This window comes from Oxyura jamaicensis, chromosome 2 (assembly GCF_011077185.1).
Source record: "Oxyura jamaicensis isolate SHBP4307 breed ruddy duck chromosome 2, BPBGC_Ojam_1.0, whole genome shotgun sequence".
Lineage (NCBI taxonomy): Eukaryota > Metazoa > Chordata > Aves > Anseriformes > Anatidae > Oxyura > Oxyura jamaicensis.
In genome coordinates, this window is record NC_048894.1 from 57,643,935 (window position 1) to 57,710,486 (window position 66,552).

Sequence of the window (66,552 nt, forward strand, 5' to 3'; positions counted from 1 at the left end):
CAAATTTCTGCTGGAAACCCTAATGTAAGCATTAACTGTAATATTCATTCCCATGGATACAACCTTTTAAAGTTATCAGCTTTTACTTGTTCTTTTTAGTTGTTTGACAGAGTCTACTCACTATGTTAGTACAGATAACTTAACAGTACCTTTATTGTTTGAAGCAGCAAATATTGTTTATCTTGCTCCTGTCTTGTTTTAGTCTCACTCCAGGAGGCAATCTCATTTCTAAGAGACAAGATATCTCCTGGGGACTTTTGGGGCATAAAACCCTCTTTCTGTAACTTTCCTGCTTGAATCTGTGTGAGACTGAGATTTGCAAAGTTACTTGCTTTAGAGCAGCATCGTGCAGTGATGCAGCTACACAGGCCCAGAGGCTTGATCCAACATCCACTGTGGGTGCTGGCAGCACTTGACATGGCTTCAGTGGGCAGATTTGTGCATGGAAGTGGTTATCATGGAGGTGGGCATGCATGGTTCAAGGCAGTGAACATGTTGCATGGTTGCTGTTGTTCTCCAGATCTATTACAGTCTCTAGAGATGTCAGTATAGTAACCTTGGAGAGTTACATATGTGCATATATATACATATGCTTGTGTGTATGTGTATATACATATACTTACTGGTTAAAAATTGAGAATGTGTTGCATTTGTAATAGCAAACTTTTAGTCTTCTACTTGGAATCAGTCAAAAAAAGCAATTGCAGTGTCCTAAGAAACCCCACATGGTAAAATGTTCACAGCATCATTTCATGCTTTTAAATCCTGTTTCTGAAGTTTTAACTCATTTTGAAACTATTTTAAACAATCCAGTGCTGATGTAACTAGAAACTGGTCACACATTTTCATGGGCACACATCTTCTGATTCTTTTTATTGTGCTATAAAATCCTGCTGCTTCAGAGACATTGCCAGAACAAACGACGACAAAGACTGCATTTTCTCAGATCACAGGGTACAAGCTCATGTATCTGTCATCCTCTTGTTTTCCCAAAAATCCTGTTGTACATCTTGAGAGGTCACACCCATGCCATGCATGTCTCCCAGGATTAAAGGCTTGGTGAGCCATGTTAGAGGTCTCCTGGCCCCTGGCTGCTGCTCTCTGCACAGACTTTTTACAACCCTTGCAGCTGCACGGTAATACAAAATGAAGTGTGGATGACGAGAACAGTTGCGGCTCTCTGAGACGTCTACCAGGGCTGAACTTTGCATGGGTGGTGCTGCACAACAGCCTTTCCTTGCTCCGTGGATCTGCCTGGCAGATGCACGTGGTCGGATTTTTGTGATGTGTGTACTCGCTGTGCCGGTGCCCGAAATTGGAGGGCGGAAGAAAGAGCTGCAGCCTTGGGCTGTTAGCCAGAGGCTGAGCTACCTGGTGGGCCCATTTCTGGGCAAAGCACAGGAGGGCCCAGGGCCTCCTCCTTGGACTGACACCAGGGTCTTTTGCCCCTTGCATGGCCTCATATGGGGCACAGCATAGAATGAACTTACTTCAGTCAGTAACTGGGTTTCACATGGCATACAGAAACACGGGCAAGATCTGAAGTATAGGCAATGCTTACTCTCAGAGGACCCACCATTAAGTGGGGTGGAAGTACTTCCACCTAGTGCTACCAGATACACTTCCAACACTGCCTTTCCCCTGATTTCCTCCACAGTTGTTTCCAAAGCTGTGTTACTCTTTGTGGCGCTTGGTGTTGTTTCGACATGCTGTATGTACACTGTGAGACGTGCAAGCTGTGGCTGGCAAGTTTCAACTTGAACAGTTTTGTGCCTTCAAGCATGCACGTTCAGTTGGGCTGCTCTGCATAGGGAACCACAAGCCTAAGACCAGCAAGCTGTAACACGAACTCATCGCTTTACACATCACGGTCTGGATAGATTTGTAGGGCCAGGCTCATCACCATGCTCCATGGAGCTCACACAGAGAAACTTCTGGGGGGGACTTAAAATCCAACATTGACTTTAAATTATCAATGAAGTGTAGCCTGTGTTTCTACAAAGAGGGGTTGGGCAGGGAGGGGAGCTGTGTGTTTATTAGGAACAGCTAGTTTGTTGAGTTCATTTGTGATGGCACTTGTAATAGGCCAAAAGTCTTTATTTCCTCCTCCATGCACAAGCCAAGTATTAGGCAGACAGGACAGCACAGCTCACCATGCTGGGGAACCCACCTTGGAGAAGGGTTGAAGCCAGGATGGACCTTCCCTCCACTGCTGGAAGATGCTTTGCTAGAACAGGAGAGCCCTCTAGTGTAGAGGCTGCTGCTGTCGGCGTGCCAGGGCATGGCTGGAGATCAATGCCGGCTGCAGGTCTCCCCCTGCTCCGTATTTTCCCGCTGATGCATCCAGTGTCTGTGGCTTTCTGTTGCATCAAGCCATGAGCCATTCACCTGTTATTATCTCAAAGTCCTTCTCAGGGAGGTTACATACATACCTTGTCCCTATTTTCAATCTACTATGTGTTCTTGAGGCTTTGATGTGAGACCTTGCCTTTGGCTATATTTCAAATAAATGTTGTTCAGAGAGCTTGTTTTCCTAAATTACACAAATCAGCTTGAGCAGGTCACCTGTCTCTCTTTATTATTTAGAACCCCAAAGATGTTTGTGTCATCTTCAGGCATTATCAGCAGTGATTTCCTACAGACCCCTGACAAAACCCATCTGAAGAAAACTGATCTGAAACCAAGTACCTTTCAGGACCCCGATAGAAACACCCCCTCAAAAAAATGTGATCTATTATTCACATTTTGAAATTGAGCTTTTTACAGAGAAACTTGTTTTTGTGCTTTATCCCTCCTGCAATGGCATTGTAAGGCATTTGGAGGGGAAAGCTCAGACTCTGGACTAGCCTACAATGTAATTTTCGTTGCTCCAAATTTGTACCTATATCAGTGGGAGAAGAATTTAATCCAACACCCAGTTCTCACTGAAGCCAGAGGAAAGACTGATTTCAGCACATCCTGATCTTGTCTTAATCTGTAGGATTAATGAATATACATGGTGAATTAAATAATGACAACAGAGAAGAAAAACAAAAATATCACCAAGTAGTAGTGGGAGGGTGGGGGAGAACACCTAGGGAAAACATAAGGCAGAATTCCTTATTGTCAGAAATGCTCTGATTTTGAAGAGGTCTTCATTCAGGAGCAAGCTGTTATTTGTATTGTTTATTCTTTCAGGTGAAGACACTCACCAACAATCAGGCCAACCGGCTGTCCAACTGCCTCTGTCCCTACAATTTAGGAATGTGACTTTTGCCATTGAAGGGCAGGTTTTGAATCCTAACGGGAGCAGGGGAAACTGAAACTTAGATTTAGCTGGAAAAGTAACTTTCATCAAGTAAACACAAATATGAAACCATCTGGGAAAGCTTTCCCTTAGGGCATATTCCTTTCCTTCACTATGGACTTGTTTTGAGTCATTTTTGCAATTAGTTTCCATCTAAGTATCTTTAAGACCTCTTGTCATTGTTTTTTTTCCCAGTGTGTCTAAAAATCTGGATTAATCTCAGTAGTTACATTACTCTAAACCACACTTCTGGGCAGAGACTTAGAACAGCCACACAAGGCTGTTTTTCACAATGTTTCAAATTAACGTATTTGAATATGTGCAAAAATTATTATCTTCTGTGGCAACTTTTCCAGTGCCCAAATGCTGATGACATTAAGCTGAAACTGGTCTTTTTAGGTGTTGCATGCATTTGTAACCACTCTTCTCAAGGGAAAACATCTGCCAGTGCCTGAGCACTATTTGTACTCCTTGCTTGTTTTCTAGCTTTTCCTTTACTTTCCTTTTTGTAACTTCCCACAGCATGTTACAGCAGCTTTGTTTTTCTTTTTGTATCATGTGGACTTTCCTCCCTCTTGAACTTCTTACTCAATATGCAAAATACACTCGAAACCCAGTAATACAGAAATTTCTCCCCCACATCTCTCTCTAGTGTTGAGGAACTAGCTAATACATGAAGTGTTGCTATTTAAAATGCTAATCACAAAGTGTCATTTTCTTTTTTGAATATCTGACATTTCATCCCTGTTTTCTTTACAGAAAACATTGTATGGTTCTATCAGAAATCGTTATTCAGCATGGCAATTGTACTCTCTGTTCTAGATCATAATCTGAAATGCCGCTATTTTGATCGTTTGATAGTGCTAGCTACACTTCCCTGGTTTCCATGGCAGTCCAGTGGGCTTTTGTGGCTCCTAGGGAGGAGCGTGGATATGCAAGGCATGGCCAGGATCCCCCACGCCTTGTACTAGGCTGACTGGGATGGTGTGAGGGCAGGTTTTTGGGATGGTTTATGGTGAGCACAGCCATACACATAACTGGATACCCCACAGCTCACTCACAAGCTCCTTCCAGGGCTGTGGAGATGCAGGTGATGCCAACTCTGAGCAGGGCTAGATGCCCCAAGTCCACTGTGCCCCACAGAGAGAGGTGCCTTTCTCTGGGGAGGTTTTTAAGGAGCCAGAGGATGCCTGTCTTCCCTTCTCTCAGCTTGACAGCCAGGTAAATGGCCTGACTGGAGCTGGGGTTGGGTATGGGTACACTTGTGCAGTAGGACTAAAGAAAACTAGGAGTCCTTTTCATTTAGCCTATCCTGAGCTGGTTACATTGGCATACATTAACACCAATGTGTGATTGCTCATAGATATGCATGTTGAGCAGTATTTCTTACAAAATGTTTCCACTCCACCTGAAATTGTTTCTTCTCTACACTCTGGTTGAGGTGAATTGGTGGCAGGCAGCACCAATGTTGGGAGACCAACAGCCATTATCTCTCCTGGCCTTCAGAGGCATCTGTGCATCAGGAGCAAATGCTCTTGCAGGTACTGCTCTTCTAAGAAATGCCAAAATGAATCAAAAATGAACTTACTGCAAGCAAAAAGAGATTAAAATTTCTAAATGTGCTTGCAGAGTAAACAGGGAATCTCCTCTTTTGCACTGTTGTCAATAATGGCTGGAAAACTTGTAGAGAAGGTATATAAATGTATTATGCCAGGTAGTATAGAGCCATAGGTGATGTATGAAGCATGGAAATGGACTTAGGTGTCTCTGAAATTGCCTTGTTATTATTTTGATATGTATGTCAGAGCAGTGCGGGGGGGGTGGCAAATAGCACATGCAAAACATGGACAGAAACAGCTGATGATTTGGGGGTTGGTGGTAACTTTGTTTCAAAGCGTTCTCTAGGGTTTTGTAAAGTCTGGGACAAATATGCATGACAGGATTACAGGATTGGTACTTCAGTAATCAGAGATTTTCTGGGGAGAAGAACAAAACAGATTTCACAGGGCAATTGCTGTAAGGACCAGTCTGGTTAATATGAGTTTGAATGGATTTGGGACAATATAGTTGCTTAGCATTATAATGGGATGGGTGCATTCTATGTCCCTAAAATAACTTGTTGAGAAATGTAATTTAGGAAATGCTTTGGTTTCACCCCAGTTCTTACCACAGCAGTGTACTCAGCAGAAACCAGCAACCTTCCCCACAGTCTTAAACAATGAAGAGGCAGAGGGCTGCAGAAGTTGAACCAGGTTGCATCACCTAGGAATGCTACTTCACAGCCCAGTTTGGGCACAGAAGGGAAGCAAGCATTTCTTTTAGGCCATCTGTTGAGGTAATACTGTAACTGATTCAACACCAACATTACTCAGGTATTTAGGAAACACGACACGTGCTAAGAGCAACACCCAATGGAAATGAAATGCTTCACTGCTGCCCCACAGGGTGAGCCTGCAGATGTTTGGGGCAGCCCTGCTCCCAGTGCTGCTGCAGATAGTGGTACCCTGGGAAGACCACTCTTTGTCAAAAATTTTCACATGGCTGTATTTTTGTTACATTAACATAACAGATAAGAGCAAAGCTTGCATCCTACAAAGATCATCCCATGTTGATGTTCAGATCTGGATCTCAGCTTTCTGTTGGCTGGGGACAATCTCACTATGAATTTTGATCAGGAAACTTCTTATTTATTTATTTATTTATTTATTTATTTATTTATTTATTACCCACACCCATTTTATCTAAAAGGTACGGAGCCGTGTCTAACTGCCCACATGGGGCATATATTATGTGAGATATACTACCACAGTACCCAGCGGTACCATGGAAGAATCCATTCCCACCACTGACTCCTAAAACTGCAGAAAACTGCAGAGTGCTGGTTCTGTTACCCATTAAAACAAAAGTATGTGATGAATGCAGTGAAATCAGTGGCGAGCAAATGCATCAAGCTTAACAGAGTTTAAATCATAATATGATTTGTCCATCCACTCATGAATGCATGCCCTGCTTTAGACTCTGTAGAGACAGGCCAGTGCTGCACTGTGTGTGCCAGAGTACTTCTGTTGCTTGTGTGGCCAGAGTAGATGCAACTTGCAATTTTTTTTATTTTTATTTTTTCCCCTCTGTCCAGAATGGTGTTCATGCTAGTATTATTTCCAGCTAATTATAGCATGTATCTTCTTAGAACACAGTTTTCATAAGCAAAGAAATTGCAGAAATAGTATTATTCATCACAAAAAAGCATGCCGTTCTCTTTTCTTTCAAAACCTTTTATTTGGGAAATTATTCAATACCTTTGCCCGAGTTCAGTAACAGTGCTCTATGGGTCTAGGTTGTTTTTTTTGATTTTGGTTCTATTTGCTCAGCATATCATGCTTATGACCCAGGTTCTCATTTGGTAAATATTGCAGTAACTAAGTTCACTTTTTTGATGTACTTATATCTTTTTGCAACAAATAAGGACTTGACCCTCTATCTCTCTGAGCAAATAAAACTGTATGTTGGGGGGGGGGAGCTGCTCTAGGGTGGTCAGAAAGCTCCTGGCCATATAATGTTGAGATCTTAACAGAAGCAACCTATTTACTTTTGTTTCCCCTTGATCTTAACAAATGTTATTCCTACATCTTCTGTTTACTGCATAGAGGACATGATGTGCCTGATGGAGGGTATATGTTTTGGCATGTGGCTTAAGACACCTTTGGTAGAAAGCCATCAGAGCTGACTTTACTCACAGAAGAAGGGAAGAAAGGTCCTGGTGGACCAACCCAACGCCTTGTCAGAGCTTGTTACGTCTGGGTTTCCCTCTGCAGCTTCACACACTGGCGAGCTTCTCCTGGCAGCCTCTCATTGTCAGGGCTGTTTCCAATGCAGGAATTCATGGGGCACCACAGTGACCCAAATGGATAAGCTTTCTTGAGCTAAAAATACCCTCTGTTCAGATCTGTTTATTGTTCTGCATTATTTGGAGTTTGGATCAGTTCTTTGGCATGGTTCACTGAGCAGCCCCATGAGAGAGGGAGAGGGAGAGGGAGAAGCATGTGTGCAACCATGCCCTCAGCCTGCTGCATCAGCTTCAAGTTAGAAAGCAGTGAAAAAGTGTGCATTTGTCAGGGTGGCTGACCCAAATTCAGAGCTCCAGCATTTCTGTGATCCCAAAAGAAGCAGATTTGAGTGCATGCTGTTTCTCCTGGAGCTCATTTCATTGGCCCGGCTTGTCTGGCTGCACAGTCCAGCTGCTGCCAGAGCTGCACAGACTTGAAGGTGGGCATGAGTGGCCTCAAGGACAAAGCCAGAAAGGGCTCCTCCTTCCACCTATCCTTTGGTCAAGCCGTAACATAAAAACTGCAGCTTCTGCACAGAACCTGTCTTAAGCTTTGTGCTCTATCCCTGATCCCTGTTTTCACCTTGGGGGATAATATTACTCAAAATCCCAGAAGACCTCTGGGAGGACTCTCTGACTTTTCCAACCAGTGCAAAGCGTCTTCACTGCCATCCCCAACAGCAATGCCTTTTCTAGGGCAGACCTGTATGTGACAATGTTTCTAATGTTCTACCTTCAAAATGTGGCCACTCCACAGAATAAGACCCCTCCTGTGACTCTGGTTGATAGTTCATGGTCCTCATACTCAAGATTATAAAGAACTCAAATGCAGATTTTAAGCATGAACACGCTGGAGCAGTTAACTTGGAAAATGGAGCAGAAAATCCTGCTTAAGAATTTCTCATCCATTACAGAAATTTGAGACAAATATAAAAGGGGTCATTTTCTACACTTCATCGCCATGTAGTAACAAGTGACTAAAATGGTGTAATCATAGTTCTTGTTAAACTGTCCCCATTTACTAACAGTTGTCACTCTGATCCCAAATGCTGTGATGTTTATGTAGATATATAAAGAGAAATAATGGAATAATGTAAGTGAATGGCCTGTTTCAAACATGGATGAAGAAAATTTAATATGTTGTCAGTGTAGTTCCGTAATGGCAATGACTGTATAGAGAAGTAACACATGTTCAGTGACTGGTCTTTGCAATAGATAAGTGTGGTTTTATCACTGCTTATTAAGTTATTTTTCCTACTAATGAGACATCAATTGTTTGGTAAATCTTCAACAGGTGTCATCCCTCTTGAACTTATTTCCAGCTTTGTCAAGTGTCTTTGTGCTTTATAGCACCCCACACAATGGTGTTATAGTTTGTGACTGGTGCTTCTAGGAATTATGACTCTATAAAAGTATCACTTCATTATTTTTTTTCCAAGTTAAAAGAATGCAGTTATTTCAGTGTTATGGAAAGCTATGAGGTCAGGCTTGGGATGTGTTATAGTAATGGTAAGATGAAAGACTACTTTTGCCCCCACTGAAGATCAAAGCTGGGTTGAAGTTTTCTACCTGAAAAGTATTGTGAAGTCTTCTATAACATTTACGTGTTATTCTCCTTTCTTCCATATTGTCATAGCACAGAGATGTTTTATTATAAGTCTTTATTCTATACTTATTCTTGCTTTCCTTCATGGAGCTTTCTTCTTTCTTCCACAGTTTGTCAAGGGACAAATAACAAGCTGACCCAGCTGGGCCATGTGGAAGACCATTTCACCAGCCTGCAGAGGATGTACAACAACTGTGAGGTGGTGCTGAGTAACCTGGAGATTACCTATGTGGAGCACAATCGTGATCTCTCTTTCCTCAAGGTTAGTGGTTTTGGCCAATGCGGAATCTTATTGCAAGTGCAATAAGCGCAGTGGATCAGCTACCTATAAAATGCTGTGGTGTTCCAAAAACATAGTTGGTTATTGTCAGAGAAATCACAGATTACAATTTCAGCATGTCTGTAGGCTGCAAGTTAGGCTCAAATATACAAAAGCAGGTATTTAGAGAAATAGCTTTTCAAGCACTGCCCCCCCAGACTGTGTTGGCTGCCATGCAGATAGGTTTCTTCATATTTACAAATACTTTTGTGCGCTTACTCGTTGTCTCATTGCGAGAGGGCAAAAGCCTTTGTTGTACAGTTGGGCAAAGCAAATCATGAAGTGAGTGGCAACCCTCTGATGGCAGATTTTGAAACGTGGAGGCTGTTACCCTTCCCTCCAGGCTGTGACCCCCTTCCCTGCCATGGTGGTGAGTGCCTCACAGTCTATCAGCGCCAGCGTCCCAAGCAGGCAGGCAGCTGCGGCCTGCACCAGCTGCGTTTTTTGTGTGACCTTTGAGGTAATCCCCTGCACTTAACGCACAGGCTACTCCCATCGCAACATTTGTTCTGTGCACAACTGCATGAGCTACCATAGCAAGATGGGAGGGGGACAGACAGGGGTGGATGTCAAAATGCAGCTGGAGCATGAGGAGTAGTGGTCTGTCACAGGCACCCCTGGGTTCCCCCACCAGCAGACACCGGACGAGGAGTTCCCCCTTGTCCCCTTCTATTCCCCCACTGCCAGGACGCCAGCAACATTGTTACACCTTAAGTTATATTTTTTAAAAGAAGGTGTTTTAAATGCTTTTGGCATTCCTGGTTATCATATTAGGAGGTTTATAAAGAAAGAAGCATGAAGGGGAAGGTACATTTTTGACATGACAAATGCGTATCTGGTACCAAGAGCTCTTGAATGGTAGATTTGAATGAGCGTGTCAGTACTCTGAGTTAAGAAGACTAATCTTTTTACATGAGCTTTCCTCAATAAAGAAAGAAAGGAAAAAAAAAAAAAAGAAAAAAAAAAAAAAAAAAAAGCTTTAGTGTAATAAGAAAGAACACCAGAAAAGCAAAAGCAATGTTTCACTCATATGGGTTATAAATACAATTGTACTGCTTTTTTTCTTTCCAAGAACAACTTGAACATGTAGCTCAGTGTCCCCAGGAACATAAAAGGTCTCCTGAAAAATCACTTGTAGACTTCAGAGAGCAGAAGAATATCCTAAGATATAGTCTGAGGGTTTTTCATTTACAATGATTTTCGAATGAGACAGAGATGCACACATTTCATAGTACAAGACCGGAATTAACCTACATCCTAGGTTAGTGCCTCTCTTGTCTTGTTGTCTTGTAATTGCTTATTACTTGAAAGAGATGATCTTCCCCTGATCTTCCCCTCTGCTGAGCATTGGAGCATTGGTTAGGGAAGGAGCATAGAAGAGAGAAAGTAAAAGCCTCAATTAGGTCTTTGCTGTAAATGGTTGGAGGTTGGGCAAATATTCAGGGGAAGAATCATACACAGTTGGCAAATCATATGTGCCAGTTCTCCTGCATCTCCTAGGCCTCCCTGCTTGCCCTCACTTGGACACAGGATACAGGTAAGCTGACCCTTTGGAGTGACCCCCTGGCAGCTGCTCTTAGAGTCAATCAAATCAATCAAATACAGAATACAAGCATGAAGTCAGGTTTCCTTGACTCCTTTTTCCACATAGTCTCTTCTTGTTCTCTGATTTATTTATTTATTTAATGAGATTAAGTGCCTTATTGTTCATTAAAATTAAACGATGATGGATTGGAGAAGTGAAGGAAGGAAAGCAACTTTGTCAAGAGGAGTAAAGTTGGCTTGTAGAAAAGTCTTATGGATTAAGCTCCTTGTTTCTTCTGTTGTTCTCTCAGACCATACAGGAGGTTGCAGGCTACGTGCTCATCGCGCTTAACATGGTGGATGTCATTCCCCTTGAAAACCTCCAGATTATCCGAGGCAATGTGCTTTACGACAATTCTTTTGCCCTGGCAGTTTTATCCAATTACCACATGAATAAAACCCAGGGACTTCGAGAGCTACCAATGAAACGGCTATCAGGTGAGATGACTGCAAGAGGTGGAGGCACCCACAAAGTAAACTTCAACCATTCAGTAACTGGTATCTTGATCTAACCGAAGATCTTCTCCCAGTCAATGCTTTAAAAACAATGCACTGCATGTAGTTTCTCAGTTTCCTACTTGCTTTCCTTCTATCCAGCCATTTTCAAAGAAAGTTCCTAATTTTCCATTACAGAAAGATCCAAAAAGTAAAAAGCCACAGGGTGGTGTGATTTGTGTCCCCCAAAATGGCAAAGAATCATTCACTTCTTACTTTTTATTATTTGATTCCAATGTGTACACTTCAGTATTTTCAGTTAAATCCAGTGGGAGCTGGTGGTATGTAAAGAGCTGCAGATTTAGGGTCTTACATGGTCTCTGGCTGTGCAAGCCATAATACCTAGTCTCTACCAGAGATCAGAACTACTGTAGCAGAGGCAGCAGAACAGATCATATGCCTCATCTTCTGCCACAACAGTTCATGCAGGCTTGGTAGCACTAAAAGAAAGTGTTTGCAAGAGGAAGCTGAACCATGAGTTGCAGCAAGTAAAAACAAATTCCTGTCTGCCATCTCTGCTGAGGGCAGTGGCCTCTGTAGCTGACACTGGGTGTAAAACAACATGTAGTGACATCTTAGTGACATCCAACAGCCACCAACCCCCAAAAACCTGTCAGTCTAAGCCTGGTATTAATTGCACCTTCAGGTGTGCCTGTGCCATGCAGACTGTCCTTTTCTATCAGCATAGTGTGACGGAGGTGAAGGAGTCTGTATTTTGTTTCCCTTTAAACCAGAGAGAGAAAACTTAAGCAGTTGGCTTCACTCATTACTTTTTCTTTTTTTCTTTCCATGGCAGAAATTCTCAATGGAGGTGTTAAAATCAGCAACAATCCCAAACTCTGTAACATGGACACTGTCCTTTGGAATGACATCATTGACACAAGCAGGAAGCCTCTCACTGTACTTGATTTTGCAAGCAACCTGTCTACTTGTAAGTATTAATTTACCAAAACGCAATGTCCTTCCCCATTTCAGGGAGAAGAACCAACAGTTCGACTTTTGTGCTGTGGGTTTCAGGTCTGCCAATTCTTTCATGCAGGACCATCAAGCCCTTTTCCAAGGGAAATTCTTCCTAACTTGTATATGATGTAATTTTTCATTGTGGTTTGCTGCTTAACGCATACCTCAAAAAAGCTTTTCTTGCATTCATACAGTACCACATGTATGCTTTTCTTCAAAGACAGCCACGCAACTCAGAATAATGTGCAATCATTTGTTTTCTAGAAATTTTTTATTAAAGGTTTTTACAAAAAATCTTTAAAGGTTTATAACACCCCCTGGAACATAGGTTTCTATGCAATTTAAGGCCTTTTTTGCTCTAAGGCCCAAATTTCTATTAGAGTGCTGTAAAACACCTGTGTTTTGGGCTGAATGGATAATCCTCACAAAAATTATGATAAGAGGCAGATAAATTTGATGCGTTAGATCAGGAGGAAGAAAAGTGTATATTTAAAAGTTTGTATTATATGCCTAAAGTATGCTCAAGCTAATCCTTGAGGCTTACAAACCTCTTGTAAAATCCCCAGTTAACTCATAGGAAGGATAGCTTCTTTTCATTTCTGAACATTTCACCTTTGGCACTGCAAATTGGTGGAAAACATTTTCTTTATCTTCTAGTTGCATAATTGCTGGAGAGCTAATAGCCAGCTTCTGTGTTGACATACTTGCTGCGGAGCCCAGTGTAACCAAGGGGCTGCGAACAACATAAGTTATCACAGGAGCCTGACTCTGAACACCACAGAACTGTTAACCTTTAACTTTTAAACTTAAAAAAAAAAAAAAAAAAAAAAAAAAAAGTACAGTTCTTTGCTCCCACATCAAATCAGTCAGCTCTTGGAGAAGTATTGGCATTTGTTCAGCTATGTGATGGGCAGTGAGGGGGAGGGAGAATCACGTGTTACTAGCAGGAGGAATCACTCTAATAGGAAATGCCTCTTAAATGTAGTGAATTCCAGATTAATCTGCTTAGACAGCCATTTATGGTTTTAATAATGATCCTGAAATCTAAAATAAGTTGTTTCTCTGGGACTTTGCTTGTCATTAAGAGGAAAAAAAAGATAGAATAGTAAGCACGCCAGGAAGAGGAAGGAGGGAGAGATGGGAAAGGGATGCTTAACAGTGATAGCCCTGTACTGAACAACACCAAAGTCACGCAGGGTGTCCGTCCATCCTGCTGCCTCTCCAATGATTGTCTGTCTGCTGTGTAGACCTAATCTGAGGAGTATTTTTGGCAGAAGGCAGGAGGAGGGCATGAAGCAGACAAGTCAAATTGCTTTGTGGTCAGAGTAGCTGGCAGTTGCCTGCAAATCCAGTTGGTTTTGTTTTCTTCTTAGAAATGTGCATTGATTTCCACGTGGCCTGCAGCAAGCAGCTGGCACATGCCTGACTGCAGGCCAGCAGTGACTTGCAGTTTTATGCAAATTCAAGCCCAAGGGCCAGTCGGACAGTGGCTGAGATTCCTGTTCCTGGGAAAAAATACTCCTCTTTCGTCACCTAGACTGTCTGGGTATTGTGCTTGCTTGCTAAAAGGTGTGGAGAACTGCACGTAGGAATCCAGTGATGAACAACAGATAAGGATTTAAGGTCCAACTCTTAAAATTTCTGAGCATCAGTATACAGATGCTTCTTCCCCTGTTTTACTGAGATTTTACTGAGAAGGCTCAAGGTTTTGTTTTCTGTGAGTCGTATGATGTTGTCATCCAGGGTTTAAACAGCAAACGTTTTTATAATGCTCCACTCTTCTGTTTTAGGTCCAAAATGCCATCCAAACTGCACAGAGGACCACTGCTGGGGTGCTGGTGAACAGAACTGCCAGACATGTAAGCCTGCAGATTAATTAAGAATGATCTAGGTTTTACAATCTAATGTACTAACCTTCTATCTACTGAATAATTTTCCTGTCAAGTGAGCACTAGCAGCAAGTGTTTTACACTGGTCCTTTTCTCAGTCCTGCTATGCTAGGACTCCTTGAAGCATACCACCAACACACGTGGTATGCTTCTCCTCGCAGTCCAATGGCCATGATAATGGGTCTGAAACCAGTCTCTTATATCACACGTGCACATAAGAGCTTCCTGCTCCGAAAAAAGTTCAGTCACAGAGATCACAGAATCACAGAATGGTTTGCGTTGAAAGGAACCCTTCACGATCATCTAGTCCAACTCCCCTGCCATGGGCAGGGACACCTTCCACTAGATCAGGTTGCCCAAAGCCCTGTCCAGTCCTACTTTGAACACTTCCAGTGACGGGGCATCCACAATTCTGGTCCCTCTGAGCAGCTCGGCTTCTGGATGGGAAGTCTTTAGGTGGTTTGACATGGGTCTGGGTTTCCTGACAGATGAGATATTTCTCCAGGGTGAAAAGATTGCAGCTGTTTCCTGCGTTGAAAGCTTTTGTCTGCCTCCCATAACTTTCTCCCAACTGTACTTGAGAACATCTATCCTTTAAGTTATTTTACCATATCAGAGAGAATGCGGTAGCTGCAAGGTGAATTGTTTGTGTTGCAGCTGTTGCCAGCAGAGCAGTTCTGTGGGCTGTTTAACAATGCCTTTGATTAACAGTAGAAGCAACAACATAACCTGATTTTTGCTGCTTTTATTCCCTTTTTTGACATCCCCTTAGGTTTCTTTTAGAAACAAAAAATATGGCACCATCCTATGAGCAGTAACACTACATATTGTACTCAGAAGACCTTTTCAAGGCCCTCTGAAAATGCATAGCCATTTTTTTTTCATTTGTAAATGGAGACATTGGGATTGTGAGGATGTTTGGTTTGTTTGCATGTGTTTCACTGTAAAATTTTGCAGGTAGGCTGCTTGCCTGGTATTGCGAGGGTAGATAACATATAGTCAGAGGTGCTTGAGATTTTTCAAGGCTTTGTTTCTCCTAAAGTTGAGGAGGAAGAGCACCTCAGTTTTTTTTTATTTCCTTTTTCTATAACAATTGGGGAAATACACTGTTTATGATTCTTCTTGCCTGACAGTTTTGTGTAACCCTGTAAAGTTCAATGGAAAGTTTGCTGATCTACACTACAACAAATGAGAGCAACATCCTGCCTTAGGTTTTTCCATTGTAAATAATGACTTAGAGCAGAGTTTCTTGCTTGCAAGTGTCAAGTCTGTACAGCTTCTTCAGCTAACGGGGAAAAAAATGAACATAGAACCTCTCCCTCTTCATTTACTATAAGCTTTGTTTTCTCTCGGTCAGCTCTGGAGACTGGCTTGTGCCTTTGCAAGCACAGTGAGCTGCTTTCAATGTGGAGAGTGGTTGCGTGCACAAAGGTCTTTCTAGGTCGCTCCCTGCCATTGAGACAACACAGCTGTCCCATGGGCTTGCAAAACGTCAGGTCTCAATCCTGCAGACTTCCAGCACTCACAAACTCTCACTGGCTTTGGGAGGATTACTCAGAGTGCATAAAATGAAACCATTTGCAGGCTCTGGCTCTCCTCTTGAAGCATTTGAGAATCTGGCCAACTGAAAATGTATCCCACATTTCCATATGTGGGAAAGTTTGGTGTGATATTTATCTTTCTCCTTCAATGAACGTGGGATATTCTGTATGAAATATAAACGTTTGCCATGATACATGTTTCCAGCAGGAAGTTTCAGTCAATAGCTATCAAAGTGATGAGCTGTTTTACTCCCCTGCTGATGCTTCTGAGAAAAATGTTATCAAAATGCTGTTCATGTAGAACAATGTGCCTTTTATTCCCGTTTCTGGTTGAACAGAGGAATTGCTATCAGAGAATCTAATGCATAGCGTAGAGCTAATGTTTCCTTGAAAATACAATATATTGCTTACAGACCTACAAGAAAAAATGAAATAATACAGCTTGGGTAAAAAAGTGTATAATGGAAAAAGATAGGAAGTGTGATTAAAAAGAAATAATTATGGTTGTATACCCTGTAGCAGGTTATGTTTTCTGATAGTTCTCTGTTAATTAACAACCATCTGTTTCTGACTTACAGGAACTCCTGGTAATGTTGTAACCCATTTGTGCTCAGCTGGGAAGCTGGTAGCAGTTACTGTACTTATTGCATATCTGAGGTGCTCGGGGTGCTGTGGTGCAGCGGGTTAGCAATCCACTTCCCCTGACCAAGGAGTCAGGTGCCTATCACCAGGGTCTGCAGATCAGTAACTTTTGTAGGGAAGAGATAGACCAGTTTTGGCCCATGGTACTAACATATGCTAGCCTTTCTTTCTTTCTTTCTTTCTTTCTTTCTTTCTTTCTTTCTTTCTTTCTTTCTTTCTTTCTTTCTTTCTTTCTTTCTTTCTTTCTTCTTTAAAATTCTTCTGATTATTGTTTTCTCTGCTTGATATTCAAATTGAGATGATTTCCTGATTCTAAACAAAATATTGCAGGCTGTTTTCCTTCTCCTGTAGAAAGCTGATTCAGGGCCAGTTCTTCGTTTGGGTTGCACTGGTGCAAACCCTGTGGGAGTTGAGTAATGAAGACAAAATTTGGCCAAGAAATTGAAGCCTAAAGAAAAACAATATAGCATGTGTAAGAGATCAGTTTGCTGAGTGGGTGTCCCCTCTCTTTGCAAATTTCAGATATATTTTTAACGCATTTAAGGAATCCTAACACCCTACTAACAATATACAGTTTCTCACTATAGCATAGAGTTCTGGCAGTTCTCTTGTCGTGGTGTTTTTCCTGAAGCTAGCAGCAGTAGTAGCAGATTAGCTCAATGAAGTGGAGCCAAACCCTGCTCTATTACCCAGCTGAAAGTTGCAATGACTCCCAGAGTTTTCTAGCTCTTTCTAAGCAGGACATGGTGTGCTGGCTGGGACCAGAGGGCTTAGCACCTCACAAGAGCCAAGATAATTAAGGCTAAAACATATCCCCACCACCCACACCAACTCTCACCCTTCCTCACTTTCTCCTGACTTGAGGACAGAATATGCATCCCACAGGGAAACTCTAGGACGGATTCTGCATCAGATGTTTTCTTCATATTTATCAATTCCATTGCAGACAATTCAGCCTAAACTTTCTTAACGGCTTTTTTGTTTGTTTGTTTGTTTGTTTGTTTTCTCTTCCAGTAACAAAAGTCATCTGTGCTCAGCAGTGCTCTGGCCGGTGTCGGGGAAAGGTGCCCAGCGACTGCTGCCACAACCAGTGTGCTGCAGGGTGCACAGGGCCTCGGGAGAGCGACTGCCTGGTAACAATGCTACAACATCATCAGTGCTTAAAACCATGGCACAGAGGGGCAGGCATTCAGCTGTGTGTCCTGTAACCTTCATAGAAGGTTACACATTTTTCTGCCATCCAAGAAAGCCCCTGGGAGATGCTGACCCAGAGGATGCCCTGATACAATGGGAGCAAGCCTTCCCTGCACAGGGGAGTTAACAGGTGGTCAGTGGCCAGGGAGGGGATGCAAACCTTGCAACACTCTTAACTGGTCGTAGCTGACAAGGTTTCCCTGCCTGGTTTTCACTTGCCACAAAAGATCTGGTTTGGGTGACCCTAGTGCTGGGGAGGGCGAAGGAGTGTATCCAGGTTTTTTAGGATTAAAAAATGCCATTGCTTTTCCACAGAAGTTTCCATGGGTTGGTACACGCTGTGGTTTTGACTCCTCCCCACCTCTGCACTATATGTCATTCTGAGTTAAGTGACACTCAAGTAATTCCCACAGCAACCGTACAGTTTGTGTTTTGTTGCTGTTATCTGTATTCCTGGTGCAATCTGAGAAATCGCATGGCTAGGATGCCCTTACTGGCTCACAGGGAAGAGAGTTCTCTTTAACCTGGAAAGCCAGGGAAAAATAAAGGGAAGGAGGGAATAATTATTAATTTAATGCAGGATTGGGTTGGAAGAACCAACTTGTCCTTCGTAAAAACCTGCTAAATTGTTCATTACCTACAGCCAAATAGAACATCTTCTGTTTAATATTCAGCCACAAAAGTCAATAATGGGCAGGAAAGAACTTGATTTGATTGAGGTTATTAAAAAGTGGCTGGCCAAGAAAGTACCGTTTGTCTTGATCTGGTTACTGCTTGTAGGGAAAATTCTTCTGTCTGAGGCATGCAGATTCACTCCTGTTCCCACGTGAATCCCAGCAGCTCTCCTCCAGAGTGCCAAGGTTTCTTGTTTAGAACAAGAAAACCTCACGTTCACTCTTTTTTTTTCAAATATCAAACTAAATTGCCCAAGGGTGCCTTAAACACCCTTTCACCTCCAAAGCACAAAGGACCATCCCCGTTGTTGCTCAGAATTTCCATTAGAGCTAAGAGGAAGCAGTTGAGCCCATAGGAGTATTTTTAAATAGCTAATATAAAACCCTTGTAGCTTTTTAATGGTGCTGTTTTTCAACGCCAGGCATGCCGCAAGTTTCGGGATGATGCTACGTGCAAGGACACGTGTCCCCCGTTGGTCCTGTATAACCCCACCACCTATCAGATGGACGTCAACCCTGATGGAAAATACAGCTTTGGAGCCACTTGTGTGAGGGAATGTCCACGTAAGTTCATTTCAACTTGTTGCCACAGAGGAGATGAGGGCTTTGAGGGAGGTGGGAAGGGACCTGTGTCACCCTCTGTGTTAAAGCCAAGTGCAAGAGCACTTGCTTGTTCTCCTCAGCTTCTCAGGGAACTGGGAGCAGGTGACAAGAATGAGAGAGTAGATGATAAAGAGGACAGCCTGTTCAGTCTTCCTGCATCCAACAACTTCCCTGATTTTCAGTTACATTTTGACTTCTGAAGATTCTCTCTTGATGGGGAGGAAAAACATCTTATGAGAATCATCAAAATGATGGCCAGAAAAGACATATGGGATCAATCCTGTGGATTACTGAAGCAGTATCTACTCTTAACTGGTTCTTATTTAGGACAGATAGAAAGTCATTGGTTTAAATGGTCTTTGTGAAATCCTGAGATTATTGCTTCCTCTACAGATGCTTGCTTTTTCTTTCACACTTTTCCATGTCCTTGATCTCTTAAACAAATAATACTTATATGCAAGAGAGACAAATAAGACTTAAATGCATACAGAAATGGCATCCCTTTCTGAGGTTCACCACTGCCCTTCCTAGCCCTTACCCTGGAAGAGTTAGTGAAGGTGAGGGATCAAAAGGGATGTGTATTCATCCAGATAGCAGTGCTGCTGCACAGTCTGTCCTTTGCAATGTTGTTGCCCTTCTGCAGCTGTTCCCCTCTCTTGTAAAATGGTGATAGCACTGCATGTCTGTCTGCCTTCAAAGGATGTGAAAATTAATAATTAATGCCTGTGTTTTACATATGCCGAAAGTTCAAAAAAACTTCTTTTTCTAGTATTGACACACATGTGTATCCCCCAATTCATACTGCCTGTATTTCAATGTTCTTTGTCATTCTTGTTTTTCCAGACAACTATGTGGTGACAGACCATGGCTCCTGCGTTCGTTCATGCAATACTGATACATATGAAGTGGAAGAAAACGGGGTTCGGAAGTGTAAAAAATGTGACGGGCTATGCAGCAAAGGTATAAAAAGCATGGCATGAAACAATAATGCTTTCAAATGATAGGTGATTTACTAGAATAAGTACATGGGGGTCTGACCTGAAGTAAGCCCTCCAAGTGCAAATTCAATATGCAAATCCACTGATAGTTTGGAGGTTTGACAAACTGTGTGCTCAGAAAGCATGCCTGCAGAGCATGCTCTCCAGATGAGATACACTGCAAGTACACTTGTGCAGATAAAATGCACTTCATGTGCATGCGTATCCTGCACATCTGTCTTCTTTGTTTGCCCTTTCCAGTATTTCATCAACAGGAATAAAACAAAAATGGGACAAAGAGAGCGAAGGGCATGTGCCAGAGCTTGTGTGCAGAGATCAGAGCTGCACAGCTGTACAAGCAAGAAGTGTTTGTTATTTGGCGTTTTCTGAAAAGCAGTAGTAGACAAAAGATCTATGAAATCTTACAGTGGTGGGATTGACCAAGTGGGAGTGTTTTCTGGACTAACAGTATTTTCATGTTTATTCCATTATATGTGATTATGCTTCTCTCTTCTCCCCCTGATTTTCGTGTCTCTACTTTAACAGTGTGCAATGGCATCGGAATAGGTGAACTTAAAGGGATTCTCTCCATAAATGCCACAAACATTGATTCCTTCAAAAACTGTACAAAGATCAATGGGGATGTCAGCATTCTCCCAGTTGCATTTCTAGGGTGAGTTGCAAGCTGGTCATTGAGCACCAGAGGAGAGGCGCTAGGGAGAAATTCAGTCTGATCTGTTCTTCTCCCAATTCCTCATTCGTTTTGTTTCAGGGATGCCTTCACAAAGACACTACCCCTTGACCCTAAGAAGCTGGATGTCTTCAAAACAGTCAAAGAAATATCAGGTCAGTGGCATGTGTTAAGTGTGAGATGTTTTCTAACTGGTACTTCCAGAAACCCAAAGCAAGAACAGGAACATTTTCAAGCATGTGAGGAGAAGTGCGGGCTAATTGTTTCTGTCTCTGATCTTCTGAGGGTCACCCCTCACAAAGGTGGTCAGCAGCATTTTGTCAGTGTTACACCCAGGTAGCCTATATTGGCCTCCTGTCCAAGGTGTGTGGTTAAGGCAGACCATCCCTTCTGCCGAATTGTCAGCCCTAGTGAGGAATGAAAGCAGAAGCAATCCCCAGCCACCCAGGAAGTATGTTGTGATGCAGGGGCGTGCCCCTCAGGCTAAAAAAAGCCAAGTGTTTCTATTTGTGGAAAACCTTTCAGCACCTCCTTAGGGAAGCATGTTCAGTGCCTTGCCTTGCGTCACCCTGGTGGAGAGGACACCCTCCCCAGCCTGTGGAGCCCTTCCTGGGGGTGAGCACAGCTCTGCCAGCACAACACGACCACCGAAGCACTTGGCTGCAGGCTGGTACAAGTATCTATTAAAAGTAATTTTGGTCATCCCATTATAAAATGAGTGTGATGTCAGAGCTGGGCCCATGGATGTGGCTGCAGCCTACCTTTTTTTTTTTTTTTTTTTTTTTTTCCTCTTTTACCTGCCTGGTTCCCTTCTGGGTAGCAGTGACTAACCTCAGAGCTTCATACAGCAGCATGCAATTTCCCAATTCCTTTACCTCCTCCAAAGTGCCTCAGCTTAGCAGGGAAATTTGCTTGTCATAGCAAATACACACTGAGCTGCTGTCTGTTCTGCACCATTCCTGCTTTCTGCCCAGTTTTCCTCTTGCCCAAGGGCATCTCACGAAGGAGACAGGACAATGCCTCCTTCCTGCAGCCTCTCAGGCAGGGTGCTTGCTGGCAGGAGTTGTCACTGCCGGTTCAGCATGGCAGGATGTGCAGTTCCCTGACACACTGTTCTCTGGCGCTCCTCAGCCCTTGTGGTGGGCTAAAGAGTAAACTGTTTACAAAACGGTGTTTGCAAATAGCCCTAAAATGTCATGTTTCATTTTGAGATTCTCAGAAAAGCACATGGAAAGTACAAGTGCCTTCTCCCAGCTCAGGAGAAGCCGACATGAGGAGGACATTTCACCTCCAACGATGACCGCATTTGCATTATTGTTATATATTTTTAATCTTCTTCATTTCAGGATTTTTGTTGATTCAGGCCTGGCCTGATAATGCTACTGATCTCTACGCTTTTGAAAATCTGGAGATTATCCGGGGCCGCACCAAGCAGCAGTAAGTAAATCACATGCCAGGCTGCCTGTAAAAGGAGCTCTCTTGAGAGCTGCATTTCTCTGAGCACACCAAGGTACCTAGCACTGGGAGATGGGGTTGTCACAAAACTGATGCCGAATGGGAAATGACCTGTGAGGTGCTGAGCACTGTTTTTGTAGCAGTTGAGTGGAATCAAACCTGCACCTCTGTACTGCTTTTAGAGGGATGTCTTGAGCCTGCTCTCAAGACTGGGCTCTCCCCACCTAGCCTGTAAGCGTAAGGGGCTGCGGGTGCCAGACAAGTTATGATGTGAACAGAAGCACTTCGGGGTTGAAGACATTTGGTTTGGAGCTTGGTGAGCAGTAGGAGATGGAGATGGTGGCTGCCAGGCAGAGCAGACAGTTGCAGAGTATCCAGCACCCACCTTGGCTTGTCCCAAAAGGAAAGATATATTTGTGGACCAGCGCGAAATAACTGTTCTACCTACTGCCATTGTTACACATCATTCATTGACAGAGTGCACATGTCCTGCCAGATATAGCTTCAAATTCTCAGTTGAAAAATATTCATTATGCAGCAACACATTTGAAAACCAAAAAAAAAAATGTTCCCAGTTACAACCCTGTTTACTAATCCTCCTTGTTCTTTGTTCTTTCTTTTTCTCCATCTCCATTTCAGTGGCCAGTATTCCCTTGCTGTTGTCAATTTAAAAATACAGTCTTTAGGGCTGCGTTCCCTCAAAGAAATAAGTGATGGAGATGTTGCCATTATGAAGAACAAGAACCTCTGCTACGCTGACAGCATGAACTGGCACAGCCTCTTTGCCACTCAGAGTCAGAAAACAAAAATCATACAGAACAGAAATAAAAATGAGTGTGGTAAGTCAGTGCTGCCTTCTTGCTCCCGCAGAAGCTCATGCTAAAATGTGAAAGTAATTTGAGCATCCCCTTGGCTGCAAAATTCATCAGTGATACCGCTTTATTGGAGACAGGGAGAGTGAGATTTGTCCACACAGGATGTGGGCTTCATGGTGACTATCTCGACCATAACTGTCCTGTTATGGGCCCAGTGAAACCACATAGGCTGAAGGACACAGAAGCCTGCTCTGAACATCAGACTTGTTTGGCAAGGTTGTTCATGCATGCTGCAGTGCTCCCTGGACCAAAATCTAACTATTTCTCTTTGCAGAATATGTTTTTTTGTTTGTATTTTTTTTCCATTTTGGAATATGTATCTCCTCTGATACTGGTTCAGCTTTATTGTATGGCTGTTGGGTGGTCACAGAAGAGCTCATTTTTATTTTGAAAGGCCAGGAGTTGCTCCTGATTTCAAGCTTTGGGAATTATGAGAAATTAGATTATTCCTCTTCCATGCTACCAGGACCATTCTTGTCTGCTATGGAATAGTTAGGAGAAACTGGCTGTCAGGATAGACTCATTTGCAGTGCTGTGTCTGCCCTCTCTCCTGCCTTGAAGTTTACGGTTTCTTCTCTTTTCTCTCTCCCTCCCTCAGCTGCTGAGAGGCATGTGTGTGACCCCTTGTGCTCGGACGTGGGCTGCTGGGGCCCAGGGCCCTTCCACTGCTTCTCCTGCAGGTTTTATGGTCGCCAGAAAGAGTGTGTGAAACAGTGCAACATCCTTCAAGGGTAAGGGGCCTGGGGGCACTTGGGGTTTTGGCAGTGATTTGCAGGGGAGGAGGGGTGTCTTGATTTTAGAATGTATGCGGCTAGAAAGCCCTGCTTGGCAAAGGTGTTAGTCTGAGCTGAGTGAGCACCGTACCCCAGCAGAGAAAAACTAGGAGCTGAGGTAACTCTCCTTCCCTGGTCAGCATTGCCCAGGAGTGTGCTCCCAGCACAGCTACCAATGTGAATAAATCTCCCTAGGCCTGCCAGGAGGCTATTAGCAGACCCAAGGAGGCCAACCACTATCCTCCCTTCCCATACGACATAAAGGAGCTTAAACCCCCTGAAAATCCATGCCAAGCCTGTCATGTTAAGCACATCTGTCAAGATTCGGAGCCAGTCATAGTCACAGGGAATGCAGTCACCCTCTAAAGTCACTCACTGCAAAGGGACCCTTAGGTATGCTCAAGGTGATGGATTTGCTGGACGTGTTTCAGGAGGTCAGAGGCTGCCCCAGGGTACCCAGGGGGGGCTCCCACTGAGGTGGCAGGGAGCTCCTGGCCACCAGCCAGGTGAGTGGCTTGCCCTGTAGTGTGCAGAGTCACAGTTGAGAGGAAATTAGCCTTCATCTGAAGAGCACTGGGAGCAGCAATTTCAGGCAAAATTATTGCTTCAGCTTCGCTCAAGCTGAGGAAAATATATTGATGCCATTGTGTCAGGACTGTGGCTGTTTTTTTCAGTCAGTTCAGCAGGTGATGTAGGCGGGAAAGGCATGGCTAGGACCGAAAAATATGCTGATCTTCAGTAACATGCGTTAGACAAACGCTTTCCCATCATAAATTTGTTGGTGTAAACACTTGTACTTTTGTTTCTTAATAAATCTCTCAAAGTTGTACTTTTAAAATCATTCGTATTAAGCAAGTACTTGACAGGGTGCTGATGCCCATGATGTTTGTATTTGTCTAGCAACTTGCCATTCAGCAGCTGTCTTTTTTATAAGTGAATTCCCTCCAGCAGCTATTATGACCCAAAGGGCAGATCTGGGCATTTTTTGTGTCGTATGATGGGTAGATTTACTTTAATTAATAACACCATTACTTGAAGTGGAACAGCTTTATTGCTATTGAAACCATCTGTTCCCAACTTTCATATTTTAATGATTCATTGTGTGTTGTAGGGAGGGCATGAATTTAATTATCAGTGCATTGCTGTTTAACTTTCCTAATTATTATTTGGAGCCTTGGAATCATTTGAAATGTTTTTACTGATCTCTTTGCATTACTACCATTTAAAAGCCCATAGAAATCTTTGAGAATATCCTGTGTCATTAGCTTAAAATGGAAAGTAAACTAATTTGTAGCATGCAGCCCGCAGTGCCATGTGTCCCACTGTCATCCAGATTTCCCTTTCCCTTACCTCCCCCTTGTTGTGCTAAGCTAGTGCCCCTGCTGCTGCCACAGGCCAGGATGGTTCCCCGGCACCTCCTCTCTCTCAGGACAATCACCCCGATGGACTTAAACTGGAAAAGCCAGGAAGACAAGAGATGACAAGATTTTATCACTCACTAATTAGCTGAGATTTTATAATTTCTCTTTTTTATTTTTTTTTCCAGGGAGCCACGAGAGTTTGAAAGGGATTCCAAATGCCTCCCCTGCCACCCAGAGTGCCTGGTGCAGAACTCCACCGCTTACAACACAACCTGCACTGGACCTGTAAGGGCAGACTCAGCTTAGCAAACCTGTATCTAAGACTGTGCACCCATATGTATTCCCCATGTTGAGATAATCCTGAATTCCCATTTAGCCTTCTCCGGGATCAGACTGAGACAGGGCAAATGAGAGGGCAAGGTCTGGGGGTAGGGGAGACGAAACCAGGAGAGGGAACTTTAGAATGTATTTCTATTTGGTGTCCCCTGTCACATACATAATCCAGACAGCCCTAGAGTCACAGGCATTTAGGGCCTTTCTTTCTTATGTCCTTTTACAGAAAAAAAATGTAAGGATTACTTACATATGTGAAGATATGCTAATGTGGTGAACATTTTTGGAACGTGTAGTTATTGAACAGCCAAGTTGGCGTGAAAAAAATTACACATCCTTATTCACAGGAAAAAAATGGTAACATACTGGATTAATACAGTAGCTTTTCCCACTTGAAAAGTTTAAAAGTTTAAAATTGTGATTTTAAAATGTTTTATGGAAAATATTCAGGAAACAATTTTTACTTAAAACTGCATTCCTTCCGCTAACTAGGTTAAAGTATATATCCAATGTTAAAGTAATTGCAGGTGTAAATTAAGATCAAAGAAAGGTGATCAAAACAAAACGATTGGATTTTCATGTTTATGCAGTTTCCAAATTCTTACAAAAGCTCCTTCTTCAAAAGCTAATAGAGTATACTCTTTCCAAACACCCAGAATCTTCCTCAATTTTGTTCTTTAATTTTTAGAATATTCTCGTGTCATTAAATGTCCAGTTTGGCAACTGTGAAAAATTATTTGTTTTTAATCAGATTAAACCCCTACCTTAATTGTAAAATTCTCATTCTCATTAATTTACCCACGGTCTCAGTTAGCCCTTTATGCTAATTGAAATTGAATCACCTGCTTCCATCACAGATCCTACTCTGTGCTCCTTAGTCCAACTCTTTAAAACGCATCATACCATCTCCTGCAGCCACTGACTGTTTGACCCTTGCCCATCAGTCCAAGGAGTCACTGCTCAGTAATGTGAAGTATTTCCATCCTCCCTTCCAGCTTAGACCACCATCGCCTAAAGGATGTTGTTAACATCATAAGCTCCTTCAAGCAGTGACCACCCCTTGTTCCACGTTTGCCCAGCGTCTAGTAATTAGTCATTGTAGTGGCCCTTGGACATTGCAGTAATTAAAGTAATCTTCACATAGCTTGTCTTACTGTTGTCCCACTGAAACCATCACTGTAGATTTGGTATAATTTTTTTGTTTGCTCCTTCTGTAGTAGAATTTGACCCAGAATTGCTGGTTTCCCTGCTCTAAAATATTTACGACATTCCTGGTGCTGTTACAGTCTGAGTAAAAACAGTTTTGCCAAAAATGGCCAAAGGCAATGCCCTTAAGCACTAATGAAGTGCTATTCAAAGTAGAAAATGCATGGCATCCTTGGGTTGCCTCCATTTCCTGTGCTTCTCGCAAATGGAGGAGGGAAGCTGTGCTGAGAAACCAGGAAAATAATGATTTGGAACCAGTACTTTAGGAGGGATAAGGAGGCCTAGCTCCATCATTTTAAGTCATTCAATATAGTAGTTTGCACCAGAAAACAGCCTAGCCCTCTGGTTTTCAACTTAGGCCTTGTTGGGGTGTCATTAAATTATTCCTCATTTTAAATGAAAAATGTGAGCTTTCCCATCAGGTAGAGGAAACTCAATGAAGTATTAGCTTTAAACATCAGGTACTGCCTTTTGTACAGTTCATCCTACAAGAGCAAATACTTGTAAGCATTTTAGGTAGCAAGATAATAAAACTACAAGATGCTAAAAAGTTGCTGCAGTCGAATGCATGTAAATTTCTGTTCTGCATTTCCTTCTGAATAGACCAAAATAAGGGCATCACAAACAACTTGTCTCTTGGTTTCTCTGCAGGGCCCAGACCATTGCATGAAGTGTGCCCATTTTATAGATGGCCCCCACTGCGTGAAAACCTGCCCTGCAGGAGTGCTGGGTGAGAACGATACCCTCGTCTGGAAGTACGCAGACGCCAACTCTGTTTGCCAGCTCTGCCATCCAAACTGTACACGAGGGTGAGTAAAACCTGGGTCCAAATGCAGAGGAAAAAGTAAAAAGCAGAGGAATGGCTCATATCAGGCTCTTTCGCTTTCTGACTTCTCTCCTATTTCAAAGCTCCGAGAGCAAAATATAGCAGGAATGGAAAGAGGTCAGGCATATACAGGTCAAGTATGCAGAGCGCAGTGGACTTTGTAAATAGGAAAAGTTCAGTGGCACTTCTTTACACAGAGGGGAAAAAAAAAAAAAAAAAAAAAAAGCTTTAGGGGACTTGAAAAAGGTTTGTTTGCTTATTTAGATAGGAAGCTTTCTGGAATTTTACAGAACGCACCCAATATTGGTGCACTTTTTTGTTTTTTCCCACCTGGCTGGGTACTGGGTCCTCTGTTTTGGGGAGGAACATCAGTGACATCTGGTGGATGCTGAGTTCCTGGGACCCATTTTTCTCAACAGCTTTGATTTTTAGGAGAGAAATCCCTGTGGGATAGCACAGTGATTTTCTTTCTCTCTTTTTCCATATGGTAGCACATGGTCTGGTTTAAAGCTTCGCTTGCCTCCTGAGTGTGGCTTTTATCAATGGGCATCACAGTAAACCCAATCTGTATGTACTGCTTTTGTCCTCCTTTGGGGAATGGTTAAACTGCCCCCTTTAATGATGTGTGAATTCAGCTGGCTTTTAGCTACATGACAGTAAGTGACCGAGCTGCACCCACGTCACCTGATAGTTTCCAACCTGTAAAGGACACAGGATGCACAGTAAGGTGTGGGGTTTCAGACTAGGTTGTTGGGTTATAATGCTTTCAGAGCAAAAGACAACCCATGCTTGGTGTCCTTTCCTTCACTGACATCTGACCTGTAACCTTCAGTGTCTGTCCAGTCAAAAATCCTTCAGTAGTATGTGTTGCAAGAGAAAAGTTTTAACATTTGTTCTCCAACTATACTCAGACCAACCATCTACCACTGTATATTTACCTGGCTCAACTGTCTGGTCATGAAAAAATAGAGTGCCCAGGTCCTCTCCTTCATGGAGAACAGGAGAAGGGCCAAGAGGACAAGCAACAGGCCTTCGTAGTGCTTCTCTGGCTATCACGTAGGGAACTCAGTGATCTGATTTTCAGATGGCAGCTGCGACAGCAAAGTGGATTTGCCATGATTTACAGTGGTGCCCCCTGAGTCTTGTTACAATTGCAGGCAAGGCTCATTGCTGCTTCCCATCACAACTCTAATAAGAAATTATCTCAGTTGAAAAGGGATGTTACTAACTTTGATCTTTATTAATGACTTCAATACCTTTGATCACCAGTCGTTACCAATACAAACTGGCCACCGTGATCCAATATCCTTCTTATAACTGGCCACGTTTTCATGTAGAAATCCTTCATAAGAACATTGGATTTCCATGTGGCCAGTTACTGGAGCAGCATAACCAGTAACCACATCTGAACAAGTCTTTCAACTGCGCAGCCTTGGTAGCAGGATCAAATGCTAGACTTTAATGAATACAAACTCAGGGAAAATAATCTGCCAAACATGAATGTAACTGCAAGACTTGCATTGGCACTTTGTGCACAAACAATTCCCCAGAGCAGAGCTCATCAGAAAAGTCAATTCCTGCTTGGCTTTAGCAGCCAAGGTGTACCTCAGGAGTCCAAAAAAAAAAAAAAGTAGTATCTATTTTATTGTTTACATGAAAGAGCTGGGCTAGGTTTACCACAGTTATACCGTGGACATGCTCAATGGCCAAGTTCAAGTTGCTACCCAAATGTGGCAGAAGAAATAGGCTGTATTTCTGATGGGCTCAAGAGAGCTGGAGGAACGTAGTGTTGCTATTTTTGTTTTTACAGATGGGACTTCTGAGGCCAAGGGCATTGATGGGTAGGGAGCCAGTGGCAGAGACACCATGTGGGAACGTGCAGCCCGGCACAGTATTTTCCCCATGAAGGCAATCAATCAGTAATGCCACTTAGTCATCTTCACGCCTTTCCCTCCTTGTGCTGCAGGAATGTGATCTGTTCAGCAGTCGGTGGAAAACATCTGTCTCACAAAGTTTTTGTGTCTTTAAAAAACACAGTCTCAGCGATTTCTGTATGACAAGAAACAACTTCTTTATTTCTGTCCCTGTCCAATATCATGTACAGAGGCACAGAATATTATTACATGTGTTGAGTTCAGTATTCATGCAAGTTCAGTTTTCCAGGATCTGGCTCTAATTTCTTTATCAAAAGAAGCTGCAAGTAAACAGGACCTCTCTCCTCAGCTGAGCTTTGTCTCAAATTTGGGTTTTAACTTTTGTAGTACTTTCAGCGCATCACCTCCTTTATATGGCCGTGACAAATCTCATCTAGTCTAACTTTCTTTGCTGAGTCGCTTGTTCGGCATTCATTAGAAAACAGAAGCTTTCTCCTGTTCAGCCCAAAAGACTTCTCCCCCATTTCCCCTATAACTGCTTGGGGATTTTTTACACCAGCTTCTTTCTGCTCTGCATGTAGTACAGCTGAGAAAATATGCTCCAATAAAGAGAGCAATGTCCCAAAAGTCCTGAAATTACCCAGTTCATACCTCCAGCAACTAATGAAGCACACCAGCTTGATTATTCTGCTCCGTGTTGAGAGATCTGTTTTTCCCTCGCAACTCTCCCAGAGCATGAGAATTAAATTCAGCCACAGCCAGTGGGGTGGAAGAACAAGAAAGAGAGGTGCCACAGCCATAATTAATAGTACTGGCTGAAGGGTCCAGCCTCCAGAGTCACTACCAACATTACGCCTTTCTGTTCTTCATGTTAAATGCCCCATGGGAATTTAGGGGTGGGTGAGAAGGCAGCCAGGGGTCTGAGAGGGAAGCTTGCAGCAGCACAGCACACATTCTATGCCTTTGTCACACTCTGAAGTTTAATGAGAAAGAATGGGCAGAAGGAAGTTCTTGTAAGGCTTTGAAAAAACCAATAGTTTTCCATTTCTTTTATGACTGTAAAGTAACTGAGGACTTGCGCTGTTAAAGCTTGAGTCCCCTCTGAAAGGCCATAAATCATAGCAACGTGGCTGTATTACATCAAATTAGGAACTGTAGGTCGAGGAGAAAGTTGTTAAAATCTTGATGGATTTGGAAAATAAATAGCTGTGTCTGCACTGGACAAGTAATATTTATGTAGACAGATGAAATGCTGAGTTCAGGATGTAATAGTTTCAGGGACTGTACACAGCACTAATTTTCCAATAAGTAGAGAAATATTTCAGAGACTACAACTGCTGCTAGATTCCATCCAATACATCCATAAGATCTTGAGGCAGTTTATAACACAAGGTCACATTTCTCATTTTAGTTTCTGTAAGCAGAAGAAAAATGATTCAAGGATGGAAAAAGTGATTGTTTAGATTCCATAAAACCTAGGTTACTTATGTTGGGTGTCATCATAAAACTCCACATTAAAAATATGGCTATATTTAGACTCGGATAGATATTTGTCATAGGCTTTGTTTCTTCTTTGACTTGTGAAATGAATCAGAAAATCACATGGGATTTGAAAAGCACAAGATGATCCATCATTTTCTTCCAGAATACCTTTTAACTTTATCCCACTAGACTTGGTGCTGATGGATTTGTGTGGGAAATAATTAAAAAAAAAAAAAGAAAAAAGGTACAGATGAAAATCTACACCTCTCCTCCTTCCACTTTCTGGCCCAGGAAAATAACTGGTCAGTCATTCCTCAGACTGTGGATAGTATCCCCTCAGACAACTTTTTTTTTTTTTTTTTTTTTAATGTTATGAAGTTCATGGAGGTTTTGCAATCATAAAGTATCATGGAAAAACAGAATTTTAGAAAGTTAATTTGAGGGAACCCAGTCACATTCTGGAATAACATGAATATTTTTAATTTCATGTCCATTATCAGGAGCCGTTGTATACGGTTTGTTGCATTAACATAGAGAAACTCCTATGCAGGTGATTGATATAGTGTGATAGGATGAGGTCTTGGGTCCTAGATCAGTTTTCTTTTAAGTGCCCAAAGAAAGGAGCCTGGTGCAAAGTGAGATATGTTTCCTGTGACCATAGGGAAGATGGTGGTTCTGCTCTGCATGTGCAGCCTCACTGTTCTTAGTTACACAACTGAGCAAACAAAACAAACTGTAGGCAGACAGGGAGTGCTAACAGAGCCGTGTGCCCAGAATCCGGGAACCAGTGTGCACAGTACTTCCAGCATGTCCAGGACACCAGGATGCACATTCTTGCATGGGAGCCCAGTGAACTCACAAGACCTTCCAGATGCTGGGCCTTGGAGCACTGTGTTGGCCCTGAAACAAGGCAAATACATGGGGGAAGATCAGAGTAATGAAACCAAACAAATAAACAAAAATGCAATAAAATGAGTAGTTGCTTCCCCTCTTCCTCCTCCAGACCTATGATCAAGCTGTGAGATAAAATCTTCAGCCCCACCTGCCATCTTGATTTTTTTCTGTTTCCTCCTCTCAGCAAGAGGGAACTCAGAACACTTTTCCTGGCATGGGTTCACTCCTTACCCCCTGCTTGACCTCCTCTGGCATTGCTTTGGGATGATGCACCTTCTTCGAGTCAGCACAGGGAGAGGATACCACAAACTGGACTTTTCTCTTTGCTGTGCTCTGTTTTTCAGCGGTGATGTAATCCCTTCTGTAATGCTCTCCTTCCTTGGTAGGCACCACAAAGACCACAATTCCCATGAAGAGCATACATCTTGTAGCCCAGCAGCACTTAGGGAATGCATGGTGCCTCTCATGCCCACTAGACCATCAAGTGAATGTGTTTTCATCTGTGTTGTTTTTTGCATCGGGCTGCCAAAATTAATTTGGAGCATTTTAAACTCAAATGGAGGGAGAAGGACTTGCTAGTAGAGTTTCTGGCTCTCTGGTTAACTGTCATACCTGTTTACATTGCCAGTGGCATGAGATCTTCAATTCTGAAGGAAAAATACAACAGACACGTGAGAAAATACTTTAGCCAAAGCAAGGATTGTGAAATGCTGGTTTCTGTTGGGACCATGTATCTGCTACTGACATTTTCCTTTGCAATAGGAAGTCTGGAAATTGTAATCCTTTGCTTCTCAGGAAACATGGATAATGCAGGAGGATCTGCAGCAGTGTGTTTCCATATAGCTTTCTGTTCTTGGACAAGGGAGAGGCTTCTCCTGTCTTCCTCCACAGTCAGCCCTGAGCTTCTGTGCTAACACAGATGTCCACACAGAGCCAGTGCACTGGCTGGCCGCCCCACAGGTGCCTCTGTGGCCAGATATTTTGTGCAGTCTCAGTTTGACTGAGCTTCATGGATAGGAAAGCACATGTAGAAAGCACAGATATATTAAAACAAAAAAGAAGCAGAGACTCCAGGTCCATTTGAATTCTGTCTATCTGTGTCCTCTCTCCATTCTAACACATCATAGAATGCTGTTTTAAAATACTCGCTATAATGAGTCCATAGTGTAACTATGCCTCTGTGTAAAAGCTTCCGGAGCAAGGCAGTTGACTGATATTTAATAGAGTGCATGATTATTATAAATACCTTGAACTGCTCTGAAACACAAAGTTTTCATCAGTAGCACTCTTCTTAGTTGGAGTTATAGGAGTAGGTATGCCAGAGCTAATATGTTTGTAACATTCCTTTGTTTTTACAGGTGCAAAGGACCAGGTCTTGAAGGCTGTCCAAATGGGTGAGTATTTCGTCTGATACAATTAACAACAGAACTGGAAAGAATGCGTGTGTGTTTACATTTCTGTGCTGGGCACTGAAACGTGGGACTAACATTCTGTAAAGTCCTACTTCAGATCTGTAGGGAGAAGTGACAGATTAGGGCAGGCTCAGATCTATAAGAATGACTAAATAATTGAGAAATTTCCTACTGGCATGAGACTCCAAAACCTTGTTTTGCTTAGTTTGTCGAAAGGAAGGTCAAAGTGAGACCTGGGTTCTGTTACTGGAGAACAAAAGGAAGAGCTGGAAAAAAGAAAGGATAATGGTCTAGAGGCAGAAAGAGAAATGTTTAGGGTTGATATGGTTACCTGCATTACAGGGAATTAATTGCAGACCCCTAGGGGCTTTTCCAGCCTTGCGATCTCCACATCTCCAACCTCTCAATGCATAGATGGACATTCATTCTTCACACGAGATCTCATACTGCATTGTTTAGCCTGATGACTTCCTCAAAGACAGGCAACAAGTCAACACTAGTCAACAGTCACTCTCTGACTAAGAGGGATTTAGTTTCTGGCCACTAAGACTATGGAAAGACAAATTCAGCCTAGAAGTACTGATAAAAAGTGGCTCTATTTAATAGTAATTCCTGGGGCAGCTTATAAAGAGCTGTGATGGATCTCCAAGTACAGACCAAAAGACAACCTTGGAAAACAGGTTTTTCTTTTCAATTTAAGTTTGAAACCAACCAGACTAGTAAACAGGCAGCAATCAGTACATGCAACACAGACAGTTCACACATTACCCAGCCTCTGTACTGGGGGAAAAGGGCCAGTGATTTCAAGAACATTGTGAACCATACACCATGTCCTTTCACAATGATGAGCTGTCAGCTTCATTGCCAGTATCACAGCTGTGTATGCCTTCTTAATATCACCTTCTCTCCACGTGTACAAAGTTATCAATACCTCTTCTGTATGAAGAGCCTTTTCTCCATAATTTTCAAAGAGAAACAAAAGTGCCTTGATTTATTAAGGGGGGGCCTTGCAAATCTGGAACAAAAGTACAAACCCAGCAAAGCAAATGTCACAGAAATGGTAAATTCAGAAGGCTGTGTAGAAATTTGTGCATAAGGAGGAGGAGATGGCGGAGCAGTGGAGGAGAATACAATAGAAAAGAATAAACACAACCACTGGGGTGAGGGATTTAAAAATACTGAGACTCAAGAGACCTGAAATATCAAATAGGTTTAAGGAGGTGTACAGACCATACGTTTGGTCAAAACCTGAGGCTACACACAGCCCCTCTAGGTTTGGTGGTGGTGTGTTTTTTTTTAATCATACACCTAAGCATTTTTTTTCTCTTTCCACATCCCGTATTGTGTTGCAGCTCCAAAATCCCGTCCATTGCAGCCGGTGTTGTCGGAGGGCTCCTCTGCCTGGTTGTGGTAGGCTTGGGCATTGGCCTGTACTTGCGGCGGCGCCACATCGTGAGGAAGCGGACCCTGCGCAGGCTGCTGCAGGAGAGGGAGGTGAGTGCCATGGTCACATCTTGGAGCCAGCTGCTTTATTTGGGGCAGTGGGTCCCGACCTCTTCAAACAAGAGGATTAAAGCACCATGAATCTGCTTTGTAACTGAATAAGCTCTTGGCTTGACTAACACAGAGTCTGCCACACTCTTCGGAAAAGAGGCAGTGTGCACCTAACACCTTCTCAATTAATCTCAAATCTGATCCCTGTGGATATAATTTTCCAAAGCTTTAGGGGATTTAGATGCCTAAATCCCAGTGACAATCATTGAGACTGGGGAAAACTAAGCCTTAGGGTGAGGTGTAATGTGTTTGCTGATCCATGCTACCTTGCCATGAAGCATTGCCCTACCTTGCCCTTAGCATTGAAACCTTTCTCCCTCCAGACAAGCCTAGAAGCAACTTGGGTGCTGCTGAAAATTCTACCCCCTTGATCAGGTATAAGTCTGATCCTCATGAGAAAAATGAGAAAGGAGAGCAGGGAAAGCAATGGAGGAAGTGTTTGTGTCTGGTCTTTTGTTGTTGTTGTTTTTAACACACACACACACACAAAAAAAAAAAAAAAAAAAAAAAAAAAAAAAAAAAAAAAAAAAAAGCCATCAAAGTGAGTGGTTTACCCTGTTGGGCATGAGTGAGGTTTCTACACAGCTTTGTTTTTTGCACAGTGTAGGTTTCATGTGCATTACAACATTACCCTCTGGGTTCCTTACATATGAAATTGCAAAATTCATTCTCCTCAATTTAAAGATGTTCTTTCATGATTAGTCCCCTTCTCTTTCCAGTCTAATCTTAGTAAATAAGTAGCAAATTTTATTTGGTATTCTGCTAAAAGCCCAATTGCAGCTTCCTTCTGTGCTCCCTGGCTTTGCAGAGTAAACTGCTAAAATGCTTAGAGCTGTCCTGCTTTCCAGTACGCTGCCTTACAATATTTTACTTACAGCTCTATTCTACAGTTTTAATAATAGAGTTCAGTTTGTGCTTACCTTGTATTTTAGCCTCTGGACTCCACAAAATTAGGATATTTCATCACAACAGAAAGGTCACTGGTCTACTAAAAAAAAGATAGTATCTACCTAAATATGGTTTTATTCAATTGAAAGGAAAAAGGAAATCACTAAAGGGAAAAAGCTGACTTACACTTAAAAAAAAAAAAGTGTTAAATATCTCTGTTTGGAGGGCATTACTTCTGTACTCACAGTTTAAGTTGCTGTTTGTAAACCTAGTGCTGTGGTCTGGGAGAGCCACCTCCAGTACCATGGGAATTTCATCTAATTAGACAAGATTAAACCTGAAAGGTTACAGGTGATTCTAGCACATTATTTAAAACATTTTTATAATTTATTTGCAAGTTCAAAAAATTAATCTTATTTAAGATCTGTGGTAATTGCACTGTTCTTCATGCCATGTGTTTTAAGTCTTTGATGTCTAAGTCTTCATTTGAACACTAGTATTCCTTCATTTTCCTTCAAAATGGCAGTTGCCATTCTGTGCAATTTCATGGGGCAGAAGTGGTTCCGGGGAGCTTGGTTTTGATTGATTTTGCCTCTGAAATTTGGAGCAACTCCAGATATTTATTGCTGTAAGTCAGAGTGGAGCTATCCTCACATAAACTTCACATGGAATAAAATGTTCATTATTTTAAATGAAGGATTTATTTCCCTCCAACAAAGTTTGCTGCTTGCTGTCCTCCCAGCCTGTGTGTCCTTCTAAAGCCTTGTTTTTCTGAATGCACCAGCTTGTTGAACCACTGACACCCAGCGGGGAAGCACCAAACCAGGCCCATCTGAGAATTTTAAAGGAAACAGAATTTAAAAAGGTCAAAGTTTTAGGCTCCGGAGCTTTTGGCACTGTTTATAAGGTAAGATCACGATGTTTCTCTTTCCCTCTTCGTCTTGTTCCCACATGCAAAAGGCACCAAAAAAAAAGGTATAAACTGGGATCTGAAAGGTCTCTTTCTGAAGCAGACTTCCATCTGTGGCTGAGACCTTTAGGGTACAAACCACATTGACCTGTGAAAATAGGTACCTACATCACTAGGTGCTGCAGCAGAGCTTCCTCACAGCTCCACATGGTTCGCCTCCCAGCTAAATGACCTCCTGACACTACAGATGTAGAGCGCTGAACCAGTCAGACAAAAACCTACCTGTCACTGCATATGTTTAGGGATGGATTATTTGGACAGGATAGGTGCCATCCCGTTGCATAAGAGAAAATTCCAATTCATTTCATCCCATGATTTATAAATTGGAAGTGGCAAGATTTTGCATATGCAGTTGCCATGATGTGCTAATTAATTAGATTTCTATCCATGTAAGTTGATCTTTATGCATGTCTCACTCTATACAGGAAATGAATATGTCTTTCTTAAAAAAAGTATGGTAGAGGTGACAGAAAGCAAAATACCATTCCATTGACAGGATTTTCTTAACACCCACAGGGCACAATGATTTTTACATATTGCTCTCCAAATTTTTGTTGTTTGCCATTGCTCCAAATATTTAAGTATCCTCGGAAGATGTAAAATGTATATGTAATTGTGAAAATTAACCTGTTAGATATGAGACTGACTAATTCTTTGTGCTTGTTTTTGGTAGGGACTTTGGATCCCAGAAGGAGAAAAGGTTAAAATTCCTGTTGCTATTAAAGAGTTGAGAGAGGCTACATCACCCAAAGCCAACAAGGAAATACTTGATGTAAGTTTTCATGTTTGTTTTGTCAAGGTGACAGTGGTCTGTGGATTTTCCTCTATAACAACTAAAGGGATTTCAGGACTTCAGGTAGCAAGAAATATTTAACATCCCAAACTGAATTCTTCATATAGAACTACTATGCTGATTTGCGTCCATAATTCAGTTGCTTGGCAAATGCTTTGTGTCTTCCATGAAGTCCTTGCTTGCAGTTGATCACTGATGTTAAACTCATGGGATAGGAACTGGCACACAAGGGAAGGGCAGAACCATACAAACCACATGTTTACAGCTAAACCCATTTTCTTTATTCTGATGTCTCTGGCCTTAAATTTTGGCATTCATTGTTATTATGACAGTGCAAATAAAAACAGTAAAAACATGTCTGACATTGCAAATTGTCATAAGTTAGTTGCTCAGTTACATAGTATTAAATTAAATATAAATCCACTTGAAAGTGATGGCACCATTAATCAAACACAGGAATCCTTCTGCCATGGTAAAGTCTGTGTGGATTTTTTTCATTTTGGTTAGGAAGTTAACCACGTTAACAGGAAAATTATTTTAAAAATAAATAAATAAAAATCCAGCTTTGAAGAGCAAATGACACCTGAGATAAAAAGGCTTATCTCAAGTGGTTCAAGCTGGAGAAGATGTTAACAAGCATAGAGCGGGAAGTGCCAGTATGATTGGCTGTGAACAAACCACTACCTGTGCTATTGATAATAATGAAACACACTGGGAATTTCTGATCACCCTGAATAAACAGCATTAGTCCAACGTGTTATTCTGCTTTAATAGATTGTGCATTGCAGCAGAATAGGTGGTCCAGCACATGAAGCAATATCAATCCTGATTTTAGTTAATGAGGTGGTGCATGTTTACAGACACCCTTCACCCCAAGAGGAGTGTCACCCTTCCCTGGGTCGCAAATCTGCATGGTCTCTCTGGTCACCTCCCCAGCACACTCTTCCATATCAATCTTCACATTGATAAGGAGTATAGCACAGTCTTCACAAAGGATGCTTTGCACTGAACTGCATTAAATCCCTGTACACTGGAAGAGGGGCTAATTAATAAGCCTACAGTACTGCATCCTGCCTTCAGCAGAGCAAGATATCCAGATGACAGGACAGTAGATGCATGGACTCTGTGCTCTACAGCGATATCAAAGCACTTTGTCTTTTCAAAGAATTTCTGTATAGCATCTCCACTTTATCTTTTATTGTCCATTGAATTAGGATGCTTAACAAAAGGCTCTTGCTTTTTTTTAGTCCAGTTCATTTTTTTAGATGATTTGGTTGGTAGAATTCATTCTGTATTTCAGGGAAAATACAGGTGAAAGAAGTCAGAGGGATAACTCCAAAAGCTCCTCTCTTGCTACGCAGTCAGCTTTTTAAGGTCACTGAAACCTCAGAGATAATAATGTCCAATTAAAGGTGATTCCTCTTCCAGGAACATGCTAGGCATTGAACAAGCACAGCAGCTTTAGTTTGTATAATCCAGACGAGCTCTTGCTGACTTTATTAGGGTAGGGCTAATTCAGAAGATTGTTGTTGAATACCAAGCATACTTGGAGCAGGTCAGAGCGTACCGGAGAGATTTCCAAGATAAACAGTTGAAACAAAGGCCCACTTTAATGTCTTAGGCTACTAAGAGGGACCCTGGATGTACAATAGCTCCCTTCTGCTCCCTGCGAGGAGGCAGTGGCCTGTTTCACTTTGCGATACCAAAAGCAATAGGCAGCGTCAGCGCCTGGAAGCTCTCCAAAAGCTGTGTGGCCATACACCCACCCTGCGCCTTCAGCTTCCCCGTTCTTAGCCTCCAGGTCAGCCCCGTACGGGCTGCACAGCAGATGGGCAGGGAGAAGAACAGCTCTGAGTCTGCAGATTTTTATTTTTTATTTTTTTTAACCCCTGCTGAAATTAATACAATATGGGTCTGAATCCCAAAAGAATACAACGCAAAGAACAGATGCCCTTCATCAGTACAACTGCTGGGTTTTGAAGTCTAGAGAGATTAGTGTATTTTGGTCTCTATTTCCATATGAGCATCGCACAGCAGATTCAAAAGATTCTCTAAAAAATGCTGCTGTAAATATCTACGTAGGTGAAGAGCACATTGTATTCTTTTATCTTTCCCTAAGCTACCCAACAGAATCAGTGCTCTCCTTGAAAAAGGATTGTTTCTCAATAACCTCATATTCTGCAGGATGTTGGGGATCCCTTATCCAGTTCTGCTGGAGATCTTCTTTAATCTGGCTGCCTGGAGGCCACTCTCATCCCATAGGCTCTGAAACAAAGAAACCAAATGCAGTATTAGCACCTCAGAAGAAACTGCATTACATCATGTTTTGCTTAGGCTGGCATGTCAAGTAACAATTCCAGGGCCAGAACGTATTGCTTAAGAATTGGGGTTGTTTATTTCTTGAACGTCATTGCTGTAATATCTTTGTTTAATAATAGTTCTTACCAGCTCTACAGCTATGTGACATCTGTGGAAAGATTTTTAGATGATGAGTTTAGTGTTATGGTATTTCATTTCTTAAGCTCTTAGAAAGTGTAGATTTGCTTCTTTCCCTGCCTCAACAGTACCTTGACTATTATTTTAGGCTTTAGTGGCTGCTAATCTAATGCTCAATTGCCAAGGGATGATTAGTTGGTGTCACTCCAGATGCTGAGTTATGATGCTGAACAAAAGTTAGCTGCATGGAAAATTTCCCATTTATTTCCCATTGTGTCGCTTTTCAGTCAAAGGGCTTTAAAGTGTCTAAAACTGAAATAATGTAAATCGGACACAAAGTAGTAAAACAAACAAATAAACAAACAAAAACTTCAGCTCTATTTTTTCCCCTATTAGAATTCATTCTTTCATCTGGTACTTGACAGAGGATGTCAATACAACTATAAATATCAAATTTAAATATATAAGTAATTTTTGCATGCAGAACCCATGAAGTGTGGGGCTTTAACGTGACCCTATTACACTGCACCAGCCTCTGAAAAGAGAGGCACCAGCCTCTTAACTGCAGAAAGAGCAAAGAGGAGGTACCTTGAGTACCTTTCACAGATACCTAAAGCTACATAGGATGAACCCAGGCTTGAAAGAAGAGTTTTTCACATATTTATGAAGCTCAAACTCCAAATTCCAGTAGACCAAAAGCTTTATTATGTTTTTATGAAATTTATAAATACCTTCTTGATATCACATTGCTATATCTGTCTAAAATAATTTTTCCAACTGGGGACAATATTTTCACCAGTATTTCTTAAAGTAAGATGTATTCAGGTTTCTAAAGAGGTGAACTGGTTATTAACTTGTTTGGTTTGACATGGACTGGAGAACAACATGGACAAAAAAGTCTTGTTTCTTAAAAAGTAAAGCTGTCAGTCCCATCCTAGATGACAATTTTTGACTTTCTGGGTTAGTACTAGCCTTTACAGAAGTGCAGAAATCTCAAAAGTCCTGATTTCCAGTCAGATTTGTGAAAAGATTTGTGGAGGGAAAAAGCCATATGACAAATTCACAGGTTTTGTTGTCCTTGCAGCTAGGTGTTCAAAACCATAGGATCATTGAATTATTAAGATTAGAAAAGGCCTCCAAGATGATCTGGTCCAACCATCCCCCTACCACCAATGTCACTCACTAAACCATATCCCTAAGCACCGTGTCCAGCGTTTCCTTAAACACCCCCAATGACGGTGACTCCACCACCTCCCTGGGCAACCTGTTCCAACACCTAACCACTCTTTCTGAGACAAATGTCTCCTAATTTCCAACCTGAACCTCCCCTGGGGCAGCTTGAGGCCATTTCCTCTAGTCCTATCCCTAGTTATCTGCGAGAAGAGGCCAACCTCCAGCTTAGCAATAAGGTCTCCCCTGAGCCTCCTCTCCTCCAGACTAAACAACACCAATTCCCTGAACTTCCGTCAGGTTCCAGCTGATGATCAATTTTTAAATTCTTCTTAGGTCTGTGAGCTTTGTCCCCAGGACTTGACGTCCAGTGTTTGCTTGGTGTACTGGTAGTGGGAGACCGTCTCTGCTCCTGCATCTCAGCGATGATCCAAGTGTTCAAAATCTAGACCTTACACTGCGTGGAAAAAACTTGGTCCACAGAGTCGGAAACAATGCTTTTGTATCTGATAGGCAGCACGTCATTTGTGTGTAGTATTTTAGCAACCTCCTGAACAACAATCTTGTTTTATACTGTTTCTAAATATTCCTGTCATGCAGAAGGGAGTGTTTCACGTCACTTTCTTCCATTCTTTCTTCTCAGGAAGCTTATGTGATGGCTAGTGTTGACAATCCTCATGTGTGTCGCCTGCTGGGAATCTGCCTGACTTCCACCGTGCAGCTAATCACCCAGCTTATGCCTTACGGCTGCCTCCTCGATTATATCCGAGAGCACAAAGACAACATCGGCTCCCAGTACCTTCTCAACTGGTGTGTGCAAATTGCCAAGGTAAGCTGACCAACACACCTCCAGGGGCAGCTAGGATGGCAGCCCGGTGATCTGGCAACGTGTCATGTTTGTTTCCTTACCTGTCTGTGTAAGTCTCCGTATTCCACCACGCCCCATGGTTCCTAGAAACCTTATGCACCACAGTAAGCTCTTGCTTTGTTTTCAGCAATCTACCATCTTCAAGCTTCTGTGCAAACCTCATCATCTCTTCAAATTGCTCCCAGGCAGTGTAATATTGTCACCAGTGCATTTATGTCCAAACCAAACAGTAATGAAATGATGGTGATGCAATGAAGCTGCGGCAGAGAAGGGAATAGAATTTGGCAATTCTGAAACCAAAATGCTACTTCAGTTACTGGATTTCTTTGGCCTGTGCCACAGGGCAAACACTGATGTTAAATATGACACTGAGAATGACTCTGATTTTTCAGGCTGTAATCTCTGTGGTCTACGGATCGAAACTGCTGATTAATAAATACCAGCTCAGCTATAGTGTAGGCTGTGTGTGACCAAAAGACATTCAGGCACGCCAAGTCTGCTCTGCAATTTATATGCACTGAGTTGGTGCATGTAATCTGATTGCAAGGGCCATGTTGCCAAATAAAAGCATCATTATCACACCCAGCACTGGCTGCCTGCTTGTGCTAAACTCAGCAACAGAGCCAAAGAGAAGTGTAGCGAAGGAGACAGAGGTACAGCCTCTAGCCCTTAGCGGCAAGATGCTGTGTCTGGAAGATGATTAGGTTAGGTTAGGTTAGGAAGAATGGGGCAAAAACAATAGCTGCAGTTTGTATGACATTTGTTGTACACGAGCACTATTTGCAAAGCCCAAGTGCTATAACGCTGCTTATTTCAGTAACGCCAGTCCTGAAGTTAACCACACACTTACAGCCTTATCGGTCCCTTGAGACCTTGTATACATCTTAGGCTCTCCTGGCTGTGGTTTGCTTTCAGGAAACATGCTGAGGACGTCAGAAACATATCCACCAAAAGTATACAGAGCACATTTTTCATATTGGTGTGTGTACTTTTTACAGCACATTCCTCAGCAAATGAATATTAATTTATGCATCCACCCGGGATGTGAACTGCTGTTATTCTGACTATTTTGCTCTCTTGTTTAAAATCAATTACTGCTCTGTCTAGGTCTCACTCAGTTTGGAGGATGAGTTAGAGGACACGCTTTCCTCCTTTCCCTCCTCCTCCTCATTACTTTTTAAAGTGGCAAAATCAGTCCCCAAACCAATCCTTGGGGCATCGCATTTGTTGTGCGCTTGCCCAAAGTGTTGCCATTCACAATTGTTAGCTTCTGTTTGATTTTTTTCATGTCAGTTCAATGTTCACCCATAGCAACCTCCACTCTCTCCATTGCTGCTTGACCTTCAGCATGCTCCTTTGTGTCACTCTGTACTGAAGTTCTCCTCAAAGCACTCATAAATCTCATGTATGGCTTTTTCCCACCAATGAGTCTGGTGTTACTAATCTGATAAAGTCAAGCCTGATATTTTGACTTTCTCTGACTCTTTAAAATGTACTTTTTTGGGAAGGAGAAAAATTGTAGCCAGTATATTTGTGTCTGGAAACTACCCAGCAGGAGGCAAGTCCACTGTGAAGCTTTTTGTTTCTGTTTTCACAGCTTTGAAATAATTTCTCTTTGTATTTTTTACAAACATTATCTTTCACTGAGGTACACAGCCATGTCATTCAGACAAAATGTTATGACAGAGTATATACACACCATGTGTAAAAACACTGTGAAGTAACTGAACACTTTAGTCTCACCCTTAATGATGAAAATACCTTGAATCCCAGGCCTGCACACAATTACAGATCTGCTGCACTTTCTGCATGAGCAGTTCAATGTCTCCAGTGTATGGTTATGCATGTGCCCAAGTCTTTTGGCTATTGGAATCTTAAATAGCTGAGTGCAAAACTGATATTCTGCTTTTCAGCAGCTTTGAGTACTAATAAGTCTCTGCAGCAATACATGTTTAGCAGGAAAATTTTTGCTCTACTGGGGCAAAATGTGATTTTCTTTAAGATAGTCTGTTTTATGTCGGCAGCTCAAGATTTTTTTGTTTCAAGAGCTCTGCTCATTAAAGATATATTTGTATAATTAAATACATGCTCTTGGTGGCATTGTGCCAGCTTGTTTGGGTGGTTTGTTTTGGCAACATGAGCAGCTCTTAGCGCAGGGGTAAAGTTCTGCTGAGAAAATGCAGTGAAGGATTCGCTGGTGGTCCAGGTTAACAGTGGGCTTAGGAAGAGGGTGGAGGCTGGAAAGGAATTACTCCCTCCAGTGCTCTGTCATCACATCGCAGTGAACATTTTGGTGTTAATTTTGTAGGCGAGAAGCACTTTTTTATTAATTCTCTCTTCATAAAAATACAAGCACATAAGCTACTGCCAGCAGAAATATATCGACTGGGAATAATTGTGGTTTTTAGAAAGGATCTTGCAGGAAACTTAGAAATTGTGAACTTTTTGATTCCATACACCAAGAGATTGGAGTTGAGGGAACAGAGAATAATCTCTGTGGTCAGAGAGGCAGATGTTAGATTCATGCCTTAAAAGTCAAAACAGCACAATTAGCCATTTTATCTTTCTGAGAGATCTGCAGTCACTCCAGAGAAAAGTCAATTCTTCCTCAAGAGAAGTTGTACCAAAACAGCACGTATGCTATGGTGAATGCAGTCTAATCATGGGAGGCAGTGAAACTGGAAAAACTTGCCTTTTCAAAGAGGACTTGAAGATAAATGCAACTCTGAGCTCAGCCATAAAAATAATTTTATTTTATTTTTTAACATTTTTCCTTTTATCGCATTTCCCACATATGCCTAATTGTTAGCAGTGAGAAAGAAGGCAGAGTACATGGTAATGAGGCACAGAACTAGTAACTTTGAATTATTAATTTATTTTTACTTGGACTCCTCCCAGGCCATTCGCATCTAAGTGCTCCCGATGAGGTTGGCCTGTGTGCACAGGGCAGATGAGAGTTACTGCCTGTACTACACTATCCTGAGGTCACCAAGGTTGCACAAGCGCAGCTGAAAAATGGGTTTGGCCACTCATTTGGCAGCACTATCCTGATTTTATGTGTCTTGAACTAAATTCTAGAAGAACCCCTGCTATACCCGCTCCCATTCCTTTTTCGTCTATGACTCCACTGGAATATGGACCCACAAAAAGGTTACTAGAGGGTAGTACCACAGCCACCACCTTCTCCATCTAACTGCAAGTGCATGCCCTCACCCTAACAATCAGAATCACGTAATTCAAAACAGAAAACCTTTTTCTGAATGAGGGATAGGTTAACGTGTGTATATGGTGGTGTGCATATACTTACCACCGAACAGCTGAAGTTTGGCAACTTGTTTGTGCATCAAAGCCCAAAGTGTGTATGAGAGATGCCAACCTCTGGTCTGTTGTATTGCAGGGAATGAACTATTTGGAGGAACGTCGCCTGGTGCATCGTGACCTTGCTGCCAGAAACGTCCTTGTTAAGACTCCTCAGCATGTGAAAATCACAGACTTTGGGCTGGCAAAGCTGCTTGGTGCTGACGAGAAGGAGTATCACGCAGAGGGAGGCAAGGTAAAATGCACCAGAGTATGGATGAACTTCTGCGTGTTTGTTGGTGTTTGTGCTCATGCATGAGTCTTTCTGTTAAAAACAGGAAAAAAGGAGAGTGGGCTTTTCAAAGGGCTCAGCTGCAATCTCAGCTTGCTGCCTTTGAAGACTGTGGGAGTCCACTGAGCACAGCCAGAGCAGCGTCAGGCCAGTGTGACTGCAGTGGGAGCAGAGGTAGCAGAGCAACAAATGCTTTTGAAATTCCCACCCAGAATGTCTGGGAAAAACCAAGGTTATTTAAAAAAACATTGGAAAAAAAAGCCTGTCTGAATTCATCATGTAGCCAACACCAATAACACTGTACAGTTTATGAAGAGAAAGGGAATGCTGTATATTTATAGCAGAAGAAAGACCTGTCAGACTTGGTTCAACACGCCTTCAATGTTGTACTACGTGCTGATAGAGGGAATGTATCCTGCTGAGAAATTAAAGAGAAGCTGCTTGCAAATATTGCAGAGACCATAAATGGAAACCATATGAGCACAGATCAGTCTTTGTCATACAGCCTGAGACTGGATTTCTTACAATAGGAGAAGGATAAAAAAATATAAATTGGACTGTTAAAAGTATTGTAAAGATTTCTAATTAACTTAAAACTCCACAAGTTTCCAGGTTCAACATAATAAATTAGAATAATAATAAGGGACTCAGAAGTAGCCTGCTCTGCCTCTCAGCTGCTTGTGGATTTTTGTTTTTTATTTTCCTTTCTTCAACCAAACTATTGGCTTAAACACCACCTGGTGGTAAATATTGCTGATAAAATTTTGATCTGTCTTATGGCTTATTTGTGAATTTTCCTAGGTTCCTATTAAATGGATGGCATTGGAGTCAATTTTACACAGGATTTACACTCATCAAAGTGATGTCTGGAGTTATGGTGAGTCTAAAAACATAATTATTGTGGATGTTCTTAAACAATTGCAGTGACTATGCAGCATCCTTTATTCTTTTTGTTATCTTAAGATTGAGAGTCTAAACCTAAATCATGGGCCAAAATCACCTATTCAACAAAGTAAAATTCACATAAAACTGAGTGGTGGTGAGGTGTAAGGTGTCTTATAGAATATGCTTTCACATGATGAGTCCTTCCCTGACCGAAGCTGCATGTAGGAGACTGCACTCCATGTGGTCATCTTCTGCTGAGGCTTTTCTTCAGCATCTTCATGTGGAATAGAACTGCACGGACAATAAAGCAGAATAGTGAATGGGCAGACTTAAAACCTATTGGCCACGGCTACAGTTAGTGTCAATCAGTGTAACTCTGCTGTTTTCTGCCATCACTATTTCAGGTGATAGCAGAAACTTATTTGGTGGTGGTGGCCAACATGGTGGCCTAAAATGTTTTGGAGTACTTACCTACCTGTGCTTCAGCACAGGGCAGGTGGTAGGATGTCCCAGTATTGAGAGGACAACATAAAAAGGGAATCAAAGCAATACCCTCCATAGAGAATTCATTTTATACTTGGTATAGTTTCATAAGTCAATTTCAAAGAAGACGAGCTGAAAGGAAACTTTACAGAGAAACTTGCTGCAAAATTTCCACTCTGTGTTCTCTTATACTCCTGGAAAACGTTTAGTGCAGATGGTCAAACCCTGTGTCCTGTTAGAAAAAGGCCTCTGCTCCCCTTAATCCATTTATGTATCTTGGCTTCCAAAATCTTGTTTTGTATCCTAAGCTACCAGACAATCACAACAGCTACATCACAGAGTATGTGGTATGTCAGCAAACGACACTGAGGCAGCTGGTTTACACATCTTTCAACAACTGCTCTTGCTTGTCTCCAAAGAGATAATTTTAAACAAAAAGACAACATCCATTTTTAAAACCACCTCCTAGGCTTGAGTCAGGAGTTGATAACCTTTATTTCCTTTCTGTGGGTCTGGGAGGTCTGTGGGACGTTCAACACTAAGATACTAGTTGAGATTTAAATATGTATATATATATATATTGACTTCAACCTGTTTTATTAATTTGTCTCTCTTTAAAATCATGGAAGAAAATGCTTTTTCTGGATGGGGATCTGACTCTCACAGGCAGACACGCTTCTGCTACCTCTCTGCGCCCAGCCAGGCACCCTGACTCCCACCAAACCTCTGTCATTGTCTTCTCCTTTCCCCCTGCAGGTGTGACAGTTTGGGAGCTGATGACATTCGGGTCCAAGCCCTACGATGGGATCCCTGCTAGTGAAATCTCCTCTGTCTTGGAGAAGGGCGAGCGTTTGCCCCAGCCCCCCATCTGTACCATTGATGTGTACATGATCATGGTCAAATGTAAGTACAGATGGTTTGTGAGTACTCTCTAAGCTCAAAAAGTGGCTCTGTTGCTTTCATTATATCACATTTCTATACGCTGAATTCTTGGCGACAGCATGGAAATATGGTTATGTGAAAAAGATTGTGTGCTCCTTTTACAAGATGAGTGCCATGAGCATAGACACCACAGCCTGGCAGATGCACTTCAGGATCCTGAGTTCCTCGTCTGATTTCTTCCCCACTTTTTCAATTGCTTCTTTTCAGCACACAACTGTTGCAGTAAAATAGCACAAGAGGTAGGGTGTCTCTAAAGCATTTTTTGACCAGATAGGGTACAGCAAAGGGCTTCTGAATCCCAATCCCCCTTTTAATCTATGTCAGCTGCTAGAATGTCAGATTATTACCTTGCTTTCTGCATATCCCCTAAACCAGGACTGGGCTGCATCCCTGCTCACAAGTGTTTGTGAGGATGCTGAGAGACAGCCCACTAGGTGGCATTTAAGACCTTCTCATTGGAGCAAACTGTACCTGTTGCTGAAATAGGAACCATCCTACCATGAGCACATGGTAGTGCAGCACTTTTGGGGACTCCTGGAGCACCTGCACATTGCTGTGTTGGGACAGACACTGCACAAGAAGAGCCCTATTCCTGTGCTCACTGAGGTGAGCAGGAACTGGATCTATCTGTGTCCATCAGCAGTGCCCAGATCCAAACGCACTGTCCAGGAAACCCCTCCTCGGCAATGCTCACCCCTGCTGACACCTCACCCCCCCCCAAGTTTGCAGTGTTCTTGCCCTAGGTCTTTGACAGCACTGAACCTCCTTGGGAGGCTGAGCTTTTGTGAAGCAGGGCAGCTCCATCCAAAGTTATTTACACAACATTTTTTATAAATAAACAGTATTCAAACATATGCAATTAATAGATAAATTCAGAAATACTAGATGCTACTTCTGCGACAGCAGCACACCTCCAAAAGGTCTATTGTGTCTGAAAGTGAGAAGGATTTCTTTAGTTGGTAAGAACTGCTCTGGAAGAAGTTAGCAGGGGATCATATATACAGCACGGCAAAAAGTGACTGCCACTGATGAGATTTTGTTTGATGCACATTTCAGATGTAATATTATGATTTTGGTCCTCCATTAACTTGGGTAGGCTATTTTTTATGAGTTCTCACAGACAAACTAAGCTTCACCTTTCATATTTTTAATTTTTGAATGCAAGAGTCTCTACTTCAGTTCATCTGTTAGTTGATATCAGAAAGTGTGGGTTTCCTACTTCATCTCACATGTAAAGTTACCAATGTAAGTATTAGAAATCTCTTCTAGCATTGATCCACACTAAGCTGTAGGATTTGTTTTTGTTACCGTCCACATACTAGTTAAATACAGCTTAGATATAGTTAATCTTTCAAAACACCCACAATGTAGATGTTTTGGATTTTAGAAGAAATATGGTACAAAGGGCAGAAAATTGCAAGGGTTTCTTGAGCTTTAGATGTCCAGGATTTCCTGAAGCAGTGCATTAAGGAATAGGCAGTCAAACCACAGCATGTCTGCAGGCGCCTGCTGAAGCTACTTTGCTTCTCCTTCAAGAGCTTTTTCAGAGCAGCGTCGTTTGGACCGATCCAGGCTGCCCCCCCCCCCCAAGCTGTCCTGAGGACTGATTTCTTACTGTCTTGTTGTAGGACCTGCCTGCCCTAAAAGGGACAGGCCACCAAGAGAGGACAGGCTCAGCCTGGTGTGTTTCTAGCATTGGTGTTTTACTACCTCCATCATTCTTCCAAAACTGCCAGGCGTGCATCTTAAATGCTGAAATTCACACCAGCTAGTGGCTGGCGAATGAACTTTCTTTGTACCATGAATGTGTTTTATTTCAAGTTCTGTGTTTGACTGCCAAAGCAACTTTAACTGTGCACTGCTCTCCCTGCTGTCCCTCCAGGCTGGATGATCGATGCAGACAGCCGACCCAAGTTCCGTGAGCTGATCGCGGAGTTCTCCAAAATGGCCCGTGACCCTCCACGATATCTTGTTATACAGGTAGGAAACCCAATAGGAGCTACATGTCTGATGGGCATTAAATATGAGGCATAAAATGATTTATAATGCGTAGGAAAACATATTCCTGGCTTGGACAGGTTTTCCACAAATGTTTTTTTTTCCACTTAAAAGAAGCCAGACCCCATGGGCCCATGTTCTAGTGGCGTGCTTCCTGCTGGGGCAAAATGATTTCTCCTGCCTGTACCACTGCTGGGTGCTGCAGCAAAAGGCTTTGTTGTATTGGCATTTACTTGAAACTAAAAGATACAGCATAAATGGCATAGATGCAAGGGAGCAAAAGCTGGCTGAAATGACAGAGCCTTCTATTTCAGAGAATAAGAGAGCTGAATCTGCTGGACTGTTTATCTCTCTGCTGGTGAAGGATTATTTCCTGTTAAGTGTTCACTGAAACATGATGTGGAAAGGGAAGCCATTTAGGAAAATGAGAGCAGTTGCAGAATAGATTTTGAACATCCTCTCTGGCTCTGATGATAAAAGGAAACAGAGCTGAGCTGTTCATGATGCTCTCTGCAGTGAGAGCTCACGCTCAGTAACAGCATGAGTTGAGAAAATGTATTGCAATTAGCATTTAACACATGCAGATAATTTAAGGCCAAGTTCTACTGTTGCCTTCCAGGTCTTAACGTGCTTAGCTAGAACCCCACACAGAATTTTGAGACCAGTCAATATTTTCTTAGTACTGGTCCCAGTCTATGCTCAGTAACATACTGCAATCGCAAGAGGAGAACAGAGTTTAAACCTCTTAAAAATGCAGATATTTTCCAGCAGTATAGACATTGCAGGCCCAAATTCCCCTAAACTCTAGGTAAATTTGATTAAATATACAGATCAAAATATTGCATCTTGGGCTTCCTACTGAATTTCTTAGAGAACAGGATAATGAGGACTCAAAGGGAGACTGCGAGTCCTTTCTCACACTGATTTGTCTCACAGGGAGACGAAAGGATGCACTTGCCCAGCCCTACAGATTCCAAGTTTTATCGTACTCTGATGGAGGAGGAGGACATGGAAGACATTGTGGATGCAGATGAGTATCTCGTCCCACACCAGGGCTTCTTCAACAGTCCATCTACATCCCGGACTCCTCTCCTGAGTTCATTGGTACGAAACATTTCCTCTCTGAGAACAGAAAAAGCAATCTGAGAGTGAAGTGTTTCTCATGGTGTCTATATTTTCTCTCTCTCTCTCTCTTTTTAAAAGAGCGCTACTAGCAACAACTCTGCTACAACCTGCATCGACAGAAATGGGGTAAGTGGGGTGACTTGTAAAAGAGAAGTAGCACTGTGAGATCATTTTCCTATTGAAACTCCCATCCCTCCATGTATACATCATTTATGTGAATCAGCTTCTTCAAAACGGTCTCTTAAATACTGATTTTCTGCACTTCCAACCTAGCAGGGGCACCCGGTGAGGGAAGACAGCTTTGTCCAGAGGTACAGCTCAGACCCAACAGGCAACTTCTTGGAGGACAGCATAGATGATGGCTTTCTGCCTGCTCCGGGTAAGTACCTCTCCTACGCTTCCATCCCAGAGCCATTGATTCACGAGCCATTTGGTTATATCCCTTACAATTCTTGCTTGAATATAGTCATTTTCCTTCCTCTTCTAGAGAAAGGAAGCAGTCCAAATGCTTCCTGCTTTTATTTGCTCATTAAGCAGGAGTGAAAATGGATGTGCATATCCTTTCTTATATTTTTCTGGCCACCTCTGATTTCAGTTCCTTCACAAGCCAGGTTCCTCACGTTTACCATGCATGCCATCTGGCTGGGGAATTTGGTTGTGTGGGTATATGTTTAAAGCTTTCTACTACTTCAGAAAACAGCCTGTAAAAATGTTTTTCACCCCTTAAGCCCTTTCTGCAATATAAACAGTTTTCTGGTAGTCTCACTGCTTTCAGATGTTGATACACAGAAGGAAGCTCACCGTTTCCCATTTACTTGCAGCGTGGCTAGTTGCAGAGTGAGCCAGAAACTGTGGAAGGAGTTGGGTGCTGGGTTAAGCAGTCATGATGCTTTTGATGTAATAAATAAATAAATAAATAAATAAATCGACCTTCTATCCCTTCCCCCAAAAAACATAGCTGAAAAGACTGATAGACCCTGCAAGGGATGGCATGTAAGTGAGGTGTGGAGTCTCTCTTGCTGCCTGTCCTGTATTTTCAAGGTATTTGCCTTGTCTCTAAGCATTTTTCAAGGGAAATGGCTTCTGGCAGCCAAACTTCCTGACTGAAATTTCAGAACAGTATCTGGGACATAGCCACCCACACAACACTAAAATCAGCAGTAGCTATTTAGCAGCCTCATAGTCAAAGTCATCCTTCTGCTGCTTTGAACACTGAACTCCTGAAGGTGTACTCCAGGGTGGTGCACTTTGTGCTACAGCGTGGCAGTCGCTGTATTTGGCTCTCTTCCATTCCTGATGCAAAGTTGGGAAGTTTGGTGATGTGCTGTGTGTGAAAAGCATGCTGCAGCTTGGTTAAAACTGCACCTCGAGTGATGCAAATGGCTGCACTAGTTACACGTCTACATTTTCAGTATCCCATTTGTTTGTTTTGAACTCCAGAGTATGTAAACCAGTTGATGCCCAAGAAGCCATCTACTGCGATGGTCCAGAATCCAATCTACAACAACATCTCCCTCACAGCAAACTCAAAGCTCCCCACGGACTCGAGCTACCAGAATTCCCACAGCACAGCCGTGGACAACCCCGAGTATCTCAACACCAACCAGTCTCCGCTGGCTAAAACAGTCTTTGAAAGCTCTCCTTACTGGATCCAGTCAGGTAATCACCAAATAAATCTGGACAATCCTGACTACCAGCAGGACTTCTTACCGAAGGAAACAAAACCTAACGGTCTCTTGAAAGTTCCTGCCGCAGAAAACCCAGAGTACTTGAGGGTAGCAGCACCAAAAAGTGAATACATTGAAGCTTCAGCATGACCATAGAGAATTTCTTCTTGCAGCGAGGCAAGCCAGACTTGTGGTGAATCACCTGGCTGCTGCAAGAACAGACTCTGCTCAGCACGAATGGCAACCACAATGCATCAATAAGCACACCTTCCCTTTTCAGCGTGTAGGCTGAAACTGCAAAGCCGATCTGACAGGACGGTTTGGGTCCTTTCTTGCCCATTTCCACGTATTAACTGAGGCACCTACCTTGCACTGAGATGCGTGTTGGAATGGAGCAAGATCTCCCTGTACAGGAGAAATATGGATGCATTCCTTTTGTTTTCAAATGGTAGCATGGTAAGAAGCCACTCTGGGATGAACTTGAGAGCTGTACACATTGTACAGTCAAATTCCTTTCTACAGCATGTATTTTTATAAATGTTTCTAACAGAATTTTTGGATCTTTTACAAGATCAGATGCTTGTACTGCTGGTCTGTTATGTGGTGCTCAGATCACCAGCAGGAAGAAAAATAATGTTACTAAATAGTTTTCCAAAATTCCTGGAACGGAAAAAGTTATTCCAAACCACCGGATTTTTACAAATTGGCTCCATATACTGCTTCTTGGCACGAACAGGAAAAGTGCATCTGGGGGACGTATGGGAGATTCTGTCCACAGCAGGATGGGGCGGATTGCTCTGGGGAAAGATAGCATGAGGAGCGAACGGCAGGACACATCACCTACTGACCACTACTGCTAAAAGCGGACAGGAGGAACTCAGCACAGAATCATTTATAGATGTTTATAAAGCACTCTGGTCTGTTTTCTAATGGTCAAACACAAGACGTTTTTCTGATCCATTTTCTGGGAGCTGTAGAGATGTCAAAATGTCTTTCTTTGACAAAACTGTTAAAGATGTTGCCGTGACTGAAAAATGAAGTGTCAAATAATGTTTAACAGTCTTTAATTAAATGTCAAGGAAATGCAAATGGTGGCAAATTGGAGCATTCGTGAGACAGACAGGATGCACTATACTAAATTAAACTTGACTAGGGCAAGAAACACGGGTAGCTCCAGCCAAGCACTTTTATTTCCCTTCTTAAAGGGACTCCAAGCAGAAACCGTACTGTATATAATTTGGCAAAGAAAAGGGTTTGTCAGCGTTACACTTTCTGCGCTTCAAGGCAGAATATGGCCAATTGTGGTATCAGGCTGGGGCAGAAGCTGAGGCTATTTGCCTCATCGTACCTCTCCCTTGGGTTAACCTTTTATAGTCCCTGTCAATGCAGGAGGAGCGGTGAATATGGTTTAAGGAAAGGAAGAGTAATCTGAAGTGATGGAAAAAGTTGTCTTTTTCTGAAACACAGGGCTGCCTACTGCTTCCTTAAACACCCAGCCTGGTCTTCGGTTATCAGGGTGGAAGAGGCAGACCAGCCAAGGCTAGGATTTTAACTTAATAGTGTATAGACACTGTGTGTTAAGGGTGTGTCAACCACAGTAAGTGATACAGTTATTCTTTCGAGGGACCCCTGTTACAGAACTTAAACTCCTCCATCATTAACATTTCTTATGGAGGTAGTAGGAGTAAAATGCCCAAAGTGTGAATTCAGCCAGTAACTTAGAAGCAGCTTGGCAGTGCTATTTTAATCAAATCATTAGCTCAGAAATCAAATGCACATTTGGCAATTCGGGTACAAAGGCCATTAACTAGTTAAGTGTTGGGAACTTACTTGAGGTAGCACTTTAAGTAGCAAGAAATTGTTAAATGTGTGCTGCCACTGTGCTTTGAGTCTATCACTGCATGCTTCAGTTTAAGTATTGCATCTGGACCCCAGGATCAAGCAGAAAATCCTTAGAACATTGGTTTTACAGATTTATTGAGGAGTAAAGGAAAAGAGTGGTCAAGTGAAATGACCCTTTTTAAGAGTAATGCAGTGGAAAATGTGTTAGTAACTTGTGTGTGTGCTCTAGTTCATCAGCTACAATGCAGCTTGGGGTAGAGAAGTATATTTGGTCAAAATCCAAAAGTTGTCCTGGTGTGCTGTTTCACAGATTTGTATCACTGTGACCAAGTCCCAGCTACAGCACTATGGAAGATGCAGTATTTGATTATTACTTGTTTGTGTTTAAGACAATAACCAAAATTCAGTTCCTATGTCCAACTTGTGGCAGATTTCTCCGTGCATTCCTGAGAGCAGCTTTATTCTGTTGCTCTCACAAGTGTGCAGCATGTATGCACAGGCAGTGCTTTTCTCTCCACCCACTACCCCAGGAGGAATGTAAATAAAATGAAAATGTACTTTAACAGAAATCATGGATAATTTTCAGATTGCTGAATCTGTTATGTCTCCAAGCAGAACACTAGAAAATCATACACTGCAAGTTCTCCTGGAGGATCTTTCCAACACTATTACACAGAAGAATGTATTGGTGTTTTGATTTAACCTTCTATCTAAAACAAGAAAGTCACTGAGAAGTAGCAATATGTATCACCAGCATTATGTAGCATGAAAATTATTTATTAAAGGTTAATTTGCTTGCCCTTTTAAAGTAATTTAGGAGTAGAGACTCATAACTCAGTAGAGACTCATTACTAGTAAGAGGGAAATTCATCTAAAATTAAACAATGTAAGTTTGAAAGATTGTAATTTTTGGAATATACTGTTTCTGATGAGAAAAGTAAGAAAGGATTCAGGACCACAAACTCTTGATACTAGCATACAGGAAGATTCCAGATTTGTGGGATTAGCTGAATTGTGAAGTAATTCTACTAAATATGCAACCTGTAAGCCATGATATGTAAATAGGCAGCTCAGTAATGATTCAAAAGCCAGCAAATGATAAATGGGCCGTACCTCGAGGAGCAGATACAGGGGCATTGGGAGTGGATGGGAATGCACAGCTCCAAGGCTGTTGCTGGAGGCACAGGTGCTACAGGGTACTGGTACTTGTAGGATAACAGGCATTAGCAAGGTATCCAACCATTGCCACTGAGAAGAAAAAAAAAAAAAAAGAAAAAAAGAAAAAAAAAAAAAGCAGCTGAAATATTGGTTGTTGTTGTTGTTGTTGTTGTTTCTTTGTTGGCTTTTTTTACCCCACTGCAGCTCATAGACAATATAACAGTAAATAGCCCCATGCACATCACAGTTGCTTGTAAAAGCAAACATGGTCAGGCAGCAGTTTCGGGGGGGGGTCATGGGACCACCTTGCTGATGCAGTGTTGTATAGAATGCAGGCTATTGAATGGGACACAGAAGTTGTGTTTTTTCAAATATTAGAAAAACATAAATGCACTGAGAGCTTACGTAAATCAGCATCCAAAAATAACTTAAAACTTCTGCTGTTGTCTCCAAGGAGGTGTGGGTATAAAATACTGGTTTTTTTTCTTTTTTTAATGCAACTAAATAGGGAAATGTAACAGGCCACAGCCACTGTTAAAAGTTAGCAGAGTTTACCAATCCAAAAAAAAAAAAAAAAAAAGATTCCATTTTCACTATAATTTCTCATGGAAGGCAAAATGACAGCACACACAAGTTAGGGCTCAGTGTCTCTTAATCATAAAGCAGCAGATAACAAGGAACTGTTTTTGCAATAATAATTTAAGCACTAGATGCTCAGAGACTTTTAATAACTGCTAAGTATATGAAAATATAAGTCAAGAGTCTTCACATTACTTTGATGTTTTCCAGTGTACACTGTCAGTGCACTTTACTTCATTTGGGCCTTGGGTTGTTTTCTTCTGCTGCAAAGGGAGTTGGCTTGGGAAATCTCCTTCATGTTGCAATACTTCTTGTAGGGTAAATCCATCTTAGAGGGAAGGATCTTACTCTTGTTTCCAGCTGACAGGTTACAGCACAGTGAGTTTTCTAGAGAAAGCAGTTAGAAATAGACAATGTGCCTGGTGGTTTTTGGAACATCTCAGGGTGCTTCCCTGTGCCCCCAGGTCGCAATCAGATGGCTGTGTGAAGGTCCAGCATTACAACATATGCTCCCATGGTTTATTTGAAAGGAAGTAGCTTATGCAAGGAGAGAGATACCAGGTTTGGGGCATGGCCAGCCAATCCATCCCAAGACGGCTGCCAAATTTGCCAAAGGACATCACTGAAACCATTGACTGTTCCTGCAGGTGTGGATGAGAGTGGATAGATGCACACTCTTCTTCCTGCTGCCAGATTGAAAAGAAGTCCACTGCATTTCTGCAGAGATTGCCTGTGCAAAACCCAGCATGCTCAGCCTTTGTGCTATGGGATCACTCACCCCAAGTCTGGAGGGTGCAGCCAGGGCTGCGGCAATGTCACAGGACCCCAACCAGCTCAAGCAGGTCCCATCACAAGGTGCCTGGGGTGTCTTTGGGCTGTCTGGGGGTGCTCCAGGATGCCAGTGAGAAACTTTGCATTTCCAGACAAGCACTCATTTTTCAGATTCAGAGTTCAACATTTTCTATTAGTATGACTGCTGCCTCTCCAGATGAGGAGTTACAGGATGCCGGCTTTTATTTCTCCCCTTGTTTCTCAATGAGAAAATGTCTGAATCAGGACAAAGTGTGAAAATGTACCTGTGTCCTCCTCCTGATGAAAACTGTATACTGATGAAGTGTCAAACTCTGTGTATAACACTTAGCAAGAATGCTTTGTAATGTTTTATCACCACTGATTCAATTTTCTATATTGGAATCCCATTTTCTAGTGTTCTTTTTGTAAGTTTCATCTCTTTGTTCCAACATACAACTTTATAAGGAGCCTTTAAAAAAATAGAAAAAGAAAGTTTATACTAAAGAAAAACACGACACCTTTAAGTAGCTTTCTAAATAGGCTGCATTAGGACCAAAGATACAATGTCTTGTTTTCTTGCTTTAAAGGAATAGGGTATTGATCACCAACCACTTCCACAGCATCTCATTACAGAGGAAATCTGCAGAACTCCATCCTTCACTGGGACTGGTCCATAGTGCCACTGTGCCAGGAGGGCTTGACAGGAGGATGACGCCTGTCCATAGAAAACTAAACCAAATATTAGGACCAGGTAACACTTCAGGGCCAGATCTATGACCTCTACGCAATTTTGATTCATTGTCTATTGAACACAATTGCTAAACAAGGACACAAGAAAAAATAAACAAATACTTTATGCTTTGGCTCAACATCAGGAAAAAATACAATGATATGAAGATGAGACATGATTAGATAACTACTTTTTATGTGAGGAAGTGTGTAGGTTGGTAGTGAGAGTTTAAAATGATAATACATTTGGTTATGTATTACTTTAATTTTGAGGGGGATTTGAAATCTTGGCAGTTCTATGATAGGCTTTACTTTCTGTCACACATTCAGCCTACTTTGGGTGTTGTGTGTATTTGCAGATCACCTGTGTTACCATAGCCTGGTGGACTGAAAATTACAGTTTGTTCATATGAGTAAGAGGTACTGCACATAAATCCCTCATTCTTTTACATGGGAAGATGAAGGGGACAAGGAGAGAAAAGTGTGGAGACAGTAGGCTTTATCACAGTAGTGATAAGGAAACCCTCAGTAACATCAGAGAAAAAAGTTTCCTGATGGAAAAGAGAGAACAGAGGTCCTGGCCGGCAAAAGACACGTCACTTCTGCATCACTGCAATCAGCAGGCAAAATACCTTTGGCCAAGTCTTGGTGCTAGTGCTCCTTCATCAGTTTTGCTCTTGTCCTCTTACATGTCTCATCTTTGTTGCAGTTGAGGCTGTCTGGATGCAAGACAGAGTGGGCTTTGCGGTCTCTCTGTACCTTTCTTTTTGAAGTAATGGATTTTCTAATTAATAAAGTGAACAAAAAAAAAATCAAAACCACAGCTGTGAACCTATCAACCGGACTTGCTGAATGTTTTCTTCCCATGTAGCTGATACGGTACATCTTTTCCAGTCACTCTGGAATTTAGCCAAACCATTCTCCTGACCTCTCGCAATCTATCTGAAGACTGTGGAATTTCAAATAGCATCAGTTCTGTCCTCACATTTTATGAAAGGGAATATGTGAAGTAGTTGCCTACAATGGTAGGAAGGTTGGCTCACATACCTAGGTTTCTTTTTAATCCTACATTCCTAACACTGTTCCCCTTGAAATTAATGGGATGTTTGACTTGATTTCACTGAGAGTATAAAACAAGGCTAATGTTGAGTGATTTTGATAATCAGAGATCCTATGGATCCATTGCCCCTTTTTAGGCTGCTTTGTATTGATGCAATCAATTGAGTATAAGGAATAATGTTTTGGTTTTAATGAACTGTCAAGCAATATACCCATAGATACAGACGGTACCTTGCAGCATTGTAAAGTTACTCAACTATGAAAGTGCTATTTGTACAATAAGAAACTCTCGACTTTTATATGGTTTAATAGTTTATACTGTTGATCAAAGATTGTTTGTATATTGAGCGATAAAAAATGAGGTGTATATTATTCTTTTTAATTGTTTTTAATTTTTGGAGAACTCTATTGTAATATACTGTTGTATTTGGGGGGAAGTAAACTCATTGGCTAGCTTGTAGGGTTTTTAGCCAGACAGGAACTCACAATAAGGGTTCTTTATTGGTTGACTTAGATTTTCGTACAAGTTGTCACCTTGGGGATTTATTCAGAGCTTAGTGAAACTAATAATAAGACCCTTTCTTCTCTCCAAGACTCTTTGGCCTCTCTCCATATGCGGTACTGGAGTTCCATAATGTGAGCAATAATACAGCTAACAATTGTGAAAAATGGAAGTGCAATATGAAAGTCCAGGTGCTGCTTATCAGGGCGCTAATAAAAGCTGCTCTGTCAAAATGCATGGCAGGTTGTCACTTCAGTTTTATGGCAAAAGCAGAAGTACAGTCAAAGCAATCCCTCAAATTCTCATCCATGTTGCATTTGGCTTATGAAGCCATACTTGTGGCCATCTGTGAATTTCATAGTCATGTGTTGTGCAACAGCATTGCAGCAGGACTCTGTGGTAAGGAAAGTCAAAGTCTCAACTAGAGTCACATGCATGCAAAACATTTTCATTGTTATGTGGCACTAGCAAGAAAGATAAATTCTGTTAGCAAAGCCAGACAAATAAAGCCTCAGGATCTCCCAAATATTGGTCTTTAATTATTCTACTGGTGGAACACATAGCATACAACAGGAATTGCAGGGTCCTAAATGTAACAGAGCAAAATACATTGGGTCTACAAGACACTAAAGAAGAGAGGAGCTGGAACTGACAGTACATGTTCAGCCTGGATGAGTCCCTGGTATCATCATTAGTAAATTAAATCACTTCTGTCTTTATAGATTAACTTTGTACACAGGAAAAAAAAAAAGCCACTACAGCACCTTTCTCATTTTCATCTTTCCATCCAGTCCCTTCCAATACTAGGCTGCATTTTTACCAGCTCAACCTATTTTATGCAGAAATGATGTAGTCTTAATCTTCATATTACTGGTTCTCAGAAATGTCTGATGTGTATTAATGCATGATATTTTTATTTTAATAAAAGTAATTAAATAAAACTTTGCTGTTTGGGGGCATGTTTTTTTTTCCTCTTTAGTGATCACCATCCTTGGGAAGACTGTATATACATATGTTAGTATTAATATTATTAACTTGAAATATATGTTCATTAATTTCTTCTGTGAAGATCACAAAACCACTTACAAATAGATTCAAAAGTCTTCGTTATCAGGCAGGGAACTGCTCTTCCCTGTATTTCACATGTAGGAAATTAAAGGCACAGCAATACCCAGAGAGATGGAGACACTGATGGAGATGAATTCCCCTGCTAAAGAATAGGGTGGGTATAGAAATGTGTGGATATTTGGGAAGAATAAGCATTCAGAAATTCCACTGATCTCAGTTCAAATAACTAAAACATAAAAAGTGACAAAGGATGCAACAGGACAAGACAGCCAAAGAAACACAGCTGCAGTGTAATCTCCCTGTTTGCCTGCACAGGATATGATAGGTTAAGATAAGATAAAGAAAATTGCTAGTTAAAGCTAGGAGAGGAAGGGAAGTCTGCTACATTCTTCCATCATTATCCATCAGCAGCAGCAATGATCAAGGCATGCCCTTTACTACTCCTAAACTCAGGCTGGGATAGAGCAAAGCAAACCTTTAGGGAACTCATTTGAACAAGCAACAATTGCATCAGATCATGTAAGAAATTTCCAGGGTAGCCAGTAAGAGCTGACACACTCTGAGGACGCCCACAGCCACAGCCAGACCACCTACTGCAGTGCCCAGGAGAGACCTACATGTGCAGTACATCGCTGAAGACAGGAGAGCTGGACCATGCCATCCTGTCTGTGTGGCCAGGTTTCCTGTCCCAACACTGGTGGCAGCCACGCTGCTCATGCCAAGGGCTCACCAGCAGAAAAGCATTTCTCCATGTGGCATCAAGGCTGGCGCTTACTAATCCACCAGCTCAGACTCCTTGAAATTGCATTATGTTTGTTGGCAGAGATGGGTTCTGATCAAATGTTGGTGCCCACCTGAGGCAGACTCATGGCAGACCTCCCAGGAGCGATGCTACTGGGACTGCAGGCACCAAGAGATATGTCCTGCCTGGGGTGCTTGGTGGGGTGGCTGGGCTTCCTCCCTGTGGGTCAAGGTGGCCCACTTGGAGCCCACCTGGAAGTACATACACCAAGCAGTAAGCCCCCAGACCCAAAATACGGATTATTGCTGCTCTTTATTTGGGAGAAGAGTTGGAGTTAGATAAAGATTAGGTGGTGCTTTAAATTTTTCACTGGGAACTGAAATCTCTCTAATAAGCACCATCTGTGCGGTGTTTAACACCAGAGCTCTTATTTCAGAAAGCCTTTTGCTTTAAAACCTCTTTCTTTATGAAGACAGCAAAAGGAACATCACTTAATGCACGTGTTAACCCCAGAGACTGCTGCTTTCAGTGAGTTACAGCCCTATGAAACGAAACCAGCTCAGAAATAGTGATTTGTTTGTCTTCTGTATCTAGTATCATATGGGCTGGGTTTTGTTTCATTGTTTGGTTTTTCCTTCTCATTTGTTCCTTTTGAATACAGATATGGGTTGCAGTAAGCTTCACAGGTCTCCATCCCTCTCAGGTGGGAGCTATGATGGTACAGGAGATGGCTGTTTTTGCCTCACACTTTATTTAGCTGTATTTCTACTGGCACTCTTAACAAGTCAAAGCACAGTTAATAGGAGTCACAGCTGGCTGTATTGGTTTCTGTCTAGTCGTTGAATCATCAAAAGCACCAGAGTTGTTTGTGAATTTAGTGATGGTGGATAACAAATACAACAATGTATGACCCCTGCCACTGCTCATGGAGACGGAGCCGCGCTAGGCCCAACCCTGCTGGGCTCGATGGAAACATAACAGTGAGGCAGCTCTTGCACAGCAGGGTGGTGAGGTCCTCCCAGCCTGTACCATGTGGACAGCCCCACCGTTTGGGGATTGTAGAAATGCAGCTATCGGGGATTTCTAGAGAGAACGCTTGTGAAGTCTACATGGGCTCTGGTGCCCCGTGCGCAGCCAGCATGTTGCTGCTGCTGCAATGGCCCTGGCTGTTGAAAGCAATGGAAGGAAGGCTAACAGTGCCCTCTCTTGGACGAGAAAGAAACCGTACACAAATGCATGGCTTAAATATCCGTCTCCTAGCAAACAGAGCAGAAAAAAAATAATAATAATAATAAAAATAGCTTCCATGGGCGATTTATTTTCCAGTCCATTCAGAGTACAGGTTCATGCTACATTTAATCCAGGCTAAGTACGGGCTGCTGCTCTAAAGGGCCTCTGCACTGATCCGATGGAAAATAAATCCTTCTCTCTGACGGCTTAGTTTCAGTGGATATGCAATGCAATTACATGCCCAAGAGATCTGACATCTGACATGGCAATGTGTGTCCCAAGGACATAACTGTACTCCTTGGTGACAAGTGTACATCCTCCTGCCCTCAAAAGCTCTTGTGCATGTTCCTGTGAAGTACTCCATTTCTGTAGCACTCCGTTATTTTTCATGTCATGCAAGAGAAGCTGTATTGTGCAGATAATGCTGTGAAGAGTTAAAATAATGCAGGTAGACAGGCTATGTCAGGACAAAGGAAATTGGGTTCATTTTTGGCTTGTGATTTTTAAACTGCTGGTGGGAAGTAGTCTTTCTCCAGACTTTCTTCTTCATATGAAGAGATTCCAGCATACATCTGACCTATTGCAAAGTGAATAAGCATATATTTGATGAAAAGTCATGGTCTTGTGTAATCTTTCCAAAGTAAAAACTTCCATATATTTTCAAAAATTATTATATTGGCCCCTGTCTTGCTAACTGATTTTTTTTTTCTATGTGTTTTATTGGTTCAGAACACAATGGAGATTTGCCTAAAAAAATCTAGATAATCTATGTTTTGTTGTAAATAAGCATGTTGAAATTGAGTTATAAGCAGGTGAGGCTATGAATTTTGCTCAGATCAAGTGTTAAGTGAACAAACTTAATTCCCGTCACACATCAGCTGTGTAGGTGAGCAAAAGTAATAAAATGCTTTTGTTCCAAAAATGGGGTTCTTAGGGACCTTTTGTATTTGCAAAGGGCAACAGACAGATCTGTGAGGCACATCTCCATACGTGATAAATAAGAGACCATGGATCTGTGTTCCTCCCAAAAGGTGGACTGCTTTCTCCCAATTTTCATATCTCTGACATATGGCAAAACCATGCTTGTAATATTTTGACAATTATTTGAAGAGTAAGCAAGTGTGCTGATACCCCTGCTGAGGAAGTCTTTGTGTGCCAAGGGAATGTTATCCCACCACGTAGCAGGCGGCAGCAAGATATACCTTCCTAGTTACCTGATGGTGAGGCAATGTGCACTTGAAATCAATACAAAAAGGCAGGCAGCCAGGCAGCAAGCAATTCCTGGGAGAAACCGTGATCTGTATGTGATTAAGCAACAGTTATTAGAGGTATCACTGAGGCCAAATTCATCTTTGTATACATCTTTGTTAGAGTGCTAATTACATTGGCTTCTCTGATGCTTTCCTTTGGTAAAAACTGGTTCAGACCAATAGGGCACCTCTCCCAAGGGGACAACGGTCCCTGGGAAGCTTAAAATCATTATGTGGCAAGAGATGAGCCCGTTGAGATGCTGGCAGTGGGGATAGCCTGGAGGACTTCCAGCAAGCTGGTTACAAAGGGAAGCCAGTGTCAAGAGACAGGAGAGTAGAAATGGCACATTTAGACAACCCAAAGTAATCCTGCAGAGACCTCCATGGTGACATTGGCTGCTTCACAGTGGGCAACAAAAATTTAGGTTCACAACAACCCTGTGAGGTAGGAAAACGTATAGTACAACAGGAAAATGAGATAAAGAAACACAAACTGGACTCGTGTGGTTTCGCCTAATACGGAGGGAGAAAATAGGGTTTCATGTAGCTGCATGAGAGTTGTCAGGATGGAAGAACAGCATCCTTCTTAAGGAGGAAGAGAGAACTTGGAGGAAGGATGAGAGAAGACATGTCAGAGGCTCTTTGAGAGGCTTGGTGGGGAGGGAAAAACTGGTGTTTTAAAGAAAAGTGTTGTTTTTTCAAATTTTGTATCAGAATTTGGTCACTGTTTGAGTGCTCTTCAGATTTGTTATTTTCTTGGACTTGTTTTTCATCAGAGGAGAATGTAAATCTCCAGACTTTGCTTGGAAAACAGACCCCTTTGCTGAGTGTGACTTTTGCAAAGAGATGCTGGGTATGTTGTCTTCGGGTCTAACTTCTTGCAAAGAGGTTTGTTCAGCAGGTAGAAAAGGGCATAAGCACATATATAGCCTCTTGAAGGATGCAATTAACTATTTTACAAGCCTATAAGCTGCTTACATAGAGAAGATATTACCTCAAAGGATCTTTAATGCGTTCATATATTTCATCCTGAATGCAGAGTTACTGAGCATTGAAGTTATCATTCAAAATGTTTACCCAGAAAATTTTCTTGGGTGGAAAGACTGCTATTAATTATTAACATCTATTCCAAACTATTCTAATGACCACAGCATGAATTTATGCTTTCTCACACAAAGAAGCGCCAAAAAATTACCCAGCAGCTATCAGGAAATCAATAACTAGGTTTATTACAAACTGAATTACCCCAGGAGGATACGTGCCCTTTCTCACACACTTCTTGAACACTAGATTTTAGCCACTGGGAGAGTGACATTTTTCCAAACAGACCTTTGATCTGATGACACACAGACAAAATTTTAACAATACTGATGGAAACTATAGGGCAATCCTGGCTCCAGCCACACTTGAAACACTTTTGGTGATTTACTCTCATTCACCAAGCAGAATTATTCCCTGTTGCTGCAGCTACTTCAGCTCTCCAGGTAATATAAAGCAATGGGGTCCAACTGGAGCCCTGCTGACTTATATCCACTGAGCCAATGGTGCTTTACATCAGTTTATGACCTTATGGCTTATCCTCTATTAAGTTAACTACAATATTTACCTTGAGACATATAAAAGAGACACTCTTTTTTATTGAAAACATAAGTATATAGACGGTGACTACTTTCCCACAGATGGTGAGAAATCAGTGTTTGATAAACTCACAGTGATAATGTATAATATAATTTCAAGAAAAAGAGGTAGAATTTTACCATTTCACTCCAACATCATATTACTATACAATTAGTGTTTTAACACAGGCTGGGCTAAAAAGGCTGCTCAGGGGTGAATTTGGTCTTCACTGGGGCAATGTGTTGTTTTTCATTGAGAAGAAGTATATATCTTTAGAAATTTTTATTCTGTGCATTGTTCCATCTCAACACAAAGTTTCTTAGCAACACTGCTGCTTTTCTCTAATGATCTTTTTTCTGTCATAGAGCTTTAGCTGTTTTTTATAGGGAAGACTCATTTCAGCATATGCAGACCCAGGGCTGGCAAATGAAACAACAAACAACCAAGGAACTGGCAGTGACTAAGATGAAGTCTAATAATTTCTATTTGCATCTTCTCAAGACAAACTCTAGTCTTAGCTATAAACATATTCAAATGTGTAAATGCCTGAAAACATATTTGTACCTATATAACCTGTTTCACAAACCTACTTCTATTAGGTATAAAGTTTTCCAACACAACAATGGCCTCACATAGTGAAAGCTTAATAAATTATGCATATCAAGATTGCTGGCAGAATAGTATTAGTTACTTTATTAAATATAAAAATATAATCTATTTTGTCCGATGAAGACTGCTGTTTGCCTTGTTACATGTTTCAGTTCCTGTGCAAGCTTACATGGTCAATAAAGAATGGCCTGGTGAGTTTAATGAAGAGAAAGGCTAGTGTCTTGATTAAAACAGCAGAAAGTTCTGAGAATTAGACTTGATTCCTGCTGTTATTGCAGAGCCCTTGTGTTCAAATGAACAGAAGACACTGTAATGCAGGTTGTTCAGTACTTGGTTCTTTACCCTAAATATTATTTTGTATGGCATTTCATGGAAAGAAGGTTTTTGTCTAACTTGCCAATGGCAAAGCTGCTGTCACATCTTTTCTATCTCACAACAGACTGTATTATGCTAAGCAGAACAGAATCACAGAATGGTTGAGGTTGGAAGGAACCTCTGGAGGACATCTCTTCCAGCCCCCACTCAAGAAGGGTCACCTAGAGCAGGTTGACTGGAAGGAACATCGGTTTGGGTTGAAAATTTCAACAAGAAGAGTTATTCACACAGACCTTGTTCAATGAGCTTCACTTCCTGGGTTACAAGGTCATGTTTCTTGAAGTCAAGGGGAAACTGATGGGCTTCAATGTTACAAACAGGGTGGTGTTGCAATTTGGTCCACAGTGGTGGTTGCTGGTGGTGTGTAACTTTGCACTCGAGCCTGGCTTACTCCTGCATCACCAGGCACCTTCCGTAGTGTAGGACCATGAGAGAGGCATTAGCATAACAAAAGGCAGGCAGTATACTCACAAACTGGAGCTGGTAAAATTACCTTTGAAAATCTGACAACAAACTGGACTCATAGCAAACCACTTCAGTGCACCATGCAAAACAAAGATATAAGAAAACCCACCTTCATAATCACCAGCATGTTTAACATAAAGGAAAAAAAAAAAAAAAAAAAGAGAGAGAGAAAATAAAATAAAAGAAAAAAGGAAAAAAAGCTTTTCATCTTCAAAGTCTTTTACAAATATTCACTAATTAACCTTCCGTGTCTCAGTATTACAGCTATCGTGGGGAGGGCCTCAGGGAAAACGGTAGTAAAGTTTCTAAATATTCCTTTAAGATGTCAGTTGAAGCACAGATTTCTTTCTTTCTTTCTTTCTTTCTTTCTTTCTTTCTTTCTTTCTTTCTTT

General features: G+C 41.9%; 1 protein-coding gene across 2 annotated transcripts; it reads left to right on the forward strand.

The window, feature by feature from the left end:
• The first annotated feature begins 8,825 nt into the window (after window positions 1–8,825).
• EGFR (epidermal growth factor receptor) lies at window positions 8,826–59,745 on the forward strand. 2 transcript variants are annotated; one of them, XM_035316902.1, is made up of 27 exons: window positions 8,826–8,977; window positions 10,870–11,056; window positions 11,910–12,044; window positions 13,864–13,932; window positions 17,160–17,278; window positions 18,436–18,577; window positions 19,460–19,576; window positions 20,140–20,266; window positions 20,366–20,439; window positions 21,631–21,721; window positions 22,379–22,578; window positions 23,213–23,345; window positions 24,934–25,033; window positions 26,939–27,096; window positions 32,722–32,757; window positions 34,128–34,269; window positions 36,002–36,124; window positions 36,861–36,959; window positions 41,230–41,415; window positions 44,852–45,007; window positions 45,845–45,920; window positions 47,168–47,314; window positions 49,236–49,333; window positions 50,288–50,455; window positions 50,555–50,602; window positions 50,750–50,855; window positions 51,917–59,745. In XM_035316902.1, exons 1-27 carry the CDS (start codon window positions 8,897–8,899, stop codon window positions 52,291–52,293), a joined length of 3,495 nt encoding a protein of 1,164 aa, XP_035172793.1. In that variant the 5' UTR covers window positions 8,826–8,896; the 3' UTR covers window positions 52,294–59,745. The 2 variants fall into 2 exon arrangements, with proteins under 2 accessions (XP_035172793.1, XP_035172794.1); XM_035316903.1 differs by having other exon boundaries at window positions 50,753–50,855.
• Window positions 59,746–66,552: the final 6,807 nt, after the last annotated feature.

Excerpts from the sequence above, each read along its gene's own strand:
- EGFR (XM_035316902.1), top strand. The coding sequence starts at position 8,897 with ATGTACAACAACTGTGAGGTGGTGCTGAGTAACCTGGAGATTACCTAT. Across the intron at positions 13,933-17,159 it reads TGAACAGAACTGCCAGACAT|TAACAAAAGTCATCTGTGCT; the intron begins GTAAGCCTGCAG and ends TTTCTCTTCCAG. Across the intron at positions 17,279-18,435 it reads CTCGGGAGAGCGACTGCCTG|GCATGCCGCAAGTTTCGGGA; the intron begins GTAACAATGCTA and ends TTTCAACGCCAG.